This window comes from Dipodomys merriami, unplaced genomic scaffold (assembly GCF_024711535.1).
Source record: "Dipodomys merriami isolate MVZ:Mamm:240054 unplaced genomic scaffold, mDipMer1.0.p SCAF_57, whole genome shotgun sequence".
Lineage (NCBI taxonomy): Eukaryota > Metazoa > Chordata > Mammalia > Rodentia > Heteromyidae > Dipodomys > Dipodomys merriami.
In genome coordinates, this window is record NW_027206146.1 from 2077534 (window position 1) to 2131290 (window position 53757).

Consider the following 53757-nt stretch of genomic DNA (forward strand, 5'->3'; position numbering starts at 1 on the left):
TTGAGCTCCAGCACCACTTCCGGTTTTTTGGTGGTTTATTAGAGAGAAGAGTTTCACGGACTTTCATGCCCGGGCTGGCTTTGAACCATGATCCTCAGATCTCAGCCTCCTGAGTAGCTAGGATTACAGGCATGAGCCACCAGCGCCCAGCATGGATACATTTTTTTGGGGGGGGGTGGGGGGGTCCGGTTGTGGGGCCTGAACTCTGGGCCTGGGCGCTGTCCCTCAGTTCTTCAGCTCAAAGCTAGCCACTCTACCACTTGAGCCACAGCGCCACTCCTGTTTTTTTTCTTATGTGGTGCTGAGGAATCAAACCCAGGGCCTCAGGCATGCAAGGCAAGCGCTCTACCACTGAGCCACCTTCCCAGCCCCAATGGATACATTTTTTTTTTTTTGGACGGCTGTGGGGCTTGAACTCTGGGCCTGGGCGCTGTCCCTCAGCTCTTCAGCTCAAGGCAAGCACTCTACCACTTGAGCTACAGCGCCACTTCCGGTTTTCTGGTGGTTTATTGGAGATAGGAATCTCACAGTCTCCTGCCCGGGCTGGCTTTGAACCTCGATCCTCAGATCTCAGCCTCCTGAGTAGCTAGGATTACAGGTGTGAGCCACCAGCGCCCGGCTGGATACATTTTTTTTTTTAAAGATGCATTCCATTTAGTTTATTAGTCTCCTTGTTTGTATCCTAGTGACCAGTGACAATGTGTGGTTCATATATCACAGCAAAAGGCTATAGACTTCTCAAGTGTAAATAATGTGGTGGCGAATGAGGTTAGATTCACAGCTGAAGGATTTCCTACATCCATGGCATATGTAAGGCCTCTCTCCAGTGTGGACCCTGGTGCTGAAGGAGGTCAGATGTGTGAGCAAAGGGCTTCCCACACTCACTGTACTCACAAGGCTTTTCTCCAGTGTGACCTTTCTGGTGCTGAACTAGGCTGGAGCTTTGACTAATGGATTTCCCACATTTATTGCGCATGTAAGGTCTTCCTCCTGTATGCTGAGAAAGACTAGCCCTCTGGCTAAAGGCTTTCCTGCATTTCCCATATTCATAAGGCCTTTCCCCAGTGTGAACTCTCCGGTGCTGAATGAGGCTGGAACACTGTCTGAAGGACTTCCCACACTCCCCACACTCATTCGGTCTTGTGCTAGTGTGAATTTTCTGGTGCTGAGCGAGGTCAGATTTCTGGATAAAGGACTTCCCACACTCAAGGCCTCTTCCCCAGTATGGACCCTCTGGTGTTAAGTGAGGATAAATTTGTGGCTAAAAGATTTCCCACACTGGCTGCATGCGGAAGGTCTATCTCCAGTGTTCGTACCCTGGTACAGACAAGGTTAGAGAACAGTCTGACGAACTTCCTGCATTCCCTGCACTCATAAGGCCTTTCTCCACTGTGGATAGTCTGGTGTTGAACAACTTCTTGGCACATTGCCTGCAGAGATATGGCAGCTCTCCATTGTGAACTCTTCCATGTCGAATGAAATTGAAGATCTGTCTGAAGCTTTCCCACACTCCCTGCACTCCTAAGGCCTCTCTCCCATGTGTACTCTCTGGTATAGAAAGCACTGGAGTGTTGTCTGAAGGCTTTCCCACTCTCTCCTAGGGCCTCTCTCCTGTGTGCATCCTCTAGTGCTCGGTAAAGTTGGGCTTGAACATGAAGCCTCTCCCACACTCCTCACACCTGTGAAGCCCTGCTCCCTGGTGATGGCTCTGGCTGTGGAGAAAGGTCTCCTCACATTCGCTAATTACACAATGCGCTGCTTCAACACAAATTCTCCTGTACACAGAATGGTGTCAGTTTCTGCCAAAAGATTTCCCATAGTCAGGACACTCACGGGTCCATTGTCCAGTGAGAGTAATGTCCTGGTGCTGGCCGCATGCACAGTCACAGGACAATGTCCTGGTGCTGGCCGTGTGCACACTCACAGGCAGAGGCTTCCTCAAGCTGGCTCCCCTCACAGAGCCCTTCTCCAGGGCAGGGCCTCAGACAGAGAACAAGTATTTGCTGGTGGCAGGATGCTTTTCTGCATATGCCCTGTTTACACCACCTTTCCTTGCCCCAGAGCACTGCCCCACTCCTGCTACTACCATTTCCTTGCTGCTGCTGCTGCTGCTACTGGAGGCCGCCCATGTAGGCCAACAAAGCCTTTACAGCCTCCCCAGGGGGGACAGGCTCTGTTGGCATGAGGCTGCTGCAGTTGTCAAATACAAGGCCCTGACCATGCTCCTTTCCCAGGGCTTTTATTTGGGTTCTGCTGGAAGTTGGCAAGGAAACAGAAGCTTCTCACGTGTGTGCTGTCCACAAACAACTTCTGCACAGAGGATGTTTGGACCCTAGCCTGGTGCAAAACATTTCCCAGGACTGGGTTGCCCACCTCAGAGTTGAGTTTCCTAGGATGTGCTACCCCATAACAACCCTTCTGTGGGAATGGTGGGTGCAGAAGTTAGCGCTTCCTCAGGCCTAGGGGCCATAACCTGAAACCAGAGAAACGTTAATGAACTGCATGTTGACATCTTTGGAGAGGGAAAGACCTATCAGGAGCTAGATGTGGTGGCACACACCTGACTCCCAGCACTAGGGAGGCCAATGGAAGAGGATCTTGGACTATAGAGTGAGGCCCTGTCTACAAGAATAAAAAACAAAGCAGTGAGCACCATGGGACTGTTGTGAGAAGAAAGCAGCTGAGGGCAGCTGAAGGAGCTGCTTTGAGGGGAAGGGCCTTTGAAAACCAGAGTGGGACCCGAGGAGGAGGGAGGGAGGCCCAGCTCATTCCTGTTTCCTTGGTGTCCACTGAGGACACATCCAGGCTGGGGAGGCTGCAGGTGCCAGTTCAAGACTAATTCAAATGGAACTAATTTAGGAACGTGTGTGTATCTCAGTCTTCACTCAAAACTGGGCACAAGCCGGAGCCGGTGGCTCATGCCTGTCATCCTAGCTACTCAGGAGGCTGAGATCTGAGGATCAGGGTTCAAAGCCAGCCCAGGCAGGAAAGTCCATGAGACCACCAGAAAACCGGAAGTGGCACTGTGGCTCAAGTGGTAGAGCGCTCACCTTGAGCTGAAGAGCTCAGGGATAGCACCCAGGCCCAGAGTTCAAGCCCCATGACCCCCCCCCCCCAAAAAAAAAAGCACCGTGCTTTCCTTTTTCTGCTTTTTACAGGGATCAAAAGGGTGTGAAGAGAGGGAGGAAGGGAGAACAATGCAATCATGGTATTCAGTATGCACTACATAGAAAATGAATTAGGCAACTTGGGGGGGAACTGGGGAAGTGAAGGAGTCGTCACTGTCCAAAAGGGTGACCCCAGTGTGCAGCACCTTAATAACAATAAAGCTGAATCAAAAACAGCACAGAGCAGGCAGTGGAGACCAAGGACAGGGGACGGCGCTGGTGTAGAGGCCAGACCTGGTCAGATCTAGTCACCACCCTGACAAGGCCCCTGCGCTAACAAGAAGACTCGGGAGATGGAGTGTGTGTGGGGGGGGGGGGGAGAAGGACCGATTCGGGGGATGCTGACCGCAAGACTCCCGAGATGGAGTGGAGAAGGGGTGGAACGGGGGGGGGGGGGGGAAGGGGCCCCTCACCGAGGCAGGCCGAAAGCCGGCAGGTCTGCTTCCCAGGAGAAGGGAACGCAGTGTCCTCGAAGATCGCCCTGCGTGGAACAGTGGCTCCGCCCCCTCCTAGCTCCGCCCCCTTCCCCATCCCCCATCCGATAAGATGGCAGCCAGGCAGCCCGTGGCTTCCAGCCAGTGGCTGACCCATAGGCCTGCAGCGCCCCGCCACCGCACCTGCGGTCACGCGTGGAGAGGGGCCGCGCGGCGGGAGCACGGCAGGGCCTGGCCAGCCTTTCCCCTTCCTGGGAGCTGCCATGACCACGGTCACCCGACCGGACGTGGGCTTTGCGCCCGACATCCCCGGGGCCTCTTACCGGGCCGGGTTCCATGTGTGGCCGGGGCGCGGGCCCCGTCCAGGGTCGCCTACGGCCCGGGGCGGCGAGGACGGGTCGGGCCGCCCACCCGGCACGGGCGCCCCGTGAGGCCCGAGTTGACGACGCCGGGGGCGGTGTCGCCAGAACCGTTCTGACAGGTAAACACCGCCAGGCGGAGCGCCCCTTCCCGAGCCCTCGAGGGCTTCCATTGGCTCGTCTCGCCCGTCGTTGGCGCGTTGCATTCAGGGAAATGTAGTTCACACAGCACCAGCGGTGTTCCGGGGGAATTGAAATGACGCCGGCGAGCACAGGTTACAAGGGAGGAAAAACGCCTCTTGTGGATGGGGACAGAAGGGAAAGAGTGAGGGTGACAGTGTCCCAAAAGAAGTGCACTCTTGACCTGAGATGCAACTGTAACTGCACATCGCCGTTATAATAATAATAATAATAAAAACCTGTTTAATGCTACTTGGGACCATGATGTGACGGCAGGCCGCCTTGCCGGACCGGGGCACGGCTCCCCGGTCTCCCCCCACCCCTGCTCTGGTCACCGCAATTACAAGGCCTGATAACGGACGTCTCACACTCCCTGCACTGGTAAAGCCTCTCTCCAGTTTGGACTCTCTGGCCTGTAACAAGGTCACATTTCCTGTTGAACAACTTCCCACGTTCTCCACTCTGATGAGGCTGGACTCTGGTGTGAACTCTTTGATGGCTACTGAGGCTGGAGCTCTGACGTAGGTTCTCCCACCTACTCCACATTCATAAGGCTTTTCCAAGGCAAGGACTCCTGAATGACTACTGTGGTGTTGACCACCATGTGCCCACCGGTTGAGAAAACAAAACTTTAATATACTTTAAAATTGATTTTGTAATTTCAGAAGGTTACATCTTATTAAAGTATAAGTATGAAAACTCATACTAGCTTTGAGATTTATGAATTGCATTACTTGCATCTAAGAGGTACCCCTCTCTTCTGCAACATTTTCTTTTTAAATCTTGCCTTTATTGTTTCATCAGTTGTTTGCTTTTTATGTCGGTTGTGGAGCTTGAACTCAGGGCCTGGGTGCTGTCCCTGAGCTCTTTTGCTCAATGTTAGCATTCTACCACTCTGAGCCACAGCTCCACTTCCAGTTCTCCGGTGCTTAATTGGTGATGAAGAGTCTCACAGGCTTTCCTGCCCTGGCTGGCTTCAAGGTCCTCAGATCTCAGTCTCCTGTGAATGCTATTATTTGTTGATAAATATTTTTACCTGCCTTGCCACACTGTCTCTCAAATGAGGGAGCTGCTTCTCAACAAGCATCTCAACAAGTGGGTAAGGAGAGCAAGGGAGTTACTGAAGCAGCTGCTCTTGCAGGCCTGTAGCCATTGCTCAGGGAGATGAAGTTTGGGAGGACTGAGGCCCCAGGCCAGCCAGAGCAAGAAGTGAAACTCATGGCAACAAGCTGGCCAGACGATGGTCCCTGCTTGGGGACAGTTCAAGTAGTATAGTGCCTGCCAAGCAACCTGAGCACAAACTCCAGCACTACCAGTACTGCAAGTATGCATGTGTGCATTCACATATACACGAATACATATATATGCAAGTGCTGCAACCCTGTGTCCACCCAAATCTCTCTTCTCTCTTCTTTCCCCTTACCAGAATCCACCCAAGCTGGCACCCTGATCTTGGACTTCTGGTTGTCAAAACTGTAAGGACTCTCTTTTTCCTAAAGTCACCCACCATATGTCATTTGTTCTAGCAGCCTCTCTGAGAGACTTCCTGGGCTGGGACTGTTGTCTCAGAGATGGTGTGGCTTTCTCCTGGGGGGAGGAGGCTGAGGGAGAAGCACTGAGGGTGGGTCCAGGCTGTAAGAGTGTGACTCAGGCACAGTGCCCCCCCATCTACCAGAAGGTCCTCTCCCAGCTGCACCAAGCAGATGCAAGCTGTCAGCTTTCTTGAACTATCCCAGCATCTAGCTCACAGCACCATTGTTCCCATATTACATCCTATTCTTTTTTTTTTCATTTTAATTTAGGAAGGATGGAAACAAAGGAAAAGTCAGGAGACCTGAGTCTAGCTTCATTATTATTTTTTTTTTCTGCCAGTCCTGGGCCTTGGACTCAGGACTTGGGTGATGTCTGTAAGCCTATTTGTCTCAAGCTAGCACTCTTCCACTTGAGCCACAGCACCACTTCCGGCTTTTTCTGAGTAGTTTACTGGAGGTGAGAGTCTCACAGTCTTTCTTGCCTGAGCTGGTTTTGAACCATGATCCTCAGATCTCAACCTTCTGAGGAGCTATGATTGCAAGCGTGAGCCACCAAGCAACTGGTAGCCTCATTTTTAAGACAACCTAATCCATTTTCACTAATAGCATAAATGGGACCTCTAAGTCATATAAATGTAGTCAATAGGAAATATCACTGGGAAAGTTTTGTTTAATGAAAGAAATTTGCTGGCACAGTCTGGAGGACTGGCCAAAGAAATTATTTGAATTTCTAGTCAAAACCAGAGAAGAAAATCCTGACTGTTTCTCTTTCACCTTTAAAAGACTTGGATTCTGTTTTCCAGCTGAGGTCTATGAGCGCCAAGAAGCAGCCCGGGCCATATTATATACATTTATTTTCTGTCACATCCTTCCGACGCTTCTTTCTGTACAGTGCTTCTCTGGGAGCCAGTCTTGCTCATGTTCTCCATCCTCTGTTATCACTACAATTGTTCCCTCCGCCTCTGCTGGCACATCCCGCATCTCCCTCACAAACTTTCCATTGTTCCACTGTAAATGTCATTCTTTATACTTTGCGTCGGTAAAGCTTGCTGTTCTCTCAATTTCTTCTTTATGCTATTTTCTCTCCTTTTTGCTCTAATAACTAAAATGCAGAGACTGTGTTATTGAGATGATAGTAAAGGAAGAACAGGAATAGAAGACAAAAGGAGTGGGAAGGGGGAAGCATAGACAAAAGCAATAGGATTACCAGAGATCGTGACTACTGTTTGACAGGTGACAGGTTTTTGTTTTATTTTACATTATTTTCTTATACTCAGGGCTAGTGCTTTACTAACTTGACCCTCACTTCCACCTCCTTATTTTTGGTTTTTGAAATTAGGTCTCTGTGTAACCCAGGCTGACCTCAAACCCATTCCTCCTGCCTGGGCCACTAAGTATTAGGATAACAGACGTGTGCCAACCACACCCAGATGACAAAGAATTTTAAAATTAATTTCCCACTTCTTGTATTCAAGCTTTACAAATGCTCAGCTGATAAGAAAATGACATTAAAATTTTTTCTCCTGCTGGGCGCCAGTGACTCACACCTGTAATCCCAGCTACTCAGGAGGCTGAGATCTGAGGATCTCGGTTCCAAGCCAGTCTGGGCAGGAAAGTCTGTGAGACTCTTATCTCCAATTAACCACCAGAAAACCACCAGTGGCACTGTGGCTGAAGTGGTAGAATGCTAGCCTTGAGCTGAAGAGCTGAGGGACAGAGCCCAGGCCCACAACTGACAACAACAACAACAACAAAAAATACACAACTTTTTTTTCTCCTGGGAATGGTAGCAAACACGGGTGATCTCGCAGCACTGCCTGTCTTTTTTCTAAGTGCAGGAATAATGTCACAAGAACAAGTGTGTGTAAAGGAAAGCTTCACTGTGGGAAAAATGTTGTTTCCTAAACGTTACCTTAATCCTTGGAACTGTCCTCCATTAGGGAACCAATCTGTTTACCCCTTGTTTGATTGTATGAAAACAGCTACATTTGTGGAGGTACAAATAAGTATCTTATCTCACTTATTACTATCTTTGAAAATCAAGCCATTCATTATTGCCAATTGAGCTGTCTTGTAACCTTGGGTCTAACAAGCCAAAGTGTTCTCTACCTGAACCAATGAACTTTCCCAGCTCCTTTTCATTCTCAGGAAGCAGGTGAGCAGACTCCTCCAGACCATCGTCCTCAGAGCCCTCCTTCTCATCGCCCAAGAACGGTATCTCCACATTCTCATAGAGCATCGCAAGCTGCTGGCTTTCCTCTGACTTCACCAGTAGACTAGAGGAGGATATAGATGAACTCAGGAGCAGTTTACAGGAATAGTCAGGCTTTAATTATGAGACTTTCTGACCAAAAAGGGATGGTTTGAGCTAGGCACTGTGGCTCACACCTGTAACCTAGCTTCTCAGGAGGCGGAGATCTGAGAACAACTGTTTGAAGCCAGCCCAAGCATGAAAGTCCGTAAGACTCATGTCCAATTAACTTCCAGAAAGCTAGAAGTGGTGCTGTGGCTCAAAGTGATGGAGCACACAGGGACAACACCCAGGCCCTGAGTTCAGGCCCTACAACTGACAAAAAAAATGGTTTGTACATGATAGTAGGTGAAGGAAAACAGAGGGGGCATGGAGGAAGAGAGAGAGGGAGTATACTGGTGGGGGCTTGAACTCAGGGCCAGGGTGCTATCCCCAAGCTTTTACACTCAAAGCTGGCACCCTTCCACTTGAGCCAAAGCTCCATTTCCAGATTTTTGGTGGTTAAAGATGTAAGTCTCATGGACTTTCCTGCTCAGGCTGACTTTGAACCCTGATCCTCAGATTTCAGCCTCCTGAGTAGCTATGGTTTACAGAAGTGAGTCACTGGCACCCAGAAGAAATACTTTTATGTCACATTAAACATAGAAGAGCTCAATTTTCAAAGCTGGTCAACAATTTCTGCCAAGAAATAAGTTACTTCCAAGGAATGGATCAAAGCCAGAATTGGAGTGAATGACTCACTCATATAGGGCACAAAATTTAAGGAGCTGACAAAATGATTCCACAATCAAGCCAAATCATATTCCAATGTAATATGTTAAAAATAAAAATTAAGTTGAGTGCCAGTGGCTCATGACTATAATCCTAGCTACTCAGGAGGCCAAGATCTGAAGATCATGGTTCAAAGCCAGCCAGGTAGGAAAGTCTATGAGACTCTGATTTCCAATTAAGCACCAGAAAACCAGAAGTGGAGCTGTGGCTCAAAATGGTAGAGTGCTAGTATTGAGCAAAAGAGCTCGGGGACAACACTCAGGCCCTGAGTTCAAGCCCCCTAACCAACATAATAATAATAATAATAATAATAATAATAGCCCAGAAATCCATAATGGACAAAATGTCAACATTTTAAATAAATACAGGTAGGTATTACTGACTTTTCCTTTAGCTCAGACTTCAATATATCTTGACCTGTACTTAAAATGTTGACTCTTGGGCTGGGAAGGTGGATCAGTAGCAGAGTGCTTGCCTTGGATGCATGAGGCCCTGGCTTCGATTCCTCAGCACCACATAAGCAGGAAAAAAAGCTGGAAGTGGCACTGTGGCTCAAGTGATAGAGTGCTAGCCTTGAGCTGAAGAGCTGAGGGACAGTGCCCAGACCCAAATTTGAGGCCCCATGACTGGACCCCAAAAAAAAAATGTTGACTCTTTTCATGGTGGATACTGTTTGACACTAATCTAAAAAAATTTTTTTTTTGTTTTTTTGGTCAGTCACGCGACTTGAACTCTGGGTTTGGGTGCTGTCCCTGCACTATTCAGCTCAAGGCGAGTGCTCTACAGCTTGAGCCACAGGACCATTTCCGGTTTTCTAGTGGTTTATTGGAGATAAGAGTCTCACAGACTTTCCTGCCTGGGCTGGTTTTGAACCGTGATCCTCAGCTCTCAGCCTCCAGAGTAGCTAGGTAGGATTACAGGCATGAGCTACCAGCACCTGGCTACTACTAAGTCTGTCAACACACCCGAGGTGGTGTCTTGCTTATGTCCGTGTGGGGAACAGCTTTTTCTGCTTAGTGTGGAAGTAGATGTTAGTGTTCTACATTTTGCTGATATGCCTACCTGCTTAGGTCTGCGTGACTTAGCTAAAATACACACACACACACACACACACACACACACACACACACACACACACACACACACACACACACACACACACACACACACACACACACACACACACACACACACTCTCTCTCTCTCTCCTATTTTCTTAGGATTAGCTTATTTGTGTTCCAAGGAGCAGTGATGGAATAAAGGGAAAGGCAATCCAGAAGTATGCAGCAAGGTGAGAAGAACTGCCTGGTCACAAACATTAAAACCAAGGCACAGAGAGAGAGAGACAGAGACAGAGACAGAGACAGACAGACACAGACAGACAGACAGACAGAGAGATGTAGCCTTGGGTCAGAAACCTAAGGGGTCCTCCAAACACCCGGGAATAAAGATATTTTAATTCAATATTTTTATAAAAATCTGAAACAAATGCAAAAATCTACAGTAAGTCAAATATCAATGTTATAAATAAAGGCAGAATCCAACAGTGCTTCTAAATGTTAAGGGATTTTTCTTTTCCAAAAAATACTAAAGCAGCTGAAAATGTGTGTGAAGAATAACGACATCAGTCTCCCAAAGGCCAGGGTTTTACACTTAGCTCCTGATGTTTTCTAGTCTACTAAATTTTATTCTGTCCTGTTTATTTCCAGTTATACCATGACTCAAGTAAGTTCAATATACATTTTGAAAAATGCTGGACAGCAAATTCATATTATAATAATTTAGCAATTATAAGCATCGTCACCATCCTTTTTTTTTGGGGGGGGGTTCAATCATGGGGCCTGAACTCTGGGTCTGGGTGCTTTCCCTCAGCTCTTCAGCTCAAGGCTAGTGCTCTACCACTTGAGCCACAGCGCCGCTTTTTTCTTTTTTTGCTTAAATGGTGCTGAGGAATTGAAGCCAGGGCCTCATGCATGCAAGGCAAGTTCTCTACCACTGAGCCACCTTCCCAGCCCCCCCCCCGCACCCCCCCCCGTCACCATCCTTTGACACCAAGTAATTCCCTAGCAAAGTTGTTGTACTGGCACTTAAAGGTGGCCAGCATTATGTGGCACAAACTTACTGTATTAGATAGAAGACCAAAATGCCACATACAAGGGCAATGCTGAGAGATGTACATGCAATGAAAATTACTTGAACAAGAACAGGTCTGTGTGGAATTACTGCAAAAAAATGGAAAGAAAACAAATTCTCAAAAAATTTCATCTTAGCTGTGTCTCTTCTCAGTAAATATGTTAATAACACTGTAATTACAGAGAAAAAATAGTGAACAAAATCAGAAATATTTTTAAAAACAACACTGTCAAAAATTTAAAATCCCGAGGCTAACCTGGACACAATAGCCCATATCTGTAAGCCCAGGGACTCAGGAGGTAGAGAGTAGGAGGATTGTGGTTTGAAGCTAAGCCCAGGCAAAAATTTGTAGAAACCCCTGTTCCACTCAATAAACCAGGCTGAGTGGCACACTCCTGTGATCCTGGCTACAAAGGTGGATATAGGTAAGAGGATCCTGGTCCAGGCTGGTCCTGGGCAAAAACACAAAAAAACAAAAAAACAAGACCCTATGTTAAAAAAAAAAATCAAAGCAAAGGACTGGGAATGTGTCTAACGTAAAAAAGCACCCGAATAATCCCTGACTCCCTTCTGGTGGCCATCTCCATTCTTGATATTCTAGTAGATGTTCTCAGTAGATGTCAGTCCTGAGAGTAGCACCTAACACCAGTAGTAGATGTACCGGCCCTGCAATACCTGTCATCTTCACACAGGCATGCATTGAAGGACCAGTCACCTGCAGATAGACTGCCCTTATACTTCATCTATATACTGACTCCACCATCACCCTGAGATGTACCAACCACTACAGAAACCATCCCCTTAAACAGGGCCAACACCTGTCACCTATGTAGCTGAGGGAAGAGTGGCATCCTATCACTCTCAAGTAATGGTGCTGGAACGAAAGGTGATTACAGGGCAAGTTAGTAAGGCCTTCTAGGCACCTGCATTCCAAGAGTCTCCAGCCCTTGCAGCTACTGAGAAGGTTAAAAAGCCATGGCTACTCTTTGTAGGCTCGGGTATATCATCCGTGCTGTTATCTGAAACTTAAAAAAAAAAACACAGAATTACTATTTGTACAAAGTGAGCCAAAGAACAATTACCAAACAGTTACAAATGTATGACAAGAAAAATGAGGTTTTATTGCAACCCAGCCTGACCTACGTAAACTGGAACTCTAAACTGTTATATAATCTTGCATTGTCATTTTTTCAGAAAGGAGGTAAATGGGATGAAATCCCACATTTAGGCCTGTGTGCAGTTACTTTGAACAGCCAGAAACTAAGTGGATTGTAGATTAAAAGTCAAAGCCATGCCCTGGAAGAGGTCCAAGAAGACCTCATTAATCTGAGAATAATAAATCCCTTTACCCCTGCTATGTTGAAGCCCTGGCCTGCCCCAGGCTGTGGGTACACCTCCTGAAGGCATGAAGACAGAGGATGCATGAATGCAGCTGGCCTGAGACTCTCCCAGTTGGGAAAGGAAGGCAGAAATAGTCTGTTAACAAACTTTGTTGAACATCTTGCTTGTGACAGTACAGTAAGATGAGACAACGAATCTCTGACCCAAAAACTAACCAAGACCCCTTACCTGATTCAGCTGTATCAAAAGGGTAACCAAATTGGCAGCCCTAATGTAGCAGATGCAGGAAATTTCAGGATACATCATTATCAGAGATGCATCTCCATGGAACTCTACACAGGACAGGAGTACCCAACCAGAAAAGCCTAAATAAGATGTGAGAATCACAACGAAAAACTAATTGGGATACTCTGGAAATTTAAGACTGAATTAATCAGGCTTACAAGGAAATTCACCAACGCTGACCTCAAAGCCCCTGAGAACCTGCATATAATTGATACAACTTTTGGTGGTCAGAGTGCCCTGTCATCAAGAAGGTAATCGCAACAGGTAGAGGAAGCAACTTATTGACAACTTATTGACATTGTTTAGAAGGTTTATAATGCTTGATAGGAACACAAGTGGAAATCAGCTGTCTTTTATGTACCCAAGGAAAGGGGACCCTCTAGAAATGACATATGGGTGACATACACCTGTCATCCTAGCTACATGAGAAATATAAAAGGAGGTTCATCTTTCAGGATACCTGAACATAAGCATGAGACCCTATAGAAAGAAAGAAAAAAGAAAAAAGAAAAAAGAAAGAAAGAAAGAAAGAAAGAAAGAAAGAAAGAAAGAAAGAAAGAAAGAAAGAAGGGAGGGAGGGAGGGAGGGAGGGAGGGAGGGAGGGAAGGAAGGAAGGAAGGAAGGAAGGAAGGAAGAGGGGTGTGGTAGAGTGCTTTGGCAAGTGCAGGCCATGAATTCAAACCCCAATACCACTAAATTAACAACAGTAACAACAACAAGCAAAGCAAAGAAACAGCTGTCAAGAAGATACCTGACAAGTTCGTTGTGTCTTCAGAAAACTGGGGTTCATCTGCATAAGCCAAATGTAAATAAGGTAGGCATTCCAGCAGAAACAAAAATAAAACTGTGAAAGAACTCTGACCCTTATGCTCCATTCTGAAATCATCAACCCTTCATCATATAGATGAGGGAAATATTTAGCTGTAGTCCAAGGGCCTGGAGAAGCTCTGCTCCTGGCAGTGCTTGGGTTCCTGGCTGGAGCCATCACCGTGAGGTCAGCTTCTGTTGCTGCAGTAGAATTGTCTTCACGGAACCAGGTCAGCCAATGAAAGGTGTCCCGACTCGGGGGTCCTCAAGTGGGGTTCTGCTTGCAGGTGCAGACACAAAAGAGAGCAGGTCCCTGCCTGCAGAGCATGAAGACTGGGGAGGGGAGTCAAACACAATGCTATTCATATTGATACAAAAGGCAAGTAAAGGAGGAATTATCCTGAGGTGAGGGAAGGACACAGTTCATCTCTTGTCTCCTAGATGTTTGAGCCTCATGGTCATTTAACACCTCTAGTTCAGTTCCCAAATGTGCAAATTACAGGAAGAAAGAGAACCTACCTCACAGGGTTAGTTATTAAATAAAGCAATCTGTGCCTAACTCTGAAAAGAAAATAGGTATTGAATAGATGTCATCTCTAATCAAGTCAACAAGAATTTTGTTCTCACAAATCACATCCAGTACCACATCCAAGATAACATCCTGGATCCCAGCCAGGACTGCCTTCGAGGAAGTTCTGGCTGCTCGACAGAATCACCTGCATCCTCAACTCCGTCTGCCAATGTCATCAGGGCACAAGACTGGGTCCTCACTCCTGGCAGCTTTGCCCGAGCCCTGCCCAGATGGTCCTGTAACTCCAGACCTTGATGGCCCTCTACCTTGTGTGTGGTTACCCAGGCACAGAAAGACAAATAACCAGACCACTGGCTGAAAAAATACAGATTTCTGGGCTTATGAATCTGGGGAGGGGAAGATCAGGGTTCTATCATTGTAAGGAGTTTCCATGAAATTTTTAGGATGAGTTAGAGGAGCACAGATAGCTGGGCGATTCCCAGATGGAAAGCCAAAGCAAGCCCCAGATTCTCCACCAAGAAATCGTCCCACACAGTGGCACAAACCTCTCTCGCGACTCCCTCCACCGCCCAGTGCCACCAGGAAGACCTACCGTGAAAGCAGGTACTTGCCACTGCATGCTGCCTACGCTACCTGAACCAGGATTGTCCTATGACATCACAGGGCAGGGTGGTTTCCAGGGCAAAGACATACACGTCTGGAGATGGAGGGGGGGCCTCATAGCTCAAAGCCAGTGCTCCTAGAAACTCCCTGCTTCCTCATCGCCTCACTTCTGCTGTGGATCCACAGGTTGTGCCAAAGAGTTCCCAGCACCCCTCACAAAGCCACACTAAAGCCCCCCACATGCCCTCACTCTTGGAATTGGCCCTTCCCCCAGAGTCCCCTCACTTCTGGGTCCAGTAGGCCACACTGCAGCACTCCCAGCATGCCCTGCCTTCTGGGGTCTGTCCACAATGACTCACTAAGCCCTTCCAGTTTCCCCTTGCACTTCTGGTGGCAGTACTCAAGGTCACACCAATGCGTTGCTCTAAGCTGATGGCCTGTGACCTCCCTCACTGGACCATCTGCTCAAAATTCCTATTCCTTCTCCCCATGGCCCCTTCTTCAGTCAACCTGTCTCCTCACAATGGATCCTAATTGTCTAACCAGACTTCTTCATATTCCAAAGGGAAATTAGCTTTCATTTACCAGAAATCTGCAGTCTTCGCAGTGATTCTAGACTTTTTGTCAGTCATGGGGCTTGAACCCAGGATCTGAGCACTGTCCTTGCACCTCTTTGTACTCAAGGCTAGCATACTATCACTTGTGCCACAACACCATTTCTGTTTTTTAAGTGGATATAAGAATCTCACAGGGGGGCTGGGAAGGTGGCTCAGTGGTAGAGCGCTTGCCTTGCATTCCTGAGGCCCTGGGTTCGATTCCTCAGCACCACATAATCAGAAAAAAAAGCCGGAAGTGGCACTGTGCTCAAGTGGTAGAGCACTAGCCGAAGAGCTGAGGGACAGCGCCCAGGCCCAGAGTTCAAGCCTCGTGACCGGACCCCAAAACAAACAAAAAAAAAAAAAAAAAAAACCAAGCAAAAAAAAAAAAAAAAAAGAATCTCACAGGGACTTTTCTGCCTGAGTTGGTTTTGAACTGCAATCCTTAGATCTCAGCCTCTTGGGTAGCTAGGATTATAGGAGCAATCCACTGGCAGCCGGCACACTCTACCACTGTGAGCCACAATTCTATTTCCCACAGTGGTTTTAAATGTCTAACCCAGACTTCTTCATATTCCAAGGAAAATTAGTTCTCATTTACCAGAAATCCGCAGAGCTATGAGTTCACAGTGATTCTAAATGTCTAACCCAGACGTCCTCATATACCAAGGGGAAAACAGCTCTGTTTTACCAGAAACCTTTTGGGACACAGGAGCCAGGAACTTAACTTCTCATTGCTCAGGATTTTCTTATATTTTATTATCAAACCTTTAGTTACAAAAAGCACTGAACAAAACTGAGAAAAAATATTAGGGAAAAACATCACTGGAGAGACAGCATTACACAGTGGTTAGAAAGATAAATTTAGCTCCACTCATTACTAGCTATGGCCCTTGGGTAGGTTCCCATCATCTCTATTTCAGTTTCCCTATTTGTACAACTGGGTAGTACCTAAATCAGAATTAAGGGGATTTCACAAATTAATATCTAAAAATAAATCACATAAAATGAGGCCTACCACATGGTAAGCACTATAGGTACTTGTGAAACAAACCAAAAACTTTTTTCTTCAATAAACTGGGCTAATTTCTCCATGATCTAACAGGTCCTTCCTCCATATACATTTATTTAGACTTGTTATGGTAGATATGTACAGACAATTATATGTCCTTTCTATCCCTTCATGTTATATATATTGCTGTAATGTTCATAATTATAATAGACCAAATTACATCTAAACCAAATTACAAACTAACTGCTCAACAACTGCAGTGAACACTGCAATGGACACTGACACAATGGGTTATTATCACCTTTGTCCTAACACCAGTCCTAGTTCTAGGTGACAACCTTTCCATCATTAGTAACTTCATTTACTAAGCTGTTTTTAAGGAGGTTAATCTTGAGCAACAGTAAATACCCTATTCAATACTATACTATTTTCTTCCTTAAATTCGGATTAGTATTCCATATTTTATCTCCTAAAGAGCACCTAGATTCCCCCTTTAAGTAGAAAAATCTATCTGTATTTATAGGATTATGCACAAAATGTTATTATAAAGCTTTCCATCCAACCTTCTAGCAAGATGAAAAACAATCTATTTCCCATCATTAATACTTTGTCAATATAAAGATTTCCACTTAACAATGCACACTGATCTACAAAGAAGGAAGTCCTTGCTAAGTAAAACTTCATTCCTAAATCTTGTTCCTAAAGTTTAGGACATGTGGGGAATATACAGCTTTCTCCTCTAAAATTATCTGGTGCTGAATAAGGGCTATATAACCGTGGAAAGCTTTTCTGTTCTTTTCCTTCATAAGGTTTCTTCTAAAGGCATTTTCTATTAAATAATAAAGGTAGAAGTTTTACTGAATTTTCAGTAAGAAACTTTCCATTTTGTTTATACTAATAGGGTTATTTTTCAATGCTTTATGAAATGTATATTGAACCAAAACTCTCTGAATCCTATTATAGTTTCTCTTCACTGTGGTTCCTCTGGTGTTGGAGCAGGGCCGAGTGACCACTGAAAGCCCGTCCACAGTCATTGCATATAAAGCGTTTCTCTCCATTGTGCATTCTCTGATGGATAATCAGGGAAGAGTTCTTACAGAACGCTTTCTCACAGTGACTGCATTTGTAGGGTTTTTCTCCAGTGTGGTTTCTTAGGTGTACAATAAGGGAAGAACTCTCATTAAATGCCTTTCCACACTCATTACATCTGTATGGTTTCTCTCCAGTATGAGTTCTCCGGTGTGCAATGAGGTGAGAACTACAGTTAAAGGACCTGTCACACTGATTACATTTATAGGGCTTCTCTCCAGTGTGAATTCTCCGATGAGCCACAAGGTGACAGCTCTGACTGAAGGATTTCCCACATTTATTACATTCATATGGTTTTTCCCCAGTATGTGTTCTTTGGTGCCTAACAAGGTGAGCCATCTGGCTACAGGACTTTCCACATTTATTGCATTCATAGGGCTTAATTCCAGAATGAATTATTTCATGCTTAGTAAGGGCTGAACGCTCTCTGAAAGCTTTGCCACATTCCTGACAATTGTAGGGTTTCTCTCCTGTGTGAGTTCTCTGATGGGCAATAAGATGGGAGCTCCAGCTAAAGGACTTTCCGCACTCAGTACATTTATATGGTTTTGCTCCAGAATGTGTTCTTTCATGTTTACTAAGGGCTGAATAATCTCTAAAAGCCTTTTCACATTCGTCACATTTAAAGGGCTTTTCTCCAGTGTGCATCCTCATATGGGCAATAAGATGAGAGCTCCAACTGAAAGATTTTCCACATTCAGTACATTCAAAAGGCTTTTCTCCAGTATGAGTTCTCTGATGTCCAATGAGGTGGGAGTTCCAGTTGAAAGATTTCCCACATTCGTTACAAACATAAGGTTTCTCTCCTGTATGAATTCTCTTGTGTACAATGAGATGAGAATTCCAGCTGAAGGCTTTTCCACACTTGTTACATTCATAAGGTTTTATTCCAGTGTGAGTCCGTTCATGTTTAGTAAGGGCTGAACGATTCCTAAAAGCTTTTCCACATTTATCACATTCATAGGGTTTTTCTCCAGTATGAGCTTTATGTTGGATAAGATAGGAGCTCCAGATGAAAGATCTTCCACATTCATTATACTCATAAGGTTTCTCTGCAGTATAAGCACTTGTGTGTTGAGTAAGGAATGAGTCATACCCAAAGACTTTCTCCCACTCGTTGTATTTATAAGCTTTCTCTGTAGGACCAATTTTTTGATGCTCCATAAAGGATGAGAAGTAGAAGATATTCTCATATTCTTTGTAGTCACACTGGTTTTCTCTGCTATGAAGTGTTGGATGTTCATTAAATGATGGGCTCCGGTTAAAGACTTGATGGCATTCTTTATATTCATAGAGTTTTTCTCCTGTGTGCATCCCTTTACCATCCCCAAAATGTATTATGTGGTTGAAAGACTTAACAGCATCTGCACATTTTAAAAGATTATCTCCAGTCTTCATTCTTGCAGAGTGAATAGGTGGAATGGACTGGTAGAGGGCTTTGTCATGATCAGTATTTTCACAGCTAACCTTATCTGCACACATTATGGCTGAGTTGTATTTCCAACTTTCAGCATGTGTTTCAGGCTTATAGAAGTGTTCTAACTGAGAAACTCTCTGAGATGGAACAAAAGTTAAACTCTGGCTATACTCTGTCCCAAATCCACAGAATTCAGAACCTCTTTGGGACAGTACTTGTTTTTGCATGAAGACCATCTGCCTCATCGCTGTACTCTGGTTCATTTCTAGCTGGTCTTTACATCCCCAAACTCCTAACCTGGAAAACCAAGGCTCATCCCATATGTATCGTTCCAACTTCATGCCACAGGGTTGCTCTTCAAAAACACTCTGTGTTGGGATCAGTGATTTGCTTTCAAGACTTCTCATCCATTCTGAAACAACAAGAAAGCTGTTAGTACACAGAGAAAGACTGGGATAGAGTGGAAATAGTTTCGTATTATTAAAAGCAAGAGTAAATTTGTTTTCAATTACAGACTTGAAACCCAGAGAATTATCAAAATACAGAATATGAAAAGTGTTAGATAATTAACCAGAGAATGTAAACAAGTTTTTAAAAAAGGAAAAGAGGATCAGAAAGCCAGTGAAATTTTTGTTTGACTGTAGTTTTGGGGCTTGAACTGAGGGCTTGGGCTCTATCACTGAGCATTTGTGCTCAAGGCTAATGCTCTACCACTTGAGCGACAGCTCCATTTCTACCTTTTTGTGTTTTTTTTTGTAGTTTAGGGGTGACAAGAGGCTTATGGACTTTCCTGCCCAGTTTCCAACCACAATCCTCAGATCTCAATCACCTGAGTAGCTAGGATGACAGATGCAAGCCACTAGTGTCCATTGAGGACCAGAATTTAAGGTATAGAAGAGTTCACTTCAGGGCTAAGATACTCAAACCTTGTACAACACAAAGATGGCCTGTTTAATGCCTGGCCCTTGGCCACCTCAAGAACTGAGACCTTGAAAGATGGTAAATGCTAAGACATCTCTGTATGTTCAATGCCTTTAGTATACTATACCAATTTCTCTAGATAGTCTGTGAAAACACTGTCACTGATAGTGACACCCTTGTGGGTGTGCCTCTATGGCCAATCCCTCTCCATAAATACCTTGGACATTCACTTAAATCTCAGGCAAGGTTGTGGGAAAATACTAATGGACACTTATACCACACTTCCTCTGGACCTAGCTCCATGTACTTTTCACTCTGCCAATGTTGCACTGTATCCTTTCAGTGTAATAAACTAACATTAAGGATCACTTTTGAGCTTGAGTCATCCTAGTAAATCACTGAACTTGGATAGTCTTGGAGACCCCCAATAAATGGACCCAGTAAATGCTATTAAGGCAAAAAAAAAGTAACAAAGGCTGATAACATGGCTGGGATGTGGCTCAGGGGAGGCTTACCCAGCAGGCACAAGACCCTGTGTGTGGTCCCTAATGCTACAGGGTGGGGGATGATGAGTACTCAGGCCCCTGGCAAGTAATATTTAAATTAAAAAATGAGGAGTATTTAAAAAAAGTTATTATTAAAGACAAGACTTTGAGTCAGGATGTTACCTATGATAAAATGCTATTGCATTATTTCCTATTCCTCTGAGTCCAATCAAGCACACACGGTTTAGCTGGCTGCTTTTGGCTCATGCCTGTAATCCAACCTACTTGGGAGGTTAAAAATTCAAGGATAGAGATTCAAAGCCAATCCAAGCAGAAAAGTTCACAAGACAACCCACCCCCCCCCCAAAAAAAAACTGGGCACAGTAGTGTGTTCTGTCATTCTAAGCTATGTGGGAGGCTAAAAATGTGAGGATTATGGTTCCAGGCTAGCCCAAGCAAAAAAGTCTGTGAAATTAGTTCAACAGAAAGAATGTAGGAATAGTGGCTTGTGCCTATCTATCATCCAGCTACAATGGGAAGCCTAAATAGATGGATTACAGACCAGATATGCTGATAGGCAGGCAGAGAGAACCTATCTCAAAAACAATCAGTCCAAAAAGGGCTAGAAGCATTGCTCAGAAATAGAGTGCTTTCCTGGAGCTGGGAAGGTGGCTCAGTGGTAGAGTGCTTGCCTCACATGCATGAGGCCCTGGGTTCAATTCCTCAGCACCATATAAGCAGAAAAAAAAAACCAGAAGTGGTGCTGTGGCTCAAGTGGTAGGGCACTAGCCTTGAATTGAAGAACTGAGAGACAGTGCCCAGGCACAGAGTTCAGCCCCCACAACTGACCAAAAAAAAATGAAAAAGAAAAAACAGAGCACCTTCCTGACAAGCATGAGGCCAAGTCCAAACCACCAAAATAAACCAACAAAAAAGAACACAAGATATACCAGTTCAAAGGGAAAATAGCATCATGGCTTAAGGATACCTACCCCTAAGGTGATAATTCCTCAGAATAGAATACTACAAAATCACCTTTAGAACAATAACACAAGGGGCTGGGAAGGTGGCTCAGTGGTAGAGCGCTTGCCTTGCATGCTCAAGGCCCTGGGTTCAATTCCTTAGCACCATATAAGCAAAAAGAAAAAGCCAGAAGTGGCGCTGTGGCTCAAGTGGTAGAGCACTAGCCTTGAGCTGAAGAGCTGAGGGACAGCGCCCAGGCCCAGAATTCAGGCCCACGACCAGACCCCCCCCCCCAAAAAAAAAAGAACAGCTGGGCACTGGTGGCTCATGCCTGTAATCCTAGCTACTCAGGAGGCTGAGATCTGAGGATCTCGGTTCAAAGCCAGCCCGGGCAGGAGAGACCTTGAGACTCCTATCTCCAATAAACCACCAGAAAACCGGAAGTGGCGCTGTAGCTCAAGTGGTAGAGCGCTTGCCTTGAGCTGAAGAGCAGAGGGACAGCGCCCAGGCCCAGAGTTCAAGGCCCACGACAGACAAAAAAAAACAAAACAAAACAAAACAAAAGACAATGACACAAGACAGATTAGAATGATAGCATAGATGATCAAACAGCCTTAGGAATTAGTCTGATAATCTTTATTTAAAAGCTGGCTCTGCCACTATCCTTGATGGCCTTTCCTGATAGTTGAATGAGAATGAATCCCACAAAATACCTAACAAATTACTTGTATCAGCAGCAATATACTATTGCTGCCAAGGGGTCAACCTTCCAATAACCAAACAAGTCTGTATTAGTTCCCTACTGCTATTGTGACAACTCATCAAATGTTTAATGGTTCACAATAACAGATTTATCATCATATAGATCTGGGAAGTCAGTATTCCAGAATGGCTCTCACTGGGAAAAAAAAGTAAAGCAATAAGCAGAAATGAGCTGTTTCCAGAAGCTCCAGGGAAAACCACTTCTGGATTCTAGAACCTGCTCGTATTCTTTGGCTTACAGAACCTCCATTTTCAGAACAAATCACCTCAGCCTCTATTTCTATCATAACATCTCCCCTTGGGGATCTCAGACCCATTTGGCTCACCTTAAAAAGAAAAGGAAATTGTGGTGCTGAGAATCAAACCAAGGGCCTTGTACAAGTGAATCAAGTTCTCATTCACTGAGCAGCCTGCCCAGTCATGACTGTTTTTGGGGGGGAGGGGTTTCAGTCACAGGGCTTGACTCTGAGCCTGGGCACTGTCCCTCAGCTCTTCAGCTCAAGGGTAGTGCTCCACCACTTGAGCCACAGTGCTACTTCCTGTTTTCTGAGTGGATTATTGGAGATAAGAGTCTCATGGAGGGGCTGGGAAGGTGGCTCAGTGGTATAGCACTTGCATGCATGAGGCCCTGGTTCGATTCCTCAGCACCACATAAGCAGAAAAAAAAAGCCGGAAGTCGCGCTGTGGCTCAAGTGGTAGAGTGCTAGCCTTGAGCTGAAGAGCTGAGGGAGAGTGCCCAGGCCCAGAGTTCAGGCCCCACGACCAGACACCCCCCCCCCCAAAAAAAAAAAAAGAGTCTCATGGACTTTTCTTATCCGGGCTGGCTTTAAACCATGATCCTCAGATCTCAGCCTCCTGAGTAGCTAGCATTACAGGCGTGAGCCACCTGCGTCCAGCTATGCCTGGTTCTTATAAGGATCCTTGTGATTACATTTATACCCAGATATCCCAGGATAATCTCTCTATCTCAAGATCCATAACTTATTCATACCTGAAAAGCCCCCTTTTCCATATGAGGTACAATATTCACAAATTATGGAGACTGGGGCATGATCATCTAATGAGATAGTCACGGTTTATTGCTCTCACCTGTCACTATAGCTACAAAGGAAGCATAAATAGGATGATCACAATCTAGCTCAGCCCATGTGTAAATTTGAGACCCTATTTGAAAAAAAAACAAAAGTCCAAACATCGGAGTTATAGCTCAAATATTAAAACACCTATATAGTAAATCCAAGACCTTGAATTCAAACTCCAGTACCCACCCCCCAAAAAAAATCTAGGTATGGTGGCACATGCCTATATTCTCTCAGATACTTGGGAGGATAAGTCAGGACAACTGCAGTTGAGGCCAGCTCTGGGCAAAAATACAAGAGTAAAATAAAAATAGTTGTGATTATGGCTCAAGTGTTAAATCAAGTGCAAGAACCTGAGTCCAAACTTCATCTCCCAAACAGAAAGATACACATATGAAAAATAATTTACATATTCTTATATATTGTAGTAACATAAAGAAATTCTATAAGAGCCAAGTACTGATAGGTCATGGCTAAAATCCTAGCTACTCAGAAGGTATAAATCTGAGGTTCAAGGTTTGTTTTCAATTTTGTTTTGTTTTATTGGTTCGTCCGAGAGCCTGAACTCTTTTTTTTTTCTGGGGGTCCGGTCGTGGGGCCTGAACTCTGGGCTTGGGCACTGTCCCTCAGCGCTTCAGCTCAAGGCTAGCGCTCTACCACTTAAGCCACAACGCTACTTCCGGCTTTTTTCTTTTTTTGCTTATGTGGTGCTGAGGAATCGAACCCAGGGCCTTGAGCATGCAAGGCAAGCGCTCTACCACTGAGCCACCTTCCCAGCCCTGAGGTTCAAGGTTTGAAGCAAGCCCCCAAACAAAAATCTGTGAGATTCTGGTCTCCCAACTACCCAGCAAAAAGTCAGAAGTAGTGTATGGCTCAAGTAGTAGAATGCCCTCCTTGAGTAAAAAAGCTAAACAAGAGCATAAGGCCCTGAATTCAAGCCATACTACCGGCCAAAAGAAAGGAAAATGGGAAGGGAGGCATCACCCAGAAATGGATGTGTGGAGAGAGCAGGCCAGCCAGCTGAAGAGCCAATCCTGCCACTAATATACAAAAGCCTTAAGTCTTTTAACAGCTGCTGTCATCCAGTTTCTTTTTTTTTTTTTTTGGTTGGTCGTGAGGCCTGAACTCTGGACCTACACGCTGCCCCCTCAGCTCTTCAGCTCAAGGCTAGCGCTCTACCACTTGAGCCACAGCGCCACTTGTGGCTTTTTCTGCTTATGTCATGCTGAGGAATCGAACTCAGGGCCTCATGCATGCACTACCACTGAGCCACCTTCCCAGCCCCATCCACAGCTTCTACTAAGAGGGAATGACCTTCCCTCAATCTTGATCCACAGGAAGAGGAGCCTCTCACCCTAAGGCCTTGGCGCCACAATGGGAAAGACTTCATTCTCATGACTGCATCAGCCTTTTCTCTTTGGATGTAGAATCGATAGGATTTAGAGAATAATAAACAATAAAGCCAGGCACTGGTGGCTCATGACTCTCAGGAGGCTGAGATCTGAGAATCACAGTTCAAAGCCAGCCCTAGAAGGAAAATCCATGAGACTCTATAATCTCCAATAAACCCTCAGAAAACCAGAAGTGGCACTGTGGCTCAAGAGCGCTAGCTTTGAGCTGAAGAGCTGAGAGCTCAGCACACAGGCCTAGAGTTCAAGACCCATGACTGACAAAAAAAAAAGATGAAAACATTCTACCTAGAAGCAAGATTTATGTCAAGTGATTACCTTTGTGTTGGTGGGTAAGAACAACATAAATGAGTATATACTCATTTTAGCTTACACGTCCTCTGTGGCTTTGAGGTGTTTTTGAACCATATGAAATGTTTGTGGCCCTAGGCTACAACTTGGCAATAAAGGAACTAAAAAATTAGAAAATCGACAAAGGAATGAGAAGTCACTTTAGAAAAAGAAAACTGAGACTATGAGTGTCATGAAAAGACCAGACACAAGGGAAGAAAACTCATTACGCAAAAATTACTGTCTTATTAGCAAGGTGAGATATCTTAGTAATAAAGTTTAAGTTTCCACAGCAGGAAAATCAGCACAAGGAATTCTGAATTTATGCAAAAGACAACTTTTCACCTGGATGCGTGCTTTGGGAACACGCTTGTTCCACCAACCATGGCTCTCCTCCTTGTTCCAATAGGGAGATGACCTCAGGCTTGGTGATCTGATTCCCTATGTGTGGAAGAAAAACACGAGGTTTGGGTTCCAGGCTTCACAGGACCCAGAGGAAGCTTCCCTTGCCTATTTGTTTCTCATGGTCAGAACCAGCACTGCTGTATGTACTTTGTCAACCTTAGGAATTCTGTCTCAGGGTCTCAGGGCTCAAGATCATCTCAGCCCTTCTGAGACTCAACCCCTTTTCTGGAGGAGTGGCTGAAGGCATTGCATCAGCTTCATTTACTTTGGGTGCACTGCCTTACCCACAGACAGGAGGTGCCCGTAGGTCTCCAGCATCACATCGCGGTACAGAGTCCTCTGAACAAGGTTCAATTGCCTCCACTCTTCTTGGGTGAAGTCTACAGCCACATCTTTGAAGGTTACTGGTTCCTAAAAAGAGCACACATGTTCCTTCTCAGCCTGAGGCTACCCCCTCCAAATGTTTCTGGGGACAGAGTGAGGCTGAAAGCCCTAGGGGAAAGAGAAGGTATTAGAGAAGGTCCGGTACATAATCAAGATCATGACAGATGCAGATCAGGTCTCAATGAAGAACAACCAATGCCCAACATTTGGGATATTTGTGGGTGTTGTCCTGGGGCTTGAACTCAGGGCTTGGGCACTGTCACTGAGCTTTTTGCTCGACTGGCACTCTACCACTTGTGCCACAGTGCCACTTCCAGGCTTTTGGTGGTTAATTGGAGATGTCTTCCTATCTAGGCTGGCTTTGAACCTAGATCCTCAGGTCTCAGCCTCCTGTATAGCTAGGATTACAGGTGTGAGCCACCAGTATCTGGCTTGGGATATACTCTGAAGGAATTAAAATACAAAAACCACAGCAAAGATGAGCTCTCCTAGGATTCTGACCCAGTTCTAGAAACTCTGGCCAATGTGGACAAGTTTCCAACATCTCCACTTTTCTGAAAATGCAAACAGTAAGTCCAGGACCAGCAAAGACACAGGCTAAAAACCATGCAGGCTAAAGATCTTGGGTTTTAAGAGTTTTTGTTCCAACATGCGAATTTAGAACCTGGAAAGTGATTCAGACACATATATCTTCCCGGGCTCAGAAAGGAAGCTTCCATTCACAAATAACCTCAACCCAAGAACCCAAAGAGTGGAACTAAGGATAAGCAAGATGGCCCAAAGCAGCCTGGGCCAAGGGGCTCAGGTACAGTAGCTGCACTAAAGTGGAATAAAATCCACACTTGTGGGTTCTATTCTGCCCTGTAATATCAATTATTGGGAGGACAAGGCAAGGTAGCTTTAGCTCACAAGTTCAAGACCAGCTTTGGCAACATAGCAAGATTCACATTTCAAAAACTAAGCCAGGCACTGAGATTAAAAGGCATGCATCACTGTGCTCTACATGTACCTGTGTTAAAGGCCAGTCTGAACTATATAGCAAGTTTGAGGCCAGCCTTACCTTCAGAATAATAAAAAAAAAAAAAAAATGAAAACTTAATCTCCAAAAAAATTAAGTGAATAAAATCCAAACCAATGCTTTTAGAAAATATGGAGCCAAGAAACAACAGGATAAAGTGAATAAGCAGGGCTGGGAATGTGGCTTAGTGGTAGAGTACTTACCTAGCATGCAAGCCCTGGGTCGATTCCTTAGTACCACATAGACAGAAATGGCACTGTGGCTCAAGTGGTAGAGCGCTAGCCTTGTGCTGAAGAGCTGAGGGACAGCGCCCAGGCCCTGAGTTCAAGCCCCATGAATGACAAAAGAAAAAGAAAAAAACTTGCTAGGTGAACACTCTCCCTCATTAGAGCAAATCGAGGCCTCACCTCAAGGGTGCTCAGAGGACACTGTAAATACCAACAGTTTAGAATTGCAAATGAGAATCAAACTACCAGTCTGTTGGGAAGAGACAAGGGAAGACAGAGGTCCAGTCTCTTATGTATAGGCAAGGGAGCCTCCCAGGTAGGAAGCCTCCTGATGCTATGGGGTAAGGGTGCCAAACAGTGAAGGGTTCACCTCCCGGGGATGAGCAGGGGGGTCTTCAGTCCCACAGAAGGCCCTGTGGGCCTCACGTCTTTGGTCCCACAGGAGGCCCTGTGGACCTCACATCTACGGTCCCACAGGAAGCCCCATGGGCCTCACATCCTCGGTCCCACAGGAGGCCCCATGGGCCTCATGTCTTCGGTCCCACAGGAAGCCCCTGGACCTCCATCTTCAGTCCCACAGGAAAACCTCCATCTTCAGTCCCACAGGAAAACCCATGGGCCTCACATCTTCAGTTCCATAGGAGACCCAGTGGACCTCCATCTTCAGTCTCACAGGAAGCCCCGTGGGCCTCGCATCTTTGGTCTCACAGGAGGCCCTGTGGGACTTACATCTTCTAATCATATGCTGGGATGGCTTGCAGAGAAGCCTAGAAAAAATCTTCATCAGCATTCTTGCACGTCATTTTGTACATGTACATGCTTCCCTCTGGGCATTCTAAGCATGCCTTGAGTCTGCTCACACACCAGCTGCACACTTAAATCCTATCATGGTCAGAAGGAAGGTCAAAAGTACTGAGCTGGGTCTTAGCTGCCTGTCTAACAGGATCTTGCCTGATGGTTCATCATCTGAGTTTCTTGGATTTGCTCCTTTCGGGAAACCTAGAGCAAGTCATATGGCTTCTCTGACATAATCTTGTTATTGACAGTCTAAAGGGTGTTCTTCCTTTTGTTGGAGACAGGATCCCATTCTGTAGCCTAGCCGGACTGTAACACCTCCTGCTTCAGCATCTCAAGTTGTAGGATTGTAAGTGTACTAGAAATCCCTCACCTATTGTGGAAGTTATGGTCCAGAGACCCTCATGATAGGTGAAAATCCACAAAATAGCATTATATATATATATATATATATATATAATGTATAAATATATACATACACACACATATACACATATCTTAAGGCCTTATAAATACTTACCACTATGCTATGAACTTTTCCCACTCTCTTATTAAGCTTTTTTTTTTTTTTTGGTCAGTCATGGGACTTGTCAGTCTGGGCCTAGGCACTGTCCCTCACCTCTTTAGCTCACTCTACCACTTGAGCAACAGCATCATTTCGTTTTTCTGGTGGTTAATTGGAGATAAGAATCTCAGACTTTTGGGCTGGGAAGGTGGCTCAGTGGTAGAGTGCTTGCCTTGCATGCCTGAGGCCCTGGGTTCAATTCCTCAGCACCACATAAGAAAAAAGAAAAAAGCCGGAAGTGGCGCTGTGGCTCAAGTGGTAGAGTACTAGCCTTGAGCTGGAGAGCTGAGGCAGGCCCCATGACCGGACACCCCCCCCCAAAAAAAAAGAATCTCAGACTTTTGGGGGCTGGGAAGGTGGCTCAGTGGTAGAGAGCGCTTGCCTTGCATGCATGAAGCCCTGGGTTCAATTCCTCAGCACCCCATAAGCAAAAAGGAAAAAGCTGGAAGTGGTGCTGTGGCTCAAGTGGTAGAGCGCTAGCCTTGAGCTGAAGAGCTAAGGGACAGCGCCCAGGGCCAGCTTTCAGGCCTCACGACCGGACCCAAAAAAAAAAAAAAAAGTATCTCAGACTTTCCTACCTGGGCTGGCTTTGAACTATGATCCTCAGATCTCAGCCTCCTGAGTAGCTAGGATTATAGGCATGAGCCAAAGGTGCCCAGTTAGCTCTTATTAAACTTAACATTTTTATGTTTATATTATTTTAGAATTTTTAGGCAAATTAAAATCATAAACATATATACTGCAAAATAGCAAAAACTCTGATACAGAATTAGATATATATATATATTTTTTTAAACCAGTGATACCACAATAAGTATACTGAGATATAGTGAGGGATGACTGTATACAACAAACCCAGATGTTAACATTTTATGCAGCTCTCTGCAGAGAAGAAAAAAAAAACTGGAGTATATCCTCAAGTATGTCAGACATGTTTATAATGCAGAAATACTTAGTAGGTATTTACAAGGATTTGAGAGCATTTCCGTATTTGGGGGTTGAGGGGTGATAGGTTTTTTTAATAGGAGGGAAATTATAACTATTATTTCCTACTGTTTTCTGAAATAGGAGAATCAAAACTCCATCAAGTTGACACTTGACTGACTGACCAACATGTTTCCAAAAGTAGACTTTTCAGATAATGAGGGGATCATAGCACTTGGTGTTTTCAGCTAACAGATGTTTTATTTCAATATGTGTTTAAATTGGAGGGAACCATAAAGGGTCACATACCCCTTTGAGCTCCAGAAGATCTCATTTAATTAAAAACTCAATTCAAGTCCAAGTTACCACAGGGAAAATTCCAAAGTGAGTGTGGGGAGGGGCCACATGCATGTTCTCAGAAATCACAACTCTTCAGACATTAGAGGGTATTGTTAGTTTAATTCTGTTTTATTTTCTCAGCAGTCATTCTAGTGATTCTCAGAAACCCTCACATGAATCAACAGCAGAGTGCAGCAAGGTGATTAGTTAGGCTTCTTCCTAACATTTTATTGTAGCCAACCTCTATTCCCAGGGGACTGATCTGGGCCCCTCTCTGAGGCTGGCCCAGCATCACTGCTGGTGACTCTGCGATGCTCACATCGTAACCGCAGTGAGCTCACCCAGGTTCTGATGCCACATAATCACCACCCTGCATACGCCGTTCAGGCCCTTCGGCTTCCCAGGGACAACAGCTGCCATGCGGGCAGCACACTTTCGATGCACTTCACCTGTCAGCTTTGAAACTGTAGGAGGCTTTATTAATTCCTTATTAATTATGGGATAGGCACACAATTCAGACTTTTAAAAATTTTATCACACAAAAAAAATGTTACAACACTATCTCACACTGGCTTACTTTGTTATTTTAGCTTACAGGTAAAAGTAATGAAACAATTATCCTTTTGACCTTCCATAGCAGGGAGCACATTTATTCAATAGTAAATGTAAATTTCACGTGTTAGAAAAAAAAGAATTTAAAGTCAAGCTGGAGGCATGACTTAAGCAGTAGATGCCTGCCTAGCAAGTGTAATATCCTGAGTTCAAATCTCGTATCACCAAAAATAAATACTTAAAATCTCTCATTTAGAAATATGAAGACAACTGTCAGAAACTGAAAGCAAGAAGTTAAAATGCAGGTGCTTATCATGAAAAGAAATGTCAATGCAGCTGGGCACTAATGGCTCACACCTCTAATCCTAGCTACTCAGGAGGCTGAGATCTGAGGATCATGGTTCAAAGCCGGCCAGAGTAAAAAACTCCATAAGACTCTTATTTCCAATAAACTACTCAAAAAAGACAGAGGCGGAGCTGTGGCTCAAGTTATAGAGTGCTCACCTTGAACAAAAGAAGCTCAGGGACAGTGCCTCGGCTCAGAGTTCAAGTGCCAAGACCAGAAAAAAAAAAAAAAAAAAAAAGGAGAAAAGGAAATGTTAATGTAGACTATGATATGAATAGCCCTTTAAAAGATTACACTAAGTGAAAGAAGCCAGAAACAAAAGGCCATACATTATGATTCCACTTACACAAAAAGTCCAGGACAGGCAAATCCATACACAGAATGGTTAGTGATTTGCCAGGAGCTGGGAGTTGAGGGAAAAGAGACTGACTGACCATGAAATGGATTCAGGATTTCTTTTGAGGTGGAAAAATATTTGAAAATCAGGTATCTGTGAGGGACTCATCATTCTACTATGTTTTAAAAAAAAATGAACTATATAAGTTAAAAGGGTAACTATAATTTCCAGATCATATTTCAATAAACCTACTATTAAAAAAACAAAAGACAGCTGGGCACTATTGGCTCACACCTGTCATCCTAGCTATTCAAGATACTCAAAAGGCTGAGGTCTGAGGATCACGGTTCAAAGCCAGCCCAGGCAAGAAAGTCCAAGAGACTCTTATCTCCAATAAACCACTCAGAAAACAGGAAGTGGTGCTGTGGCTCACAAGGCAGAGCATTCGCCTTGAGCTGAAGAGCTGAGAGATAGTGCCCAGGCCAGAGTTCAAGACCCATAACTGACAAAAAAAGGTTTTAACTATCTATCTTAAAATCTCTTCACTCCAACCTCTATTGCCCTACTTCTCTCAGAAGCCACCACTGGCTCAGCCCTGAAGCCTCTACTCAGGCTTCTTTATTTCTCTCCTATCTTGGTCTCTACCCTGGTCAGACTGAAGCCTGAAATATAAGCCGGCCCCACAGCAGGCTCTCCATCATCAGAAGCACCTTTCTAGCCATATTCTGGATTACAGTATCTCCTGCTTCCATCACTTCTGAGGCTCCTTACTTCCACTGGGATGCAGGGCCCAGCTGGGTTTGTACTGGCCTCTCCAGCCTGCGACCTAAGTCTTCACATCTAGAAATAGATCATACAGTGCACCCTCTGCCCCCAAAACCACAACCATGAAGCTACAGAAGTCAGACCACTGCTCACCTGTTGTGCCTATTTGGCTGATGCCTTTTTTTCTGCCTCCTAATGTTCCAGGCAGCCTCCCCTTCACAGCATCTCTGTGTCTCCACTGATCTCAATACAGACTCCATCTCATCTCCCAAAACATGACTCGGACTGAGTGATATGTTCTCCTGAGACCTCCTTCCAGGTCTCAGGCTTCTAGTGTCCTGCAGGGGATGTGCAGCCCTAGGACAGCCGTGAGCTGTCACTGGCTGAGTGAACAGCCCTGGAAAGGTGCATGAGAGATTTTCATGCCTAGCCTTTTTTCTCACAGCAAGCATGGAGTTACTCCAGTAAGATTAGCCTAAATATGTGGCTCAAGTGATAAGAGTGCTAGCCTTGAGCACAAAGAGGCTCAGAGACAGCACTCAGGTCCTGCATTCAAGGCCCACAACTGACAAAAGATTAGCCTGAATAGGTATTTAGTAAGTAGAAGGAGAAGAGAAAAGGGGGCTGGTCAGCTAAGATGGGTGTGTGTGTGTGTGTGTGTGTGTGTGTGTGTGTGTGTGTGTGTGTGTGTGTGTGTGTGTGTGTGTGTGTGTGTGTGTGTGTGTGTGTGTGTGTGTGTGTGTGTGTGTGTGTGTGTGTGTGTGTGTGTGTGTGTGTGTGTGTGTGTGTGTGTGTGTGTGTGTGTGTGTGTGTGTGTGTGTGTGTCTCCTGGTGCTTGAACTCAGGGACTAAGCACTGTTCCTAAAAAGATGGTTGGTGTGTGTGTGTGTGTGTGTGTGTGTGTGTGTGTGTGTGTGTGTGTGTGTGTGTGTGTGTGTGTGTGTGTGTGTGTGTGTGTGTGTGTGTGTGTGTGTGTGTGTGTGTGTGTGTGTGTGTGTGTGTGTTTGTTTTCTCCTGGTGCTTGAACTCAGGGACTAAGCACTGTTCCTAAATGTTCCTAAATCTTTTCACTCAAGATTGGTGCACTATTACTTGCGCCATATTCCTCCTCCAGCTTTTTGCTGTTTTAATTGAAGGTGAGAGTCTCAAAGACTTTTCTGCCCAGGCTGGCTTTTAACCTTGACCCTCACATCTCAGCCTCCTGAGTAGCTAGAATGATTGTCCTTTCATCCCCAAAACACAGGGTCTTGTGGACTGCGGCAGGCTTGTTGACAATGAGGATCCATATCACGGAAAATGGACTGCATTCTCCCTACTTGCACTCACTTCTGGCTGACTCATTCTTGAACTAGACTCTTGCTGCTGTAACCTGAGAAACCACACTGACTACTTGTCCAAGGAGAACCTAGGTACCCATTCTAGAGCACAGTAACCATTCAGGAAAAACCAGAAGCCCCATCTCACCTGGACCTGGGCTGGTGGGAGCCCAGCTGCCCTCTTCCTATCTTCAGGGATCTCCTCTGCGTGCCAGGAAGGATCTTGAGGACACAAAGCTGGGAAAGAAAAAAGCAATCATGGAGGCAGCTCTTCCTGTTAGAAGCCCATCATTCCAAGGACTGGGGAGCACCAGTCCCTGCCCAAACTCCTCCCCTCGTGAGTGAGAGAAGAGACCCAATCCTCATTCTACAGCTGAAGAAAATGGAGTTCAGAGCAGGTAAGGATATACCTAAAATGTGAATCCCTAACTGACCCCCTATGTACCATCTCTGAGAAGCAGGGTCTGCTCATAAACTGCTGGGCCTGAGCACTTACTGTAATCTTCATGCATTCAATCCTAGCAATGTCCAACTTTATCCCCTAGTTTTCTGATTCCTCCTTGTTCCAACTCAGCAGGGAAACAGAACTAGACCACAAGTCCCCTGCTCTAAAGAAGCACTTAATCTCCAGCTCTGATCACCAGCTCACTACATGAAGAGGCCAGGATAGAACTGCCAACCTAACTGAAGAGTTGGGCCTGTTAACTCACCCCAGGAGGCCCACCGGTCAGCAGCTGCCATCCCCCAGGACTGGTCCAAAAGGGTACCTACACAGAAGAGCCAGGTTTCAACTGTGACATAATCCGGGAGACTAGCATGCAAAAGGAAGCATTCCCACCAATAGGCCTGACAAAAGTTCCAGACACAGAGCCCAAGGACATGAAAATTCCAACATGAACTGGATTTATACAGGAAACGCACAAGCCCAGAGTTCAAGCCCCATAACCACCAAAAAAAAATAAAGTACATAGTAGGAGCTGGGCAGTGGTGGCTCATGCCTGTAATCCTAGCTACTCAGGAGGCTAAGATCTAAGGATCTCAGTTTGAAGCCAGCCCGGTCGGGAAAGTCTATTGAGACTCTTATGCCTAATTAACCACCAATGTTTTGATTTTATTTACTGTGTAACTGTCTTCAAAAACCCCACAATTGGGCTGGGAAGGTGGCTCAGTGGTAGAGCACTTGCCTTGCATGCCTGAGGCCCTGGGTTCGATTCCTCAGCACCACATAAGCACAAAGAAAAAAGCCAGAAATGGTGCTATGGCTCAAGTGGTAGAGCGCTAGCCTTGAGCTGGAGCTGAGGGACAGCACCCAGGCCCAGAGTTCAGGCCCCACGTCCGGACTAAAAAAAAAAAAAAAAAACCCACAAACTGCCAGAATGTGTCTTAGAGTATTTTACAGGACCTGAATACAAAAACTGTACCATTACATTGTCTTTTATACTAATAATTTTCCCCTTAATCACCAATCAGTTCTCATTCAGTGCCAAGAAGACAGACCCTACTTCATCCATTCCTCAGTCCCTCCTCAGCCCTGGAGAAAAACAGGATTTGGACTTACCCCAGCAAGGCCACTGGTTGACTGCTGCCATCCCTGAAGTTTGATCAATCAGGCACCTAGAATACCAACCTAGAGACAGCGGGAAAAGACAAAATTGGTCCTTTCTCACAGAAGATCCAGCAGGAACAAGAAAAGACCTCATCCACAGAAGCAACACAAGACTTCTAGAAAGCACTGAAAAAAAAACTGCATACAATTTATGTCATGACAGAACTATTTTTTTTGGGGGGGGGGGGTCCGGTCGTGGGGCCTGAACTCTTGGCCTGGGTGCTGTCCCTCAGCTCTTCAGCTCAAGGCTAGCACTACTACCACTTGAGCCACAGCGCCACTTCCAACTTTTTTCTTATGTGGTGCTGAGGAATTGAACCCAGGGCCTCAGGCATGCAAGGCAAGCGCTCTACCACTGAGCCACCTTCCCAGCCCCATGAAAGAACTCTTGAAGAGAAAGTTAACCTGTGTGTGTGTGACTCAGTCATCTGACAAAACCACTAAAATCTACATGCAACCCACACGCAGTATCGGTATAGAGCTTGAGCAAAGGGGCAGGGAATGCCTGCAGAATGGGAAGGCTGTCTTTTGATGGAAGTGGACAGCGGCGCACACTTGACGAATACACAAGTCCAGTGATTTGTAAACTTCCTAAGTTCAAATGTAAACATTACGTTGCTATGTACTTTGTTGTACTTCTGCCCCGGAAATAATCCACCTTCAAATCTACCAGACTCAACTCTGCAAGTCCCATCAGTGTTGGGGTCAGAGAGAAGCGTCTGGAAGTCGGAACCCCAACTGCCCGGGTTCCAGGCCCTCTGCAGGACCTGAGTTCTCAGGGCGAGGCAGGGGTTGGCCTCGCGCACGCGTGGCGCTCGGGAGCGGCACGCCCGCGTTCACACTCGCCAGCGCGGACGTGCAAACGAACGCCTCGCGGCTGGGGGAGCGGCGGCGCCACACACGCCCGACCGCAAGGCAGGTGGCCTGTGCTGGGCACCGCTGCTCGAAATGCGACGTCAGGTCTCACGCACGCGCGCGCGCGGCACTTCAAACCGAAGGGAAACTGAGGCAGCGCTCGGCGCCCCACGCTGCGCCCGGTGAGCCATACCGACAGCCGAGCGCCCGGGCACCGGGCTTCCCCGCAGTACGCCTCGGAGGCGCGCCGCCCGGCCGGGGTCGGGGCCGCCGAACCCCGCGCTGCGACGCGGCTGGGACGCCGGCCGGGCGCGAAGGAACAAAGCCAGGTCCGGGGTGCAGGACTCACCCGGGACCGCCCGACCAGGCCAGAAGCAAGGGAGCCGAGGGCGACCGGGGCAGCGAGGCGAACCGGGGGCACCAGGCGCAGCAACAGCCCTGGTGCCGCCTCTCCGCGCGAGTTCTCCAGAGCAGCGGACTTCGTGACGGCCTCAGCTCGACCACGGACAATGGCGGCAGCTCCCGGGTGTCGACAAGGACGCGGCGCGGCGGCTTCTGGGAGTTGTAGTTCCAGAGGGTGTACTTCCTGTTCGTGCCGGAAGCGCCGCTATGGTGGACCACCCCTTCTATCTGCGCCGCCCCCTGTCCACCCTCCGCGGCACCCAGACGGGTGTGGGCTTCTGGTGTCGGAGCCGCAGCGAGGTAGGAGGTGAGAATAGCAGACTTCCATCTCCCGTCGCCGCCGTTCACCTGGGCGGGCGGGTGAGCGGCCGGCCTGGAACCTCAGTTTGCCGGTCTGCAAAATGGCGGCTCACGGTAGCCACTTTCGCTGTAGGAGCTCCTGGAAGAGGACTCCAGCACTCACACTATACTGAGAACACAGTCATACAGATATGGATGGATGGATGGATGGATGGATGGATGGACTCAGCCTGTATATGTATGTATATGTGTGTGTGTGTATATATATATATATATACATATATATAGACAGACTCAGCTTACATGTGTACATGTGTGTCTCCCATACTCTTGAGCTTTCCCTGGCCTGTCAAGTTCCTGCAACAGTATTTTAAGGTCCGCTCCAGGATGGCAGCAGACTCCACCCTCCTCGCAGCAACGTCTCCACCCAGTACCTGCGTTACCTAGGCAACTGGCACACCTGGAAGAGGTCACATCTGCATTCTCTGAAGTCACCTCTGAATTTCATGTGGCCACACCTTTCTCCGTCCATACCCTAGATAAGGCCTAGCCCAGGCCCAGATGCCCTCTTTTCCCAGGTCTTTCCCAGGCCTTTCCCAACCTCGTGGAGGGCCAAGACGGCCTGGTGCCAGCCAGAACGATAAACAAACCTACCCCTTACCTGAATACCACCTGCATGATGCTGTTTTTACTCATCACCTCTTTTTTAAAACCTAACAAATATCAGAGATAGCCCCCCCATCTTTTATCCAGATGACAGAACTTAATGAAAATCTCAGTTACTGACCTATTGTGTCATATTTCCTTGAGACAGCATTTATTGAGTGGCCAGAGAAGAAGGAACCGGGGCTAAAAACCTCTGCCCAGCGGCTGCCACTGAAATCCACCATTCCTGAGAACCAATGGGAAGTGAGAACACTCCTCATGCAGAGACCCCTCCACCACCACCCCATCCTGCCCCGCCCCTCAGCCTCTAGCCCCAGCCGATCTTGAAGCAGCTGTCCCGGGGTCCTAGGGGTGCTAGCCATGCACCACCCAGCTTTTTTTTTTTTAATATTTAAAAATACATGTCCAATATCATCCCTTGGGAAAGTATATGTTAGGCACCAGAGAGCAATACAAATTCTTCATAATAAAGATTGGTTGGTAAATTTTCCAAGTTAATATATGTACATAAAGTCAATCTTTAGTATAAGTTGAGCAGCTTCTCATTTCCTGAGTATCACTTATCACTTTCACCTTATAGGAGATAAAGGTTGTTTCTACAGCTTTGTACATTCTAATTTTTTAAGCATTTAATAGAATTATGGGTAATTTTTGGGGGGGGTCCGGTCATGGGGCATGAACTCTGGGCCTGGGTGCTGTCCCTCAGCGGTTCAGCTCAAGGCTAGCGCTCTACCACTTGAGCCACAGTGCCACTTCCAGCTTTTTTCTTTTTGCTTATGTGGTGCTGAGGAATCAAACCCAGGACCACATGCATGCAAGGCAAGCGCTCTACCACTGAGCCACCTTCCCAGCCCCCACCCAGCTTTTTGACCACTGGCTGAGCACCTACCAAACAAGCTAGGAAGGTATCCAAGGCAAGTCAGATTTGCTTGTAGCCTGTAAGTACCCACAATACACAGAGTTCAGGACAACTGACCTGGAAAGAATGAAGTCAAAGAGGGGTGTGGTCAGTTGCACAGGAGCTAAAGACCAGCTCTGTCAGGGTCTTTCAGAAAGAAAACACTCTATGCAAAGGCCAATGAGCATGTCAGAAGATAAAGGACTTAAAAGCTGCAGAAATGTAGAATGTCACAAACTGACAGGAGAAATAGAAGGTGAGGAGACACACCACTTACAAGCTCAGTGGTAGAGAACTGTTGAAAGGTTTTTAGGTGGGAAAGTTACCTGAGTTTCAAAAGAATTATGGAGGTGACTAAAACAGAGAAGATGGTGTACAGGACAAGAACAATGGCAACATGGTCACTTAGTGAGCAGCTGGACAAAAAAGATCCCAGAGATTATTCTCACTAGAGATGTAAGGTCCTTTAAAGAAGCAGGGTTGTACTCAGGCATCGGTGGCTCATGCCTGTAATCCTGGTCAGAGCCCAGAGTTCAAGCCCCACAACCGACAAAAAAAAGCAGTAACTGAAGAAAGAAGAGGCTGTTTCCAAGACTTGTTCTCTTTGGGGACCCTCCCAAAGCAAGGTATAGTAGTAAAATGGATGCATTTTTCCCTATAAAATATAGCATCTCAGCCAGGCGCCAGTGGCTCATGCCTATAACCCTAGATACTCAGGAGGCTGAGATCTGAGGATCGCAGTTCAAAGCCAGCCCAGGCAGGAAAGGCCTTGAAACTCTTTTTTTTTTTTTTTTTGGAGGGGGGTCCGGTCGTGGGGCCTGAACTCTGGGCCTGGGCGCTGTCCCTCAGCTCTTCAGCTCAAGGCTAGCACTCTACCACTTGAGCCACAGTGTCACTTCCGGCTTTTTTCTTTTTGCTTATGTGGTGCTGAGGAATCGAACCCAGGGCCTCATGCATGCAAGGCAAGCTCTCTACCACTGAGCCACCTTCACAGCCCTAGGCCTTGAAACTCTTAACTCCAATAAACTATCAGAAAACTGGAAGTGGCGCTGTAGCTCAAGTGGTAGAGCGCTAGCCTTGAGCTGAAGAGCTAAGGGACAGCTTTCAGGCCCAGAGTTCAAGCCCTATGACCAACAACAACAACAAATATATATATATATATATATATATATATATATATATATATATATATATATAAAATCTCAAAAGTGCTCTGGAGCTCAGCCTAGTACTTGAAATGAGATGTGCCCCCTGCATAGGTCCCACCAAGTTCCTGTACTAGCAGATCCTCCAGCCCATGCTTTTTATGAGGGTTGTTATTATGGTCAGTTTTAGACATAAAAGGTTAGGACAGAGAACAATTTGTCTCTGTTCCATGGATTCATGACCAATCAATTGAAAATAACCCTAACTTTATATAATTTTATAATTATTCTGTAAGAATGTTTTTCTAGGGGCTGGGAAGGTGGCTCAATGGTAGAGTGCATGCCTAGCATGCATGAGGCCCTAGGTTCAATTCCTCAGCACAATGGGTAAACAGAAAAAGCTAGAAGTGGCACTGTGGCTCAAGTGGTAGAGTGCTCACCTTGAACTGAAGAGCTGAGGGACAGCAGCCAGGCCCAGAGTTCAAGACTCATGACCAACAGAAAAAAAAAAATGTTTTTCTAACATAACCACAATGTACGTGTGTGTGTGTGTGTGTGTGTGTGTGTGTGTGTGTGTGTGTGTGTGTGTGTGTGTGTTGATGATGGTTGTGGGGCTTAAACTCAGGGAATGAGTGCTGCCCTGAGCTTTTTGGCTCAAGGCTAGTATTCTATTACTTAGAGCCACACTCCACTTCTGGTTCTCTGGTGGTTTATTGGAGATAAGAGTCTTACAGACTTTCCTGCCATAGCTGGCTTTAAACTGCAATCCTCAGATCTCAACCTCCTGAGCAGCTAGGATTATAGGTGTGAGCCACCAGCACCTGGCCACAATACAAAAAAAGAATAAAGTCCATCAGTATCTCTTGTATATCACTGACTGGTGTTTCAACCTCTAACAGTTGCTCTTTTTTTTTTTTTTTTTGTGAGTTGTGGGGCTTGAACTTTAGGCCTGGGCTCTGTCCCTAAGCTCTTCAGCTCAAGGCGAGTGCCACTTGAGCCACAGCGCCACTTGCAGTTTTCTGGTGGTTTATTGAAGATAAGAATTTCATGGCCTTTCCTGCCCAGGCTGGCTTTGAACCGCAATCCTCAGATCTCAGCCTCCTGGGTAGCTAGGATTACAGGTGTGAGCCAATGGCACCCGCCAACAGTTCACCTTTTAATACTTGTGTATTTTTATATAAAAAGTCAGAATGCAGTGAAGGTCCATGCTTTGTAGCTGATTGATGTCTTTTTTTCTTCAGTACTAGTTTTGTTCACATATACAAATCCATCCATTTAGAGTGTGTAAACCTATGAGTTTCACAAAGCTGTGCAGCCATCACAAACGTCACTTTTAGAATTTTATCACCACAAAAAGAAATGGAACAGCCTTTATCACATCCCCAACCTCTGGTCTCCCCTCGTCCACACTGAATGAAACCACAAAACAAATTCTGCCTCTATGAATTTGCCTACGCAGGATACTATATGCAAATAGAATCTTTGGGGTTTTTTTGGGGGGGGAGTCCGGTCGTGGGGCCTGAACTCTGGGCCTGGGCGCTGTCCCTCAGCTCTTCAGCTCAAGGCTAGCGCTCTACCACTTGAGCCACAGCGCCACTTCCAGCTTTTTTCTTTTTAGCTTATGTGGTGCTGAGGAATCAAACCCAGGGCCTCAGGCATGCAAGGCAAGGGCTCTACCACTGAGCCACCTTCCCAGCCCCTGCAAATAGAATCTTAAAAGGGACACTGTATGTCAGAATCTTACTCTGTGTTTTTTCTTTGTTGCTTTGTATGTCCCTCCCCCACAGTATAACCCCTGCTTTCACTGTATTTGATGTCGGTATAATTTGTGGAGGGGAGGGGGAAAAACAAATCGTTTAAATAGGGATACAGGTGAACCCATTGCAACAATGAGATGTATTAAGTCGTTATGTTGAAAATGAACTTTACAACTTTGGTGCGGGGGGGGGGGTGCTGGGGGAGGATGGGAAGGGATGGGAAGGGGAAACAAAGGAGGAGGCTACAATGCTTGATAAGAAATGTACTCATTATCTTGCCATGTAATTGTAACCCCTCTGTACAGTATTTTCACAATTAAAAAAAAGGAATTGTACTCTGTGTCTGATATCCTTCACACAGCATGTTTCCAAGGTTTGTCCATGTTGTACTATGAATTAGTACTTCAGTCCTTTTTATTGTGAAATCAAATCCCTTCTGTCCAGATGCCACCACCTGTCTGTCCACTCAGCAGATGGACATTTACATTGTTTCTACTTTAGACTGAGTAATAATGCTTCTCTCAACATTTAGTCACACCTTTTTTGTTTGTTTGTTTGTTTTGTCGGTCATAGGATCTGAACTCTGGACCTGGGTGCTGTCCCTCAGCTCTTCAGCTCAAGGCTAGCATTCTACCACTTGATCCACAGTACCACTTCCAGCTTTTTCCGCTTATGTGGTGCTGAGGAATCAAACCCAGGGCCTCATGTAGGCAAGGCAAGCACTCTACCACTGAGCTATCTTCCCAGCCCCTAGTCACACTTTCTTTGTAAACCTGACTTCATTTCTCTTGAGTATATCCCTAAGGGGAGAGAATTTCTGGGTCACATGGTAAGCCACATGGTGATCTTCCCAGGAACTGACCATTTCCATCTTACATCAACCAGGTGTAGTTGAGAGCTTCGATTTCCCCTATTTTTACCAACACTTGTCCTCCTCAACATCATTATCATAACTCTCTTAACTATGAACATTTTTCACTACTGCATAGAGAGGATAGTCTATGACCATCCGTGTCCGCCATCTTGATCCAATAGTCAGTAGTGTTCTGAACCACTTTCATCATCTCTCTAGATCTGTCGTTTAATTCTTTTTTTTTTTTTTGGGGGGGGGGGTCCGGTCGTGGGGCCTGAACTCTGGGCCTGGGTGCTGTCCCTCAGCTCTTCAGCTCAAGGCTAGCGCTCTACCACTTGGGCCACAGCGCCACTTCTGTCTTTTTTTTCTTTTTTTGCTTCTGTGATGCTGAGGAATCGAACCCAGGGCCTCAGGCATGCAAGCAAGCACTCTACCACTAAGCCACCTTCCCAGCCCCTCATTTAATTCCTTTTAACCCACCTTGAAGGAACAAGCAAAAATCATGTGGTCCATGTCTTCCATGAGGGCTGACTCGTGAAGCTTTGTGGCGTGGACCGGGAAAGACACCTGCTACAGAGCCCCTTTCTCTGCCTTCTCAGTGAACCTGCTGTCCTGGATGCAATGGACTGCAGTGTTGCACTCAGGCTTCAGCAGGAGGAGGTAGCACTTGGGGTTGAAGATGCCACCCAGCAGAGCTGTAGTGGAGGCCAGGATGGAGAAGGTCTCCACAGCCACCAAGGACCTGCCCTGAGCACTGTGGTACAGGGGCAGGAAGGCTGTCCAGACACTGTAGAACAGCAGCATGCTGAAGGTGGTGACGCAGCTCTCACTGAAGGCGTCAGGCAGGCCCCGGGCCAGGAAGGCCACACAAAGTCCCTGAGGCCAGGTAGTCCACGTGGCCCAGCAGGCAGGAGAAGGCCACTCCGGAGCCCTCTTGGCACTGGATGGCAATGTGCCTGGGCTCAGAGCACTTATCCATATCCAGGAATGGTGGGGACATGCCCAGCCACACTGCACAGACAATCACCTGGACTGAGGAGGAAGCCAGGACCACAGACGGATTGGTGCTGGGTCCCAGGCACACCTGCAACCTGTCCCTGGGCCTGGTAACCCTGAAAGCCAGCACCACAGTGAGAGTCTTGGCCAGGACAGAGGAGACCGCCACAGTGAACACCACAGCAAAGGTGGTCTGGCACAGGGGGCACAGGGTGGCTGTGTGCTGGCCCAGGAACACAAGGGCGCACAGGCCCAGGGAGGCCAGGAGAAAGTTGCTGAGAGGCCAGTGGTTGGCCTTGACCACAGGTCTGCCCTGGTGCTTCAAGAATGTCCCGAGGACCAGCACTGCCAGGCCAGTCAGCATGAGGGACGCCATGGCCAGGGTGAGCCCCAGGGGCTCCTCGAAGAACAGGAAGGCCTCGGGCCAGGGCAGGCATTGGTCTTGGGCAGGGCTGGAGTGCTGGTCCCTGGGGCACAGGAGACATCTCTTCATGTCTGTGGGGGACACCGAGAACCAGTAATTTTACTGGAATAAAATCACAAGCTCTGTGAAGGTCTGTTCCCCACCCTCCAAAGCTTGACATCCATTAACGTTCTTAAGGATTATTCCTTGTCTTGTGATAATGATGATTGGACCCAGTGCCTTGCCCCTGCTAGACTCCCACATAAGCTACGTCCTCTACGCAAACGGTTATTAGCAATAAGAGCTGGGATGGGTGAGACTGGGCCCAATGCTATAGGAAAATGTACACCCTAGTATAGTATTTCATTTGGCCTCTTTCCATGTAGGTTTTGTTCTCAAATTGGGGGTGATAACTCTCCTCATTGGCGGATGGGTTTTGCTTAGTTGTATCCAACAAAACATGATTGTTGTCATCCTATCCCCAGTTATCTGAGACTGTGACTCGAATAAATTGCATTGGAGTAGAAGTCATTAGGATTAAACAAACTCATTAGGGTGTGCTCTGATACTAGGTGAGCAGTGTCCTTCAAAGAGCAGGGGATTTGTGCTCTAAGGCAGAGGATAAGCCCCAGAAGACCTCGGGGTGACCATCTAGCATCCCAGGATATGGGCCTCAGAAGAGATCAGCCCTGCTGCAGTGTGTGCTCCGTCTTCCAGTCTCCAGAACTGAGGAAGAATAAATTACTATTGCTTGACACCACACTATCGTGTTACCTTATGTGAATGTCACAAACATAATGTACAAAGGATTATAAATCAGAAATGAGATAGGTTTGCTTCCAGGAGAATAAAATAACCTATTGAATACTAGCCTCATGCCTGTCGTCCTAGCTACTGAGGTGGCTGAGATCTGAGGGTCAGGGTTCTAAGCCAGCCCAGTCAGAAGAGTTCATGAGACCTTTTTTCTTTTTCTTTCTTTCTTTTTTTTTTTTTTTTGTTGGTCATGGGGCCTGAACTCTGGGCCTGCGCACTGTCCCTCAGCTCTTCAGCTCAAGGCTTGTGCTCTACCACTTGAGCCACAGCGCCACTTCTGGCTTTTTCTTTATGTGGTGCTGAAGAAATGAACCTAGGGCTGCTTGCATGTTAGGCAAGCACTCTACCACTGAGCCACCTTCTCAGCACCATGAGACTCTTATCTACAATTAAAGACCAAAAAAGCCAGAAATGGGGCTGTAGCTCAAGGGTTAGAGCACAAGCTCAAGGGTTAGAGCATAAGCCTTGAGCCAAAGAAACTCAGAGACCATGCCAGGCCCTGAGTTCAAGCCTCAGTACTGACCCACAATATTAACAACAACAACAAAAACCACTGGAAGATTGCCAGCAGTAGCCAAAGGATGAAGCCCAGTGGAGACAGCTTGTGCTTCACTCATTTTGCACAGTTGGAACTCAGGTCCTCACCCTTATAAGCCACACCTCCAGCTTTGTTTTCTGCTAGATTTTTTTTAAAAAAAAATTTTTTTTTTTGGTCCGGTCGTGGGGCCTGAACTCTGGGCCTGGGCACTGTCCCTCAGCTCTTCAGCTCAAGGCTAGTGCTCTACCACTTGAGCCACAGCGCCACTTCTGGCTTTTTTCTTTTTGCTTATGTGGTGCTGAGGAATCGAACCCAGGGCCTCAGGCATGCAAGGCAAGCGCTCTACCACTGAGCTACCTTCCCAGCCCTTCTGCTAGATATTTTTGAGATGAGTCTCCCTTTCTTCCTAGAAAAGCTGGCTCTGGGGTGTCTGTCCCAAGTGCCTGAGCTCTAATCTCTCAAGTTTAGGCTCCCATCATTGCTAAGATAGTAAATGCCACCAGTTCCACAGTGATCAAGTCTTACTGACTTTTCTGCCAGGATGTACCTGAACCATGACGCTTGCCATCTCCTGTAGCTCTGAATGACACGAGTATAGCCAGGCTACAGGTGGAGAAGGGGAGTGGGAACATTTCTGCCTGGGCAGAATGGTGCATGAGAGTTGTCTTCCTTGCCTTGCACTTTGGTTTTCCCAGGCTCAGCCTCTGTGTGCTGTGCTTCTGGCTCAGCATTTCCAGACCAGGTGCATAATGCAGTGGAGGTCATGCACTGGTTCACTAGAGGGAAATCAGTGATGGCTCTTTGGATACCAGTCCCTCATTCCCTCACCTATTCAATCTGAAAACTGTCCCTCAGGGCAGGGTCTGCAGTCAAAACAGCAGTGGGGGGGAGCCCCTTGCCTGGCAGCCTGGCTGAACCCCGGAGAACAGCTCCTGCTGCACACAGAGCTGGGCACCTGGGGATGGTGAACAGGACATCAGTGACTGTCCAGGGGACGTCACAGGGATGTCTGGACCCACCCTAGGAGCACACTGGAGCCTTCCATCTCGGTCACAGAAGAACCCAAGGAGGGGAATCCAAGAGCCTTCCAGAGGGGATGGCAGGGTCACCTGGTTGGCCAGGGCCAAGCGAGCCAAACCATGGAAATGGGCCCACCAGTCTCTCTTGGGCTTTGACCTCCAGAACCATAGGTGGAGACCACACATACACTGCATTTCCCAGCCAGCGGACCCCACTTACAGGGACCTGCAGGGTTTGGCTTTTCTTCACTTGGCACAACAGCACAGTGTCTGTGTTTCTCTCTAACAGTTGAGGACCAGCATAGGCCTCCCACCAGCCCTGGACATCTTCCTTCAACAGGATGGACAATCCATTCCCAGAAGAGATCCGAGGGTCAATCTTGCCTGTGGGAGCCAAGTGGTATATGCCCTCAGGGGTCTTCTGCCCCTGCACAATGACAGATTGTGTAACCAGATCTCCACTGACATCAAACGAAATCTCGCTACCATCAGGGCTCTTGAAGCACACCTTCCTGAGGAAAGGGAGGAGCTGGGGAAGGAAGGGGTCATTGTACACAATGGTGACAGGCCACTGGAAGCTGGGAGGAGCTAGCAGGACTGCAGCAGGGCCAGCTATCCACCATGCCCACAGGAACACAGGCAGCCTGTGGCATTTGCAGAAACTCACAAAAATGTTCTTGCTAACTTCTTGTGAAACCAGAAAGAAATTTTAATAAAGTAACAGTGAATAAATAATAATGAACACAGATATGCTTATCTTTATCATCAAGCAGTAATATTTTTCTGAGCCAGGTGCTAGTGGCTCAGCCCTGTAATCTTAGCTGCTCCAGAGTCTAAGATCTGAGGATTGCAGTTCAAAGCCAGCTCAGGCAGGAAAGCCCATGAGACTCTTACCTACAGTTCATCACCAGAAAGCCAGAAGTGGCTCTATGGTTCAAAGTGGTAGGGCACTTGCCTTGAGCAAAAAATAGAAAAGCTTGGGGCTGGGAAGATGGCTCAGTGGTAGAGAGCTTGCCTTGTATGCATGAGACCCTGGGTTCGATTCCTTAGCACCACATAAGCAAAAAGATAAAAGCCGGAAGTGGCACTGTGGCTCAAGTGGTAGAGTGCTAGCCTTGAACTGAAGAGCTGAGGGACAGTGCCCAGGCCCAGAGTTCAGGCCCAATGACCAGAACCAAAGAGAGAGAGAGAGAGAGAGAGAGAGAGAGAGAGAGAGAGAGAGAGAGAGAGAGAGAGAGAGAGAGAGAGAGAGAGAGAGAGAGAGAGAAAGAAAAGCTCAGGGACAGCGCGCAGGCCCTGACCAAAATATAAAAAATAAAAACAAAAACAAAAAACTTCTGGTTCACAGTCATGTGTTCTCAGTGGCATAGAAGATGCCCACATCATCTGAGTGAACTTAACACGAGCACCCCCTTTTCGGGGCTGTCTCTCCCTAGCTGCCTCCCAGCCCAACCCTTAGTGTTCACCTTTAAGGGTGAGATGGATCACAAGGCGGAACTAGACTTCTGGTATTGAACCTCCTTTGTACAACTACTTAGTAAAAACAGACCAATGTAAATGATAAAGGTAAAGCCAATTAAAAAGATAGACTGTGTTCATAAATGGACCTACTGAATTGCATTTTTACAGCATAGACATCTCTGCTGAAGAGCACAGTCTCTGCCCCATGGTCACAGCTCAGACGGCTTGAGGGTACTATCCTCTACCCTCCCAGAATTGCCCACTCCACATGTTTCTCTGAGTGTCCAGGGTCTGTGTAGGTCCCATCTTGACACGCACAGGCTAGCAGGTCTAGATAGCTGGGGCAATGCTGTAGATAGCTGGGATCACAACATCCACTCGACGCACTTCCCGGAAAGGAAGCTTATGGCCACCAGGCACTCTCTGCCATTGTGGCATTCCTGTGGGGCCGCCTACAGCTGAAGGTAGCCTCCCAGAACTCCTGTGTGAACAGGTCCTCTGGGGTCCTGATGGGGTGAGGGCCAGCAAGGAACTCCTGGAACCCAGGTACCAGATTGCTGAGATGCAGAGGACAAAGGACCCACATAATACCTGGGAGACACCTGGTACAGACAGGGCCTGGGCCATCTGCAGCAAATCCAGGCTTACCCAGACCCGAAGACCCAGCAAGCCCTGCAGGATGAGCTCAAATTTGGAGTTGTTCATGAAGATCAGAAACAAGTGGCAGAGCATCTCTGCATCTTCTGCACAGAGAATCCCACCTTCTCCTGAGACACCTGGGAAGGGAGTTGGAGGTTGAACTCAATGCAGACACCAGCCTGACCTGGCTCCTGGGTGTCCAGGGAGTCAGCCTGCTGCCCAGTCATCATCCTGGACCGGGATGTCCACCCAGGACCATGCAAAACAGAGCACCCGCTGAGTCACAGCTCAGGAAGACGAGAGGTCACTGCTGTGGTCTGGAAGAAGGAAGGGAAAGGAGTCTTGTCACTGGGGATTGGCAGTGTAGATGAGCGATTGAGCTGTCAGGGGCCAAGCAATAGGGGAAGGATACAAACAGAACTCAGGCATGGGTAAGGAACAGCAAGAAACAGGGAGAACAGACCAATTCACCCAGACCATACAGGTGAGGTGCCTGCCATCCGTGCCATAAGGCCCAAGTCCGCAGCACAGACGCACTTCTGTAACACAGCCTCCACCCATCCTTAAGCTCCATCCTCCCTCAGAATTTGCATCCTTGCTGTAACCTGACCCACCTGATGGAGTCTGTGAGACTCTTATCTCCAATAAACCACCAGAGGGGCTGAAAAGGTGGCTCAGTGGTAGAGTGCTTGTTTTGAATGCAAGAAGCCCTGGGTTCGATTCCTCAGTACCACATAGACAGAAAAAGCTGGTAGGTGGTGCTGTGGCTCAAGTGGTAGAGTGCTAGCATTTTTTTGTTGTTGTTGTTTGTTTTTTTGGTGTGTCGTGGGGCTTGAACTCTGGGTTTGGGCACTATCCCTCAGCTCTTCAGCTCAAGGCAAGCACTCTACCACTTGAGCCACAGTGCACTTTCGGTTTTCTAGTGGTTTATTGGAGATAAGAGTCTCACGGACTTTCCTGCCCGGGCTGGCTTTGAACCATGATCCTGAGTAGCTAGGATTACAGGTGTGAGCCACCAGCACCCAACTAGAGTGCTAGTCTTGAGCAAAAGAAGCTCAGGGACAGCACCCAGGCCCTGAGTTCAAGCCCCAGGATTGGCAAAAAAGAAAAAAAAAGTTGTGAGCCACCATGGCCAGGCTTACTTTCAGTTTTTTCAATAGGGTCTTTCATTTTTGTCCATCTGTCCATGGACCTTGGTGTCAGGTCTTCATCTCTCCCATGAAAGACGAACGGGGTCCGAGGAAAGGTAAGTGCAGCTGCTCACCCATTCCCCAGCTTCCCTTAGCCTGGGAGACAATCAGATGCGGCGGGGAGTCAAGTCAAGCAGGAAAACTCGTTTATTAACACACAGCAAGCCCTTTTTAAAGCAAAAAAGACCGGGTGGCATGGGAGGGGAGGAAGAGGAACCAATCACTGTCAAGGTCACACCCTATCATGCACCTAAGCTTCCGCAGGCTGGTTACCTATTGAACATAAAGCAAATCGGGAGGCTGGGAAGGTAGCTCAGTGGTAGAGAGCTTGCCTTGCATGCCTGAGGCCCTGGGTTCAATTCCTCAGCACCACATAAGCAAAAAGAAAAAAGCTGGAAGTGGTGCTGTGGCTCAAGTAGTAGAGCACTAGCCTTGAGCTGAAGAGCTGAGGGACAGTGCCCTGACCCAGAGTTCAGGCCCCAGGACCGGACCCAAAAAAAAAAAAAAAAAAAAAACAAATTGGGCTATGCCCACTCAACTCCCTCTCAGTGCCATCTTTGCTACCCATGTGCTCCACAGATTCCCCCTTTTTTGTTTTAATGGCAGACCCACCTCCCAGTTAGTTATCCTTTTCCCTCCACTGTAAAGGCTATTTAACAGGATTACATTGGTAAGAATAGCATTGGCCACGCAGGGGGTTCGAGGCAAGTCTGCGGGGCAAGATTTGCCAGACAAGAATAGGGAGGGCCCTTGTGCATGATCCAAGAGCCCGTCCCAGTTACCTCACATCCCTACCTAGCACAGTAATAAACATCAGTCCCACCACAGTTAGAAATGTCTGAAGCAGTTCAATTAATTCTTGGGCATATATAAAAGCATCTTGTAAGGATGTTGAACTCAGGGCCTGGGCACTGTCCCTCAGCTCTTCAGCTCAAGGCTAGCACTCTACCACTTGAGCCACAGAGCTGTTTATGTGGTGCTCAGGAATTGAACCCAGGGCAGTCTATCACCTGAGCCATCTTCCCAGTTCCACACCTATCCTTTTTTTTTATTTCACCTTTACTCTTAACTATGCAGGAGATCAGGGTTTAGAGCTAGCCTGGGCAAGAAAAAGTTCTTGAGACTCGTATCTTCAATAAGCTTCCAAAAAGCTGCTAGTGGAACTGTATCTCAAGTAATAAAAGACTAGACTTGAACATAAGAGCTCAAGGACAGCATTGAGGCCCTGATGTCAAGCCCCAAGACCAGCACTTACATACCCACACACAAAAAACCCTAAAAGCAAAAGGACCGTAGGTATGGCTGGGTGGTGTAGCCCTCTCATAGCAAGTGCAAGATCCAAGTTAAGCCCCAGCAATACCAGACGCATGCACAGATAGCTGAGGTATGAGCATGATGCAGAGGCTGCTGTGGGATGGACAGCCAGGGCCTGACTTGGAGAAATCAGTGGGATGCAGAGAAGGCTTAGGGTGTGAGCCTGGAAGCCTGGGCTCAAACTACAGCCTTCGCAGTGCTCTATCATAGCGCTTAGACCTACCCCTGTTCTACTAACCTCAGTTTTCTCATCAATGCAATAGGATTACAGTCCCCTCAGAATGAGGCTCAGCCGAGGAGAACCTTGCCAGGTAGGAGGGCAATCACAGGGATCCGGCTCCCACACAGAGCTGCTCAGTTTCCCCTCCAGCTCCATTCACACCACTCACCATCGTCATCATCACTGGGGGAGACTTTCAAGAGGACTCACCTGGGGAAACTTGTACAGCCCGAGAAGCCTAGTCTGACACAGATGGGGGGACCATTTGTTCCCCACCATGGTGGCTTTGGGGGGGCCAGACCCACAGGAATCATTGGGGACTGGCTCCTCCTGCCCTGTGAGAATGCCCAAGGTCTCATTGAGGGCTCTGTGCACAGAGTCCCCAGAGGTGCGGATGGAGAAGCCCAGGGTCACACTGGGCCACAGGCGGATGCTCCTGTTAACTTCCTGGACGGCAAAGACAAAACCTTGGGACTCACAGTAGCCCCAGTTGAAAACGGTGGGAAAGAAATGCCCACTTTTACCACGAAGAAGAGGGCAAATAGAGAAAGAACATTGACAGTCAGTGCACCATACAGATGTGAGCATCTGCATCAGGAGCATGATGACACGTCCTAATCAATACTCACACGTGGACGTGCATAGCTGCATCATTCAGAAAAACAGGAGTCAGAGGTAGTTGGGAGATACTGCACCATGCAATGAGGGAAGTTAACCATTATGAATGCATGTTTCAAAGTGCCAAGAAAGGTTTTAAACATCTGCATCACCAAAAAGTGATAATTGTGTGACATAATGGGTATGTTAATGATTTCAATTAAATTACTCCAAAATGCAAACATACACATAATGTATATGTATAATACACACACACATTATTTTAATCAAGTTAAAAATGACCTGGTATGCTAGGAGAGTTGTTCATTGGTAAAGTGCTTGCTTAGAATGGGCAAGACCCAGTATTCAATTCCTTCCTTGTACTTACTGCAAGGAAAAAATGTATTTCAGGTGTAAATACCAACTGTTTACTTTCCAATACACTGGCACTGGTAGCTCATAATCTTAGGCACTCAGGAGGCTGAGATCTGAGAATCCCAGTTCAAAGCTAACCTGGGCAGGAACCTCCATAAGACTCATCTCCTGTCAACTACTCAGAAAAAGAAGTGCAGCTCTGGCTCTGGCCCAAGTGGTAGAGCGGGAGCCTTGAGCACAAAGAGTCAGAACTCAGTGCCCAGGCCCTGAGTTCAAGCCCCAGGACTAGTTAAACAACAACAACTGAAAACAAAACAAACATTTGGCTATTTGTTTTCCTTTTTGCCCGTGGTGGGGTTTGAATTCAGGGCCTGGGTGCTGTCCCTGAGATTTTGCTCCAGGCTAGCACGCCACCACTTGAGCCACAGTACCACTTCTGGTTTTCTGGTGGTTGAGAGACAAGTGTCTTATGGACTTTCCTGCCTGATCTGACTTCAAAGGCAAAACTCTTGGATCTCAGCCTCCTGGATGCTAGGATTACAGACATGAGCCGCCAGCACCAAGCTTGGCTTTGTTTGTTTGTTTCTAAGATTCTCTCACAATGCAGCCTGGGTTGAACTTGAACTCATGTTGGATTTTCAGGTGTGTACCATCACACCCAGCATGAGCAACTTTTAAATAAAGTGAAACCATTTTTTTTTTTTAACTAGCCAAAAGCACAGTGCTGGGAACTCCAGTACAGAAACTGGCATCAGGATTACAGGTGAATGCAATGACTTATGAAGCAATGTATTCATTCCACATTCACTCTTGACCAAACAAACTCACCAAAACCCTCTTCTAACCATTTCAGGGTGGAAAAGAGACCAGAATTTCTTCCTGACCAGTGGAGTCCACGCATCACAGTCAGCATCACAAACCACCCACAGCAGAGTCCTATGCAAATAAGAAAGCAAACACAGCCCCTTCTCCTCTTTCTGGCTGCTTACACTCTTCTTTACTTGGTGGATTGAACCCTCTGAAACCACAAGCCAAAATAAATCAGGACGGGAAGGAGGGAAGAAAAAGAAAATGCTAAGGAAGGAAGAGGCATTCAGAGAGTCAGATGACCCCGGCCACCAGGCTGAGCTTCTGAGGAGACCCATGGTCTCCAGCCCCCTGTGGAGGTGAGGGTCAGCCTTCATCCCTCCTGTGGAGAGCTGCGGGAGCCGAGACCAAAGTTACAGCGGGGCCGCAAAAGCAACATTGTAGCTCCTTGGTAAGATGGCGCAGGCTCCCGCCTTCCGTCTTCCCGGTGACGAGTGCTCTCTGTAAAAAACAACTCCTTATATGGCTACGACTTGGCTCCTAGTTTGCTTCCGTGTTTGCAGCCCTATCGTATATGCCATGTAGCGCTTCGTGATTGGCCATCCAGGAGGCTTATAACCGGAGCGCGTGGGGGGGGGGGGGGAGGGAAAGGAGAAGCAGGAAGAACCAGGAAGAAGCGGGCAGGAGAGAAGTGGGAGAGAAGTTTGTTACAAGGTTCCTGAATAAACCGCATTGAGAAGAATCCCGGGTAGCGTCTTCCTTGCTGGTCGAGGTGGTCATGACAGCTGGCGGCCCGCACGGGGATTCAGAACTCTCTGCGGTCAGGGTGGTGCACCGGTAAGTTCCCAGGAAAAGGGGGAATCCGCGACAAGAGCCGGAGTAAGTTCCCAGGTGAAGTGGGAATCCGCGATTAAAGCGGGCATAATACGGGGCTCTTCTCTGTAAAAGAGAGAGCGGAAACCCGGGGAAAAAAAATAAAACACAGGCCTAAAGTGAAAGTAACAAAAAATAAAATTTTTAATAACTAAGATGGGCGCCGCGACGTCACATCCAATTTTTCTGGCCCTGGAAGAGCTACTACGCTCAAAAGGACTAAAGTTAAAAAAGGATACTTTACAGAGGTTCCTTGAGGAATGCAACATTGTAGCTCCTTGGTTCATAGTCTCCGGGAGCCTTACAATAGCCTCCTGGGACAAATTAGGGAGGGATTTGGACTTTGCCTATGAACAGGGCACATTAAAGGCAGGAGTCCGCCCCATTTGGAAATTGATTAGTGGCTGCCTGGAGGATCAGAGCTGCTGTGAGATTATAGAAAATCGACAGTCAGCACTGGAGCAGTTATAGGAGGAGAGGTCAGAGGAGGCGATCAGTGAAAAGGGAGACAGTGAACAAGACAAAAGGGGGCGTCTATACCCAGATCTGTCCGAGCTAAAATCAGAAAGAGGGAGTTCCAGCGAGTTAGAGGAGGAGGAAGTGAGAGCACTTATTCAACAGATGAAGAGGAGCCGTATCAAACAAGGGGAACGTAAGTTAAGCCAACCTGCATTTACTGAGGACGTAAAAAGAACTTGCGGTCAGACCCCTTTAGCTCCTCCTCCATATCAACATGGAGCCAATGGGCACACGTTTTGCCCAGACACTTGGCGAACTGCTCGAGCAGAACTTGCCTTCCCAGTTTTTCAAGACAATAATCAACAGAGATTCCATGAGCCTCTAGAATTTAAAGTAATTAAGTCCCTGGCTGAGTCTGTTCGGACGTATGGGCTTACAGCCTCTTTTACCGTAGCTCAAGTGGAAGCTATAAAGAGATATTGCATGACCCCCTCTGATTGGGCAAGCCTAGCACGGGCATGTTTGAGTCCAAGCCAATACTTGGATTGGAGGGCATTTATGCTGGAATTTTGTAATGAACAGGCAGCCATAAATCAAGCGAACGGACGTCAGGCTTGGGACAGAGACATGCTCTTAGGACAAGGTCGCTTTGCTAATGCTCAGACAGGATATCCCCCTGAAGTGTATCAACAGATAAATGATATTTGCATTAGGGCGTGGAAATCACTACCAAATAAGGGGGAAGTTAGCGGCAATCTCACCAAGATCCTGCAGGGGACTACCGAGCCTTTTTCAGACTTTGTGGCCAGAATGGTGGAAGCAGCGGGCAGAATTTTTGGGGATCCTGACATGGCTATGCCTCTTATAAAACAATTAGTCTATGAGCAATGCACCAAAGAATGGAAAGCCGCCATTACCCCGTATAAAAATAGAGGGTTGGAGGCATGGATGAAAGTGTGCTGGGAGCTGGGAGGACCTCTAACTAATGCAGGCCTTGCTGCCGCAGTACTCCAGTATTCAAATAGGCGGGGGGGGGGGGGGGGGGGGGGGAGGAATTCTGGAGTGACATCTGGAGTATGTTTTAAGTGTGGCAAGGCTGGTCATTTTAAGAGAGATTGCCCAGAGAGAAAAGGAACCGGA

At 46.8% G+C, this 53757-nt stretch overlaps 2 protein-coding genes and 1 pseudogene across 2 annotated transcripts; all 3 read right to left on the bottom strand.

Annotated features, from left to right (window-relative positions):
* Nucleotides 1–6331: 6331 nt before the first annotated feature.
* On the bottom strand, nucleotides 6332–13444 carry CUNH19orf18 (chromosome unknown C19orf18 homolog). Its single transcript, XM_070000802.1, has 5 exons — nucleotides 13205–13444; nucleotides 11751–11852; nucleotides 10817–10916; nucleotides 7782–7948; nucleotides 6332–6774 (listed from the first exon to the last, which is right to left on the bottom strand). Exons 1-5 carry the CDS (start codon nucleotides 13326–13328, stop codon nucleotides 6659–6661), a joined length of 609 nt encoding a protein of 202 aa, XP_069856903.1. The 5' UTR covers nucleotides 13329–13444; the 3' UTR covers nucleotides 6332–6658.
* A 2295-nt stretch (nucleotides 13445–15739) lies between these two features.
* Znf606 (zinc finger protein 606) lies at nucleotides 15740–35323 on the bottom strand. Its single transcript, XM_070000712.1, has 7 exons — nucleotides 35242–35323; nucleotides 33990–34058; nucleotides 33142–33198; nucleotides 32580–32668; nucleotides 25148–25274; nucleotides 24804–24899; nucleotides 15740–18921 (listed from the first exon to the last, which is right to left on the bottom strand). The coding sequence occupies exons 2-7, from the start codon at nucleotides 34018–34020 to the stop codon at nucleotides 16961–16963; spliced, it is 2361 nt and encodes a 786-aa protein (XP_069856813.1). The 5' UTR covers nucleotides 34021–34058; nucleotides 35242–35323; the 3' UTR covers nucleotides 15740–16960.
* A 6160-nt stretch (nucleotides 35324–41483) lies between these two features.
* Nucleotides 41484–50109, bottom strand: LOC138812416 (vomeronasal type-2 receptor 26-like; annotated as a pseudogene).
* Nucleotides 50110–53757: the final 3648 nt, after the last annotated feature.

Excerpts from the sequence above, each read along its gene's own strand:
- CUNH19orf18 (XM_070000802.1), bottom strand. The coding sequence starts at position 13,328 with ATGGAGCATAAGGGTCAGAGTTCTTTCACAGTTTTATTTTTGTTTCTG. Across the intron at positions 11,853-13,204 it reads AGACACAACGAACTTGTCAG|TTTCAGATAACAGCACGGAT; the intron begins GTATCTTCTTGA and ends TTTTTTTTTAAG. Across the intron at positions 6,775-7,781 it reads GGGAAAGTTCATTGGTTCAG|TTATTAGAGCAAAAAGGAGA; the intron begins GTAGAGAACACT and ends TCTGCATTTTAG.
- Znf606 (XM_070000712.1), bottom strand. The coding sequence starts at position 34,020 with ATGGCAGCAGTCAACCAGTGGCCTTGCTGGG. Across the intron at positions 25,275-32,579 it reads TCCCACCAGCCCAGGTCCAG|GAACCAGTAACCTTCAAAGA; the intron begins GTGAGATGGGGC and ends TGCTCTTTTTAG. Across the intron at positions 24,900-25,147 it reads CGGGCACCTCCTGTCTGTGG|GGAATCAGATCACCAAGCCT; the intron begins GTAAGGCAGTGC and ends TTCCACACATAG.